Source organism: Somniosus microcephalus, chromosome 4 (assembly GCF_052327205.1).
Source record: "Somniosus microcephalus isolate GS21.2 chromosome 4, FLI_Smic_1.0, whole genome shotgun sequence".
Taxonomy (NCBI): domain Eukaryota; kingdom Metazoa; phylum Chordata; class Chondrichthyes; order Squaliformes; family Somniosidae; genus Somniosus; species Somniosus microcephalus.
The window spans coordinates 79,181,459-79,253,547 of NC_140990.1; the positions used below are offsets into that span (position 1 = coordinate 79,181,459).

Genomic DNA, 72,089 nt, shown 5'->3' on the forward strand with positions numbered 1-72,089 from the left:
AACACACTGGTTCCTTCCATTATAGTGCAGGAGGAGGGCCCTTTAATTTGCGCTCCCCAGGGTGTGTTGCGTTCCTTTGTACAAACGCTCTGGACGCCAGCCGCACAATCGGGCGGTCCGACTGGAGTTTGTATTCGGGGCGGCCAAAGGGCGTTGCACGAGGATGTGACGTCATTTTCTGCGCGCGCATCCGGGCGGCCGCTAAACTTTGCGCCGGCGCTAACGGGCAACTTAATTTGGGGCGGGGCGCAAACTGCGCTGCGCCCGGGCGCTACACGCATAGCGCCCGAAAATCACTTCTCTTAAGGCGCTAACTGCTGGCGCAAGCAACTGAAAATCTAGCCCAAGGACTTTGGTTTTTTGGGAATTTATTATCAGGGCCCAAGTCTGGCAGTACGACTCCAGCAGGTCCAGGTTCTGTTGTAGACCCTCCTTAGTTGGTGACAGCAGAACCAGGTCGTCTGCATAGAGGAGGAATTTAACCTTGGATTCATATAGGGTGAGGCCGGGTGCTGTAGATTGTTCAAGTAGTTTTGCCAATCCATTTATGTAAATATTAAAGAGTGTCGGTGAGATTGGCAAGCCCTGCGTCACCCCCCGCCCCTGTGGGAAGTATTTTGTTTGTTTGTCTCCAATTTTAACTGCACATTTGTTGTTTGTATACATTGATTTAATTACATCATATGTTTTCCCTCCTACCCCGCTTTCGATAAGTTTCAGGAATAAACCGTCATGCCAGATGGAGTCAAAAGCCTTCTGGAAATCTACAAAGCATGCGTAGATTTTGCTTTTGTTATGGTGAACGTGTTTGTCAATTAGGGTCTGTAGGGTGAAGATATGATCGGATGTTCTATAGTTTGGCAGGAATCCAATTTGGCTTTTACTCAAGACATTGTGCTCCTCAAGGAAGTTTATAAGTCTTTTGTTTATGATACTACAGAATACCTTCCCCAGGTTACTGTTTACACAGATGCCTCGATAGTTGTTTGGGTCGATTTTGTCCCCACTTTTGTATATGGGCGTTATGAGTCCTTTGTTCCAGATATCAGGGAAATAACCGACACTCAGAACCAAGTTGAAGAGTTTTAGGATAGCCAGTTTCATTTTGTCGTCTGTGTGTTTAATCATCTCGTTTAGTATGCCGTCTGTCCCGCAAGCTTTTCCTGGTCGCAGGTCCTTGAGTTTTTCAAGAAGTTCTTTTTCTGTTATTATGGCGTCTAGCGGGTTTTGGTTATCTTTTATGGCCATTTCTAGCTTTTCCAGTTTTTTGCATATTTGGTGTTGCTCTGGTCTTAGTGTGTTTTTCTGGTATAATTTTTCAAAGTGGTTTACCCATGTGTCCCCATTTTGAATGGCCAAATCGTCGTGTTGTTTTTTGTGTAGTGTATTCAAGTTGTCCCAGAAACAATTGGAATCAATGGATTCCTCCATGGAGCTGAGTGTATTCTTACTATATTGCTCTTTTTTGGTTCTGAGTGTGTTTCTGTATTGTGTTAGTGTCTGACCAGTCTCCATTTCTCCTCCATTTACAGACCCCCCTGACCAGTCATCATTTCTGCTCCATTTGCAGGCACTCCCTGACCAGTCTCCATTTCTCCTCCATTTACAGACGCTCCCTGACCTGTCACCATTTCTTCTCCATTTACAGACGCTCCCTGATGAGTCACTATTTCGCCTTCATTTACAGACACTCCCTGACCAGTCTCCATTTCTCCTCCTTTGACAAATGCTCCCTGACCAGTCTCCATTTCTCCTCCATTTACAGACGCTCCCTGACCAGTCTCCATTTCTCTTCACTTACAGACGCTTCCTGACCAGTCTCCATTTCTCCTCCATTTACAGACGCTCCTTGACCAGTCTCCATTTCTCCTCCATTTACAGACCCTCCCTGACCATTCATCATTTCTCCTCCATTTGCAGACACTCCCTGACCAGTCTCCATTTCTCCTCCATTTGCAGACACTCCCTGACCAGTCTCCATTTCTCCTCCATTTACAGACGCTCGCTGACCAGTCTCCATTTTTCCTCCATTTACAGACGATCCCTGACCAGTCTCCATTTCTCTTCACTCACAGACACTCCCTGACCAGTCTCCATTTCTCCTCCATTTACAGACGCTCCTTGACCAGTCTCCATTTCTCCTCCATTTCCAGACCCTCCCTGACCATTCATCATTTCTCCTCCATTTGCAGACACTCCCTGACCAGTCTCCATTTCTCCTCCATTTGCAGACACTCCCTGACCAGTCTCCATTTCTCCTCCATTTACAGGCGCTCGCTGACCAGTCTCCATTTTTCCTCCATTTACAGACCCTCCCTGACCAGTCATCATTTCCACTCCATTTGCAGACACTCCCTGACCAGTCTCCATTTCTCCTCCATTTACAGATGCTCCCTGACCAGTCACCATTTCTCCTCCATTTACAGACGCTCCCTGACCAGTCGCCATTTCTCCTCCATTTACAGATGCTCCCTGAGCAGTCACCATTTCTCCTCCATTTACAGACGCTCCCTGACCAGCCACCATTTCTCCTTCATTTACAGGCGCTCCCTGACCAGTCACCATTTCACCTCCATTTACAGACGCTCCCTGACCAGTCTCCATTTCTCTTCACTTACAGATGCTCCCTGAGCAGCCACCATTTCTCCACCATTTACAGACCCTCCCTGACCAGTCTCCATTTCAACTCCATTTACAGACGCTCCCTGACCAGTCTCCATTTCTCCTCCATTTACAGATGCTCCCTGACCAGTCTCCATTTCTCTTCACTTACAGACGCTCCCTGACCAGTCTCCAGTTCTCTTCACTTACAGGCGCTCCCTGAGCAGTCATCATTTCTGCTCCATTTGCAGGCACTCCCTGACCAGTCTCCATTTCTCCTCCATTTACAGACGCTCCCTGACCTGTCACCATTTCTTCTCCATTTACAGACGCTCCCTGATGAGTCACTATTTCGCCTTCATTTACAGACACTCCCTGACCAGCCTCCATTTCTCCTCCATTGACAAATGCTCCCTGACCAGTCTCCATTTCTCCTCCATTTACAGACGCTCCCTGACCAGTCTCCATTTCTCTTCACTTACAGACGCTTCCTGACCGGTCTCCATTTCTCCTCCATTTACAGACGCTCCTTGACCAGTCTCCATTTCTCCTCCATTTACAGACCCTCCCTGACCATTCATCATTTCTCCTCCATTTGCAGACACTCCCTGACCAGTCTCCATTTCTCCTCCATTTGCAGACACTCCCTGACCAGTCTCCATTTCTCCTCCATTTACAGACGCTCGCTGACCAGTCTCCATTTTTCCTCCATTTACAGACGATCCCTGACCAGTCTCCATTTCTCTTCACTCACAGACACTCCCTGACCAGTCTCCATTTCTCCTCCATTTACAGACGCTCCTTGACCAGTCTCCATTTCTCCTCCATTTCCAGACCCTCCCTGACCATTCATCATTTCTCCTCCATTTGCAGACACTCCCTGACCAGTCTCCATTTCTCCTCCATTTACAGACGCTCGCTGACCAGTCTCCATTTTTCCTCCATTTACAGACCCTCCCTGACCAGTCATCATTTCCCCTCCATTTGCAGACACTCCCTGACCAGTCTCCATTTCTCCTCCATTTACAGATGCTCCCTGACCAGTCACCATTTCTCCTCCATTTACAGACGCTCCCTGACCAGTCGCCATTTCTCCTCCATTTACAGATGCTCCCTAAGCAGTCACCATTTCTCCTCCATTTACAGACGCTCCCTGACCAGCCACCATTTCTCCTTCATTTACAGACGCTCCCTGACCAGTCACCATTTCTCCTCCATTTACAGACGCTCCCTGACCAGTCTCCATTTCTCTTCACTTACAGATGCTCCCTGAGCAGTCACCATTTCTCCTCCATTTACAGACCCTCCCTGACCAGTCTCCATTTCAACTCCATTTACAGACGCTCCCTGACCAGTCTCCATTTCTCCTCCATTTACAGACGCTCCCTGACCAGTCTCCATTTCTCTTTACTTACAGACGCTCCCTGACCAGTCTCCAGTTCTCTTCACTTACAGACGCTCCCTGAGCAGTCACCATTTCTCCTCCATTTACAGACGCTCCCTGACCAGTCACCATTTCTCCTCCATTTACAGACGCTCCCTGACCAGTCACCATTTCTCCTCCATTTACAGACGCTCCCTGATCAGTCACCATTTCTCCTCCATTTACAGATGCCCCCTGACCAGTCCCCATTTCTCCTCCATTTACAGACGCTCCCTGACTCACTTCCTGTCTGTCCCGGAGTTTGGCGCTTTGTTGAGATTCGGGCCGGAGCGAAACGGGAACCCGCGGGTGGGGGCGGATAATGTTCACCGCTCTTATAATCAGGCCTGGGGCCACACTCGGAGTGTATGAAGCCCGCGTCCCCCCGGAGTTTATTAACCCGCCTTCACCTGCTGCAGCCTCTCCAATCCATGGGTACTGTTCAAGATTCCATTGAGTGGGAATGGAGCGGTGAATTAAAATGACAGGCGACCGGAAGCTCGGGGTCACCCTTACGGACTGAACGGAGGTGTTCTGCAAAGCGGTCACCCAATCTGCGTTTGGTCTCCCCAATGTAGAGGAGACCGTTCCCACTCAGACCTCACCGTCCTTGGCCTCTTGTATTGTTCCACGGAAGCTCAACGTAAACTCGAGGAACAGCACCTCATCTCTGATTTGGCACTTTACAGCCTTCCGGACTCAATATCGAGTTCAACAATTTCAGATCATAACCTCGGCCCCTATTACATTTTTACTTATATTTTTTATCCACCCCTTTGTTTTGGTTTTTCCCTCCCCCCGCCTTTCCTTTTCTTCTCTCTCCCACATGGCAGCTGTCTCTCATTCTGCCAGAACATTTCACACCTAATCTGAGCCGTCTTTTCACAGAATCACAGAAACCCCACAGTGCAGATAGAGGCCATTTCGGCCCATTGAGCCTGCACCGACACATACCCCACCCGATCCCCGTAACCCCTACACCCCTACACCAACACATATCCCACCCTATCCCTGTAACCCCACATATTTAATCCCCCTAACACTAAGGGTCAATTTTTTTTTATCATAGCCAATCAACCTAACCCGCACATCTTTGGACTGTGGGAGGAAACCAGAGCATCCGGAGGAAACCCACGCAAACACGGGGAGAATGTGCAAACTCCACACAGACAGTCACCCGAGGCCGGATTCGAACCCGGGTCTCTGGCGCTGTGAGGCAACAGTGCTAACCACTATGCCACCGTGCTGCGCAGGACTTTTGTCTCCACTAGTCCTCTCACCATCTCGTCTCGTTTTGAATACCTCTTAATGTCTCTTCACTTCTTTTGTTCTGTCCCAGCCCTGCCTTACGATCTATTTCATTTCCTTTCCAGTTTTGAAAAAGGGTTAGACCCGAAACGTCGACTCTAATTTCTCTCCACGGATGTTGCCTGGCCTGCTGAGTTTTTCCAGCATTTTCTGGAGATATTAGGACTGTTGTCTAACACAATCCAAACACAGTGACGCACAGACAGATGGGCAGGTGTCGCTTCACATCGAATCCTTTCAAGCCTCACTAAAAAGTGGCAGACTGGCGATCCATTGTTCACTGATGGAGTTGTGATCTTTGTAAATTAAGAAAGGAAATGCATGGAAATGTGTCAAAGAGTTGATTAACAGAGTGGGGCATCATCTCCCTTTGATTTCAATTTCTGACACCAGGCAACAAAAGAAGGTCATTACAACTCAAGGGGGGCACGGTGGCATAGTGGTTAGCACTGTTGCCTCACAGCACCAGGGACCCGGGTTCAAATCTGGCCTCGGGCGACAGTCTGTGTGGAGTTTGCACATTCTCTCCCTGTGTCTGCGTGGGGTTCCTCCGGGTGCTCCGGTTTCCTCCCACAGTCCAAAGATGTGCAGGTTAGGTTGATTTGGCTATGATAAATTGACCCTTAGTGTTAGGGGATTAAATACGTGGGGTTACGGGGATAGGGTGGGATATGTGTCGGTGCAGGCTCAATGGGCCGAAATGGCCTCTATCTGCACTGTAGATTCTGTGATTCTGTGAACACGACATAAACAGACTCTTCAGGTGTGAGACTTCAGAACAACACGTCTGCCAGCTCTGGTCACAAACCTCAGTACAGTCAACCATTCAGCAGCTGCAGCCCTGATTAAATAACTAGTAGTTTAACATGTCTAGTAGAGCTTTCATATCAAAATAGAAGAAATGTATTTGTGACACACACACAATTAATAATTAAATCAAAATGTGATTGTGAGGATCGATTATCGCCTCTTGATACCTTCCATGCCCACCGGTCGAGGAAGGTATCAAGTGAACCGGTGGACACCGCCTGCTCCCTCTCCAGGGCCACCCGGGCAGGGACAAGACCATGGGAGGGAGGCAGGCAGCCAGAGTGACCCCCCCATGGGCCCCGCCCATCCTGGGCCTACAAATTGCTGTTTTCACCAGGCCCAAGAGCAGATTCAGGAGAAGATCCTCTGACTTACCCACCCCCCTCCGCACCGGGCGGCCAAAGATTAGGAGCGTGGGGCTAAAGTGTAACCAAGAGTTGAGGAGCAGCCCCTTCAGGTAACTATACAGGGGCTGCAACCTCTCACACTGAATATATACACGGCCCGTAGACTCCTCTAGGCTGCAAACATCACATCTGGCCTTGGAGTCCGGAAAGGAGCTTAAAAACTGTTGCACACGACAGCTCCTCGTAACAGTCTCCACCCCAGATCCCCAATGGTGCAGGGAAGGACCCCCGCATAGAGAGCCCTCCACTGGGGAACCTCGCCTCTGCCAGACAGCAAGATGACCCGCCAGTCTGATTGAGATTGGGCAATAGACTAAATTAATCAATAAATGATACAGAAACCCGAGTCCCCGGGTCCTCAGCCCTGGTGTGAAGTACGCTGGCCACCAATTTTCCGTTACTAACTCGCATCTCAGGCCCCGCCCAGTCTGGTTTAATTACTAAATGTTTTCTAACTCGGGTTCAGGCCCGTCATTCTGAGGGAAACAAGGCCTCATTTATTGGTGTGTCCCACCCGAGCGGCTGTTAATGGCTTTAATAAACTGGCAGCAAGGTTTTTTTAAAGGTGGAAAGTGGTGAAAAATGCCACTAGCGATGCCTCAAAACTCACGGACAGAGAAATCCACTTCATCAGCGCCCCTGCCACAGGACTCAATATCCACCCCCTCCACCACTGGTGCACTGTGTCTGCAGTATGTACGGTCTACAAGATGACCACGGTCAGGCCGTGTGGAGTCAAAGGTCAGGCAGCAGAATGGATGGAAAGATCGCAACAAACTTCCCTTAACTCCAACCCTCTGATTTCTGTTTTGTAGCCAGCTTTCCATCCATTCTGCTGCCTGGCCCTTCACTCCACACGGCCTGACCTTGGTCATCTTCTCGATCTTACAATCTGTTTATGGATAACAAGCTGGTTAGAAAACAGGAAACAGAGAGTAGGGGTTGGGAGTAGCTACTCAGACTGGCAAAAGGTGGGAAGTGGTGTTCCACAGGGATCGGTGCAGGGATCACTTTTCACCATTTACATAAACGATTTGGACTTGGGAATCGAATTAAAAAATTTGTCAATGACACCAAATTGGGAGGTAGAGTTAATTAATAGGATTACACAGGATATACGGCACAGAAAGAGGTCATTCGGCCCAACCAGTCCATGCCAGCGTTTATGCTCCACTCGAGCCTCCTCCCGTCTTTCCTCATCTAAATCTATCAGCATAACCCTCGATTCCCTTCTCCCTCATATGCTTGTCCAGCCTCCCCTTAAATGCATCGATACTATTCACTTCAACCACTGGAGTGGGCCTTTGGCGTAGCGGTAGCATCCCCGCCGCTGGGCCAGAAGGCGTAGGGTTTCGAACCCCGCTCCGGACAGTCCCGCCAAGTGGAGTCGGAGCTCCGGCTCTAAATTCTGGGTTGGCATCCAGCGGGATACTTGCGTCTGTGGGTGTGGGTGGCCCCCCCCCCCCTCGTATGGGCTGTGGCAGCCCGTAAAACCCTCCCGCCATAGGACTAACCACCCTAATGGCTGGTACGAAGATGGTTACGGTCACGGAAGGAGCATTAATCGCAGCCAGAAATCCTTCCACCACTTCATACAGTTCCCCAAAGGGAACAGTATGAAGACACGTATGACGACGACGACTTCAACCACTCCCTGTGGCAGCGAGTTCCACATTCTCACCACTCTCTGGGTAAAGAAGTTTCTCCTGAATTCCCTATTGGATTTCTTGGTGACTATCTTATATTGATGGCCTCTAGTTATGCTCTTCCCCACAAGTGGAAACATTCTCTCTGTATCCACTCTATCAAAACCTTTCATAATTTTAAAGACCTCTATTTGGTCACCCCTCAGCCTTCTTTTTTCAAGAGAAAAGAGACCCAGCCTGTTCATCCCTTCCTGATAAGTATTCCCTCGGAAGCAATGGAAGCAACATGCGACAGACAGAGCTAAGTGATCTCACAACCAACGGATCAAATCAAAGCTCTGCAGTCCTGCCACATCCAGTCGTGAGTGGTGGTGGACAATTAAACAGTTAACAGGAGGAGGAGGCTCCAAAAATATCCCCATCCTCAATGATGGTGGAGCCCAGCACGTGAGTGCAAAAGACAAGGCTGAAGCATTTGCAACTATCTTCAGCCAGAAGTGCCGAGTGGATGATCCATCTCGGCCTCCTCCTGAGGTCCCCAGCATCACAGATGCCAGTCTTCAGCCCATTCAATTCACTCCACATGATATCAAGAAGCGGCTGAAGACACTGGATACTGCAAAGGCTATGGGCCCTGACAACATTCCGGCAATAGTACTGAAGACTTGTGCTCCAGAACTAGCTGCGCCCCTAGCCAAGCTGTTTCAGTACAGCTACAACACTGGCATCTACCCGGCAATATGGAAAATTGCCCAAGTATGTCCTGTCTACAAAAAGCAGGACAAATCCGACCCGGCCAATTACCGTCCCATCAGTCTACTCTCAATCATCAGCAAAGTGATGGAAGGTGTCGTCGACAGTGCTATCAAACGGCACTTACTCAGCAATAACCTGCTAACTGATGCCCAGTTTGGGTTCCGCCAGGGCCACTCAGCTCCTGACCTCATTACAGCCTTGGTCCAAACATGGACAAAAGAGCTGAACTCAAGAGGTGAGGTGAGAGTGACTGCCCTTGACATCAAGGCAGCATTTGATCAAGTGTGGCATCAAGGAGCCCTAGCAAAACTGAAGTCAATGGGAATCAAGGGGAAAACTCTCCATTAGTTGGAATCATACCTAGCACAAAGGAAGTTGGCTGTGGTTGTTGGAGGTCATTCATCTCAATCACATGACATCACTGCAGGAGTTCCTCAGGGCAGTGTCCTAGGCCCAACCATCTTCAGCTGTTTCATCAATGACCTTCCCTCCAACATAAGGTCAGAAGTGGGGATGTTCGCTGATGATTGCACACTGTTCAGCACCATTCGAGACTCATCAGATACTGACGCAGTCCGTGTCCATATGCAGCAAGACCTGGACAACATTCAGACTTGGGCTGACAAGTGGCAAGTAACATTCGCACCACACAAGTGCCAGGCAATGACCATCTCCAACAAGCGAGACTCTAACCATCTCCCCTTGACATTCAATGGCATTACCATCGCTGAATCCCCCACTATCAACATCCTGGGGGTTACCATTGATCAGAAACTGAACTGGACCAGCCATATAAATACTGTGGCTACAAGAGCAGGCCAGAGGCTGGGAATTCTGCGGTGAGTGTCTCACCTCCTGACTCCCCAAAGCCTTTCCACCATCTACAAGGCACAAGTCAGGAGTATGATGGAATATTCTCCACTTGCCTGGATGAGTGCAGCTACAACAACACTCAAGAAGCTCGACACCATTCAGGATAAAGCAGCCCATTTGATTGGCACCACCTTCAACATTCACTCCCTCCACCACCGGCGCACTGTGGCTGCAGTGTGTACCATCTACAAGATGCACTGCAGCAACTCACCAAAGCTCCTTCAACAGCACCTTCCAAACCTGCGACCTCTACCACTTAGAAGGACAAGGGCAGCAGACGCATGGGAACATCACCACCTACAAGTTCCCCTCCAAGCCACACACCATCCTGACTTGGACCTGTATCGCCATTCCTTCACTGTCGCTGGACCAAAATCCTGGAACTCCCTTCCTAACAGCATTGTGGGTGTACCTGCACCATATGGACTGCAGCGGTTCAAGGCGGCGGCTCACCACCATCTTCTCAAGGGCAATTAGGGATGGGCACTAAATGCAGGCCTAGCCAGCCAGCGACGCCCACATCCCATCAATGAATTAAAAAAAACCCTCGCATTTCTGGTATCATCCTTGTAAATCTTCTCTGCACCCTCTCCAGTGCCTCTATATCCTTTCTATAATATGGCGACCAGAACTGTACGCAGTACTCCACATGTGGCCTAGCCAAGGCTCGATACAGGTTTAGCATAACTTCCCTACTTTTCTATTCTATTCCTCTAGAAATAAACCCAAGTGCTTGGTTTGCTTTTTTTTATGGCCTTGTTAACCTGTGTCGTAACTTTTAGTGATTTGTGTATTTGTACTCCTAGCTCCCTTTGCTCCTCTACCCCACCTAGACTCGCACCCTCCAAGTGATAAGTGACTTCCCTATTCTTCCTACCAAAATGTAATACCTCACACTTATCTGTGTTGAACTTAATTTGTCAATTATATGCTCATTCTGCAAGTTCATTAATGTCCTCTGTAATTTGTTGCAGTCCTTCTCAGTATTGACTAACCCCCCCAATTTGGTGTCATCCGCAAATTTAGAAATTGTGTTTTTGATTCCAAAGTCTTAATCGTTAATGCAAATTGTGAACAGCAGTGGTCCCAGCACTGATGCTTGTGGAACACCACTACCCACCTTCTGCCACTGTGAATAGCTACCCTTTACCCCGACTCTCTGCTTTCTGTCCTGAAGCCAGCCAACAATCCATTCTGCTACTTGTCCCCTGACTGCATTCTCTGACCTTGTTCATCATTAATACTGAGGAAGATTGTGACAAAATGCAAGAGGACATTATCAAGCTTGCAGAATGGGAGGGTAATTAGCAAATTAATTTTAAGATAGGTGGTGCATTTTGGTAGGAAGAATAAGGAGGCCACACACTACTTGGAAAATAAGAGTTTAAATGGGGTAGAGGAGCAAAGGGATCTCGGGGTCCAGATACACAAATCACTAAAAGTAGCGACGCAGGTTAATGAGGCCATAACAGGAGCAAACAATGAACTGGGGTTCATTTCTAGAGGGATAGAATTAAAAAGCAGAAAAGTTATGTTAAACTTGTATAGAACCTTTGTTAGACCACACTTGGAGTACAGTGAACAGTTCTGGTCACCATATTATTAAAACGATATAGAGGCACTGGAGAAGGTGGAAAAAGGCTTTGCAAGGATGATCCTAGAACTGAGAGGATATACTTATCAGGAAAGGCTGAACAGGCTGGGGCTCTTTTCTCTAGAATAAAGAGAAGGCCGATGGGTGACCTGATCGAGGTCTTTAAGATGATGAAAAGGTTATATCGGGTGGACCTGGAGAAAATGTTTCCACTTGTGGGGGAGTCCAAAACTACAGGTCATAAATATAACACAGTCTCTAATAAATCCAATGGGGAATTCAGGAGAAACTTCTTTACCCAGAGAGGTCAGAATGTGGAACGTGCTACCACAAGGAGTAGTTGAGGTGAATAGCACAGATACATTCATGGGGAAGGTAGATAAGCACATGAGGGAGAAAGGAATAGAAGGATATGCTAATAGGGTTAGATGAAGAGTGGTGGGAGGAGACTCGTGTGGAGCAGAAACACTGGCATTGACCAGTTGGGCCGAATGGCCTGTTCCTGTGCTGTAGACTCTGTAATTCTATGTAGCTCTGTGTAACTATGTCTTCTGACTCCTGACATAGCTGGAAAAGCTTTTACTATTATTACCACAATTGTGCACCATCTTACAAAGATCTCTTAGCCTCCCTAATGGCTGCTTTTGACTCCCTCAATTGTGGGTGATATTTGTCCCTATTCTCCTATAAACTGAACTCACCTTGATCTGAACTGGGTTCAATGTAAGACAGTTCGGGGAGTCAGGGATCATTCACCCCTAGACCTACACTGGCCGGTAAAACCCCAGACGGTTCCTCAGTAAGGATTCCTCTGGTTCCTCGCCATATATTTGTCAGGATACTGAAGCCCAGCTTCCTTACACTTCACTCCTGGAGGCCCCACTCCCTGAGCCTACAACCTTCAGCAGGGTCAGTGGTGGAGTTCCACAACGGGAGTGATCCCAGAGTAACTGTCAGGATCGCACTCCCATGGATGTTCCGGGTCGTGTATTTTTAGTTATCCTGATGTCTAACACACACACATCAATAAAACAGGGAGTTCCTGGAAACACGCTGCAGGTCCTTCTTTATCTGGAGATCAAATGTCTGTTGTATAATTGTACCAGCAGTTAACAGGCTCCTGTGAACTCCTCCCTCTGCTTTTGTAATGCGGACTTTAAACAATTTATTTTAAACAGGTTCATTTTAATCGAATTAACGCCTGCCTTAAAATGGTAGACTCAGGACTGTCACACAAACACGTTAAATCTTCATAGAATAATTACCACAGTCATTTTTAGACTGGAAACTTAAACCTGCTGTTTCACTTTCAGTCAGGAACAGATCACAGTTTGACACCAATCTCTGATTTGACAGCACATTTCCAGCATTCACCGTTGTTCTTCCTGACTCTAAACACGCCTTCTGTTCTGTGCCTAGGAGCTCTGAACCATGGAAGAGAGCGGCTGGGACATATTTCTTACACACCTCAAGATTAACCCGCACGGGGACTTTGCTGTCAGTGAAGAGAGACGAGAAAGACCAAAGTGCCGTTTTTCCCTCTCAGTGTGGCCCTGAAGGACTGTGTCCAGGCTGAAGTTCTGTTCCTGCCGTATGATCCTCCCCCAGACTGTCCTTTCTCATAGAGTCATAGAGTTATACAGCACAGAAAGAGGCCCTTCGGCCCATCGTGTCTGTGCCGGCCATCAAGCCCTGTCTAATCTAATCCCATTTTCCAGCACTTGGTCCGTAGCCTTGTATGCTATGGCGTTTCAAGTGCTCATCTAAATGCTTCTTGAATGTTGTGAGGGTTCCTGCCTCTACCACCCTTTCAGGCAGTGAGTTCCAGATTCCAACCACCCTCTGGGTGAAAAAGTTTTTCCTCAAATCCCCTCTAAACCTCCTGCCCCTTACCTTGAAACTATGTCCCCTGGTTATTGACCCCTCTACTAAGGGGAAAAGTTCCTTTCTATCTACCCTATCTACGCCCCCCATATATTTGTACACCTCAATCAGGTCCCCCCTCAGCCTTCTCTGCTCTAAGGAAAACAACCCCAGCCTGTCCAGTCTCTCTTCATAGCTGAAGCGCTGCAGCCCAGGTAACATCCTGGTGAATCTCCTCTGCAACCTCTCCAATGCAATCACATCCTTCCTATAGTGTGGTGACCATAACTGCACACAGTATTCCAGCTGTGGCCTAACTAGTGTTTTGTACAGCTCCATCATAACCTCCCTGCTCTTATATTCTGTGCCTCAGCTAATGAAGGGAAGTATCGCATATGCCTTCTTAACCACCTTATCTACCTGTCCAGCTGCCTTCAGGGATCTATGTACATGCACACCAAGGTCCATCTGATCCTCTGTCCTTCCTAGGGTCCTACCATTCATTGTGTATTCCCTTGCCTTGTTAGTCCTCCCAAAATGCATCACCTCACACTTTTCAGGGTTAAATTCCATTTGCCACTGTTCTGCCCATCTGACCAACCCGTCTATGTTGTCCTGTAGCCTGAGGCTTCCCTCTTCGCTATTTACCACTCCACCAATTTTCGTGTCATCTGCAAACTTACTGATCATACCTCCTACATTCATACCTAAGTCATTAATGTACACTACAAACAGCAAGGGACCCAGAACCGATCCCTGCGGTACACCACTGGACACAGGCTTCCAGTCACAAAAACAACCTTCGACCATCACCCTCTGCCTCCTGCCACTAAGCCAATTTCGGATCCAATGTGCCAAATTGCCCTGGATCCCATGGGCTCTTGCCTTCTTGACCAGTCTCCCATGTGGGACTTTATCCAAAGCCTTACTGAAGTCCATGTAGACTACATCAACTGCATTACCCTCATCCACACACCTAGTCACCCCCTCAAAAAATTCAATCAAATTGGTTAGACATGATCTCCCCCTGACAAAGCCATGCTGACTATTCTTGATAAATCCTTGCCTCTCCAAGTGGAGACTAATTCTGTCCCTCAGAATTGTTTCCAATAATTTCCCTACCACTGATGTTAGGCTCACTGGCCTGTAATTCCCTGGTTTATCCCTACTACCCTTCTTGAATAATGGTACTACGTTAGCTGTTCTCCAGTCCTCTGGCACCTCCCCTGTGGCCAGAGAGGTTCTGAAAATTTGTGTCAGAGCCCCTGCAATCTACTCCCTTGCCTCACAGAGCAAGCTGGGATACATCTCATCTGGGCCTGTGGATTTATCCACTTTTAAGCCCCCTAAAACCGCTAGTACCTCCTCCCTCTCAATACTAATTTGTTCAAGTAAATCACAATCCCCCTGCCTGATTTCTATGCCTACATCGTCCTTCTCCATAGTGAACACAGATGCAAAATGTTCATTTAAAACCTCACCTACATCTTCTGGCTCTACACACAGATTGCCACTTTGATCCCTAATGGGCCCTACTCTTTCCCTGGTTATCCTCTTGCCATTAATATACTTATAAAACACCTTGGGATTTTCCTTTATTTTGCCCACCAGTGTTTTTTCATGCCCCCTCTTCGCTCTCCTAATTTCTTTTTTAAGTACCCCCCTGCACTTTCTATACTCCTCTAGGGCTTCCACTGTTTTTAGTTCTTTGTATCTGCCAAAAGCCTCCCTTTTTTTCCTAATCCATTCTTGTATATCCCTTGACATCCAGGGTTCCCTGGACTTGCTGGTCCCACCCTTGACCTTTACAGGAACATGTTGGCATTGTACTCTCTCTATTTCCTTTTTGAAAGACTCCCATTGCTCTGATGTGGATTTTCCGACAAGTAGATGATCCCAGTCCACTTTGGCCAGATCCTGCCTTATCATATTAAAATCGGCCTTCCCCCAATTTAGAACCTTTATTTCAGGTCCATCTTTGTCCTTTTCCATGACTACCTTAAATCTCACCAAATTATGGTCACTGTCACCAAAATGCTCTTCTACTGACACTTCTGTGTCTGCGTGGGCCTGCGTGGGAACACTGAGCATCGGCGGCAGTTAAAACCGGCGGCAGTGAGTGAGGAGCGGCCCGACCAGAGTGGGCCTGCATGGGAACACTGAGCATCGGCAGCAGTTAAAACCGGTGGCAGTGAGTGAGGAGCGGCCCGACCAGAGTGGGCCTGCGTGGGAACACTGAGCATCGGCGGCAGTTAAAACCGACGGCAGTGAGTGAGGAGCGGCCCGACCAGAGCGGGCCTGCGTGGGAACACTGAGCATCGGCGGCAGTTAAAACCGGTGGCAGTGAGTGAGGAGCAGCCCGACCAGAGCGGGCCTGCGTGGGAACACTGAGCATCGGCGGCAGTTAAAACCGGTGGCAGTGAGTGAGGAGCGGCCCGACCAGAGCGGGCCTGCGTGGGAACACTGAGCATCAGCGGCAGAAAAACCGGCGGCGGTGAGTGAGGAGCAGCCCGACCAGAGCGGGCCTGCGTGGGAACACTGAGCATCGGCGACAGTTAAAACCGGCGGCAGTGAGTGAGGAGCAGCCTGACCAGAGCGGGCCTGCGTGGGAACACTGAGCATCGGCGGCAGTTAAAACCAACGGCAGTGAGCGAGGAGCAGCCCGACCAGAGCGGGCCTGCGTGGGAACACTGAGCATCGGCGGCAGTTAAAACCGGCGGCAGTGAGCGAGGCCCGACCAATTCAACAGCAGGGGAGAGAGGTAAAATGTAATCAAAGTGTGACGTCACCAGGAAGCAGGTAAGTGATTGGTTGGTGAGTATTTCTCTCTTTTTTTTAAACTTTAACTCTGGTTTATAGTTTCTAAGGTTTCTCTAGTGTAGCAGGGACTGTTGGTAAACCAATTAACTGTAGTGTAATTAGTGGGATTGATTGATTTAATTTAAATTCAATTAATTAAAGGGTAAGTCATGGCAGGACAGCCGGGCCCCGTGATCTGCTCCTCCTGCGATATGTGGGAACTCAGGGACACTTCCTGTGTCCCTGACAACTACATGTGCAGGAAGTGCATCCAGCTGCAGCTACTGACAGACCACATTGTGGCGCTGGAGCTGCGATTGGATACATACTGGAGCGTTCACGATGCTCAGGACATTGTGAATAGCATATTTACGGAGTTGGACACACCGCAGGTCGAGGTTGGACAGGAAGAAAGGGAACGGGTGACCAACAGGCAGAGTACTAGGCGCAGGCAGGTAGTGCAGGGGTCCCCTGTGGCCATCCCCCTCTCCAACAGATACACCACTTTGAGTACTGTTGGGGGGGGGTGGCTTATCAGAGGAAGGCAGCAGCAGCCAACTTCCTGGCACCAGGGGTGGCTCTGCTGCACAGAATGGGAGGAAAAAGAGGGGTAGAGCTATAGTAATAGGGGATTCAATTGTAAGGGGAATAGATAGGCATTTCTGCGGCCGCAAACGAGACTCCAGGATGGTGTGTTGCCTCCCTGGTGCAAGGGTCAAGGATGTCTCCGAGCGGCTGCAGAACATCTTGGAAGGGGAGGATGAACAGCCAGTTGTCGTGGTGCATATAGGCACCAACGATATAGGTAAAAAGCGGGATGAGGTCCTAAAAGCGGCATATAGGGAGTTAGGAGATAAATTAAAAAACAGGACCTCAAAGGTAGTAATCTCACGATTGCTACCAGTGCCACGTGCTAGTCAGAGTAGAAATAGAAGGATACTTCAGATGAATACGTGGCTAGAGGAATGGTGCCAGGGGGAGGGATTCAAGTTCCTGGGACATTGGAACCGGTTCTGGGGGAGGTGGGACCAGTTCAAACCGGAGGTTTGCACCTGGGCGGGGCTGGAACTGATGTCCTAGGGGGAGTGTTTGCTAGTGCTGTGGGGGAGGGTTTAAACTAAAATGGCAGGGGGTTGGGAACCTGAGCAGGGAGACAGAGGAAAGGGAAACAAGGATAAAAGCAAAAGATAGGAAGGAGAAAAACAAAAGTGGCAGTCAGAGAAATCAACGGTTTAAATCAAACATGGCCACAGTAAATAATAATTCTAATAGGTCTAAGAGCATTAATAAAACAAGCCTGAAGGCTTTGTGTCTTAATGCGAGGAGCATTTGTAATAAGGTGGATGAATTGGCTGCGCAAATAGAAGTAAACAAATACGATTTGGTTGGGATTATGGAAACGTGGCTCAAGGAAGGCCAGGACTGGGAACTCAACATCCAGGGGTATTCGATATTCAGGAAAGATAGGCAAAAAGGAAAGGGAGGTGGGGTAGCATTACTGGTTAAAGAAGGGATTAGCACAATTGTAATGAAGGATATTAGCTCTGATGAGGTGGAATCTGTATGGGTAGAATTGAGAAATACTAAGGGGAAAAAAACGTTAGTGGGTGTGGTTTATAGACCTCCAAACAGTAAGGCGGAGGTTGGGGATGGCATTAAAAGAGAAATTAAAGAAGCGTGCAATAAGGGCACAGCAGTCATCATGGGTGACTTTAATCTACATATAGATTGGGCCAACCAAATTAGTAACAATACTGTGGAGGAGGAATTCCTGGAGTGTTTATGGGATGGTTTCCTGGATCAATATGTCGAGGAACCAACCAGAGATCAGGCCATCTTAGACTGGGTATTATGTAACGAGAAAGGATTCATTAGCAATCTTGTTGCACGAGGCCCCTTGGGTCGGAGCGATCATAATATGATCGAATTCTTCATTAAGATGGAGAATGAACTAGTTGAATTGGAGACTAGGGTCTTCAATTTAAATAAAGGAAACTACGACGGTCTGAGGAGCGAGTTGGGTAGGATTGATTGGGGAATGGCACTCAAAGGGTTGATGGTGGATAGGCAATGACAAACATTCAAAGACCGAATGGATGAACTACAGAATTTGTTCATCCCAATTTGGCATAAAAATAAAACAAAAAAGGTGACCCAACCGTGGCTAACAAGGGAAATTAGGGATAGCATAAGATCCAAGGAGAGGGCATATAAATTGGCCAGAAAAAGCAATAATCCTGAGGAGTGGGTGCAGTTTAGTGTTCAACAAAGGAGGACAAAGGGATTAATTAAGAAAGGGAAAATAGAATATGAGAGTAAGCTTGCAGGGAACATAAAAACTGACTGTAAAAGCTTTTATAGATATGTGAAGAGAAAAAGATTGGTGAAGTCAAGCGTAGGTCCCTTGCAGTCAGAATCGGGGGAATTTATAATGGGGAACAAAGAAATGGCAGACCAACTAAATACATATTTTGGTTCTGTCTTCACAAAGGAGGACACAAATAATCTCCCAGAGATGCAGGGGAACATAGGGTCTGATGAAAGGGTGGAACTGAAAGAAATCAGTATTTGTAAGGAAATGGTGTTAGGAAAATTGATGGGACTGAAGGCCGATAAATCCCCAGGGCCTGATAATCTACATCCCAGGGTACTTAAGGAAATGGCCCTAGAAATAGTAGATGCATTGCTGGTCATCTTCCAGAACTCGATAGACTCTGGAACGGTACCCATGGATTGGCGGGTAGCTAATGTTACCCCACTATTCAAAAAAGGTGGTAGAGAAAAGGCGGGGAATTATAGACCGGTAAGCTTGACATCGGTAGTGGGGAAAATGCTAGAGTCAATTATAAAAGATGTAATAGCAGAGCACTTGGAAAGCAGTGACTGGATTGGACAAAGTCAACATGGATTTACAAAAGGTAAATCATGCTTGACTAATCTACTGGAATTTTTTGAGGATGTAACTGGTAAAATAGATAAGGGAGAACCAGTGGATGTGGTGTATTTGGACTTTCAGAAGGCTTTCGATAAGGTCCCGCATAAGAGATTAGCATGCAAAATTAAGGCACATGGGATTGGGGGCAAGGTATTGACTTGGATAGAGAACTGGTTGGCGGACAGAAAGCAAAGAGTTGGAATAAACGGGTCGTTTTCTGAGTGGCAGGCAGTGACTAGTGGGGTACCGCAAGGTTCGGTCCTAGGACCCCAGCTGTTCACAATATATATTAATGATCTGGACGAGGGAATTGGATGTAATATCTCCAAATTTGCAGATGACACAAAGCTGGGTGGGAGGGTATGCTGTGAGGAGGATGTCGTGAAACTCCAGCACGATTTGGACAGGTTGGGTGATTGGGCAGAAACATGGCAAATGCACTATAATGTGGATAAATGTGAGGTTATCCACTTTGGTGGCAAAAACAGGAAGGCAGATTATTATTTGAATGGCAATAGATTGGGAGAAGAGGAAGTGCAAAGAGACCTGGGTGTTCTTGTACACCATCGCTGAAGGTAAGCATGCAGGTGCAGCAGGCGGTTAAGAAGGCAAATGGTATGTTGGCCTTCGTAGCAAGAGGGTTCGAGTACAAGAACAAGGATGTCTTGCTGCAGTTGTACAGGGCCTTGGTGAGACCACACTTTGAGTATTGTGTGCAGTTTTGGTCGCCTTAACTGAGGAAGGACGTTCTTGCCATGGAAGGAGTGCAGCGAAGATTCACCAGGCTGATACCTGGGATGGCAGGAATGACGTATGAGGAGAGATTTTGTTGATTGGGCTTATACTCACTGGAGTTTAGAAGATTGAGAGGGGATCTCATCGAAACCTATAAAATTCTGTCAGGCCTGGACAGACTAGATGCAGGAACGATGTTTCTGATGGCCGAGGAGTCCAGAACCAGGGGTCATAATCTAAGGGTAAGGGGTAAGCCATTTAGGACTGAAATGAGGAGGAATTTCTTCACCCAGAGAGTGGTGAACCTGTGGAATTCTCTGCCACAGAGGGCGGTGGAGGCCAGTTCATTAAGTATATCAAGAAAGAGTTGGATATATTTCTTAAGGCTAAAGGGATCAAGGGATATGGGGAGAAGGCAGGGACAGGGTACTGAATTTGGATGATCAGCCATGATCTCATTGAATGGCGGAGCAGGCTCAAAGGGCCGAATGGCCTACTCCTGCTCCTATCTTCTATGTTTCTAAGTTAGTAGTGAGCTCCAGCCAGGTGATGCTAAACACTCAGGTGAGAAGACAAAAATCTACAAAAATGCATTGAAAACAAAGCTGATTTATTTGACACATATCCGGAATATTAAACTCCAGCCCAGTTATAGGGTTATTAACTTCAGCAGAAACAAAACCCAACTGTCAGAATGAACAAGGTTCAGTCCTGGATGTGATTAACAGCAGCAATAACAGCAGAATCCAACCCCTGCAGTCACTTGTGAACTGGCTGGTGTCTCAGCAGGTTGGATGACCGATGGAATCCCTCCCCGCCCACGGAGCAGGTGAACGGCCTCTGCCCAGTGTGAACTGGCTGGTGTATCAGCAGGGTGGATGAACGAGTGAATCCCTTCCCACACACAGAGCAGATGAACAGCCAATCCCCAGTGTGAGTACATTGGTGTTGCATCAGTTTCCTTTTGCTTTTAAAGCTCTTCTCAGTCAGAACATTTAAAAGGTCTTTCATTAGTGTGAACAAGTTGATGATCAGTGAGGTGGGATGAGCGAGTGAATCTCTTCCCACTCATGCAGCAGGTGAACGGTCTCTCCCCAGAGTGAGTGCGCTGGTGTACAGTGGGTTCAGATGACTGCCTGAATCCAGTCCCGCAGCGAGAGTGCCTGAACGGCCTCTCGTCAGTGTGAACACGTTGATGGCACATCAGTTCCCCGGAACTTTTATAGCACTTCCCGCAGTCCAGGCATTTAAAAGAACTCGCTGGTGTATCAGCAGGTTGGGTGAATTAGTGAATCCCTTCCCACACTTGGAGCAGGTGAACGGCCTCTCCCCGGTGTGAGTGCGTTGGTGTCTCAGCAGACCACTTGCACTTTTAAAGCTCAGCTCGCACTTAAAACATTTAAAAGGTCTCTTATCAGAGTGAACAAGCTGGTGTTTCCGCAGGGTGGATGACTGAGTGAATCTCTACCCACACACGGAGCAGGTGAACAGCCTCTCCCCAGTGTGAACTCGCTGGTGTTGCAGCAGGTGGGATGACTGAGTGAATCCATTTCCCCACACGGAGCAGGTGAATGGCTGCTCCCCAGTGTGACTGCATCGATGAGTTTCCAGGTGGGATGGGGAATTGAATCCCTTCCCACAGCCCCCACATTTGCATGGTTTCTCTATGGTGCGGGTGTCCTTGTGTCTCTGCAGGTTGGACAATCGGTTGAAGCCTCGTTCACACACTGAACACATGTACGGTTTCTCCCCGCTGTGAATGGTGCGATGATTTTTCAGGCTGTGTTAAAGCTCTTCCCACAATCAGTGCACTGGAACACTCTCACTCAGTGTGTGTGTCTCGGTGCTTTTCCAGCCACACTGATGTTTGAAATCTTTTCCCACAGACAGAACAGAGAAAAAGGCCAATGATATTCAGGTCCTGATGAATCAAGTGACTGTCAGATCGTGTTGTGATGGGGAAAGTTATTGACTTGGATAGAAAACTGGTTGGCAGGCAGAAAGCAAAGAGTTGGAATAAACGGGTCTTTTTCCGAGTGGCAGGCAGTGACTAGTGGGGTACCGCAGGGATTGGTCCTTGGACCCCAGCTATTCACAATATATATTAATGATCTGGACAAGGGAACTAGATGTAATATCTCCAAGTTTGCAGATGACACAAAACTGGGTGGGCATGCGTGCTGTGAGGAGGATGCCGAGAAACTCCAGTATGATTTGGACAGGTTGGGTGATTGGGCAGAAGCATGGCAGATGCAATATAACGTGGATAAATGTGAGGTTATCCACTTTGGTGTCAAAAACAGGAAGGCAAATTATTATCTGAATGGCAATAGATTGGGAGAAGGGGAAGTGCAAAGAGACCTGGGTGTCCTTGTGCACCAGTCGCTGAAGGTAAGCATGCAGGTGCAGCAGGCGGTGAAGAAGGCAAATGGTATGTTGGCCTTCATAGTGAGAGGGTTCGAGTACAGGAACAAGGATGTCTTGCTGCAGTTGTACAGAGCTTTGGTGGGACCACATCTTGAGTATTGTGTGCAGTTTTGGTCGCCTTATCTGAGGAAAGATGTCCTTGCCATGGAGGGAGTGCAGCGAAGATTCACCAGGCTGATACCTGGGATGGCAGGAATGACGTATGAGGAGAGATTGGGTCGATTGGGCTTATACTCGCTGGACTGTAGAAGAATGAGAGGGGATCTCATTGAAACTTATAAAATTCTGACAGGACTAGACAGACTAGATGCAGGAAGGATGTTCCCGATGGTCGGGGAGTCCAGAACCAGGGGTCACAGTTTAAGGGTAAGGGGTATGCCATTTAGGACAGAGATGAGGAGGAATTTCTTCACCCAGAGAGTGGTGAACCTGTGGAATTCTGTACCACAGAAGGCAGTAGAGGCCAATTCATTAAATATATTCAAGAAGGAGTTAGATATATTTCTTAAGGCTAAAGGGATCAAGGGATATGGGGAGAAGGCAGGAACGGGGTACTGAATTTGGATGATCAGCCATGATCTCATTGAATGGCGGAGCAGGCTCGAGGGGCCGAATGGCCTACTCCTGCTCCTATCTTCTATGTTTCTCTGTTTGGTTTGAGTTTCCTGTCTTTAAATCCTCCCCTTCTAACAGCCTGTAAAAGGAGTTTACAAAAGTCATCACTCTAAGTACAGGATAGAAATTCAGAACAGACAATTCTAGTTTCTATGGAACATTTCTTTCCCCAAAGCTGTAAATCCCGATCCCACACACTCTTCCTCTTCCCTGTGCTGAAATCCAAACCCATCGCGCCATCTCCAACATTTCTTTCCTCCCCTCCCAGTTTTCCCCCTCCCTCTGCTCTGGTTGGGTTCAGTTCTACACCCGCCGTGTGCAGAGTGAGAATAAAATCAATGAGTCAATGATTGTGTCTCCGGGTCACTGGGACCCTGAAGCCCCGCCCACTCTCTGTTCCTGTACAAAGATGGCCGTGCATGCGCCGTGCTGCAGGTAGAACCGGTCTGTCCTTCCTCCACCAAGATGGCGGTGCGTAACCCGGGCCTGCCACCGAGAAAAAGCCTCACCCCTGCCATCCGGCGGAACACAGACCGGGCCGCTGGATCTCATTCTGGCCTGAGGCCGTTCTCCAACTTTATAAACCCTGCGGCGCGGCCTACCGCAATTTATTAATCTCCCGACCCTGCCGCTCTGCCCGGCGACCGCACGAGCCTCTCTTTGTAAAGTCGGCGAGGGACACGTGACCCGGGCCCACGGCCTGATTGACGGGAGCTTCCAACCAATAGGGAGCGAGCGGGGCGGGGCTGGAGGAGCGAGCCGGCGGCGGGTCCTCCAACCAATCGGGGAGCCCGAGGGGCGGGACTAGCGCCGGCTGATTGTCTGATCCGCAGGGCAGCGAGTTTCTCCAGTCCCTTGTTCAGGGCCCGGGGCCAGGGGAGGCTGTGGGCCTTTATTCCCCTTATTGGACACAAGGCTCTTTGTCTCACAACACACTGGCTCAGGTTTTAATGGAGACTTTTTAAATTCATCAATAAAAGCAAATAAACCTGGATGCTTCTGAAGAATAAACTTTTTAATATTTAGGAGTAAAAGTACAAGTTTCTTTCCCTCTGGGGAATTTATCAGATTCAGGAAACAACAACAACCACTTGTATTTCTAAAGCACCTTTAATGTAGTAAAACGTCCCAAGGCTCTTCACAGGATCATTATAAAACAAAATTTGACACCGAGCCACAGAAGGAGATATTCGGGCCGACGGTCAAAGAGGTCGGTTTTAAGGAGCATCTTAAAGAAGGAGAGAGAGGTAGAGAGATGGAGAGGTTTAGGGAAGGAATTCCAGAGCTTAGGGCCCAGGCAGCTGAAGGCACGGCCACCAATGGTGGAGCGATTAAAATCGGGGATGCTCAAGAGGCCGGAATTCGAGGAGCGCAGATATCTCGGAGGGTTCACAGAAACACAGAAACCCCACAGTGCAGATAGAGGCCATTTCGGCCCATCGAGCCTGCACCGACACATATCCCACCCGATCCCCGTAACCCCTACACCGACACATATCCCACCCGATCCCTGTAACCCCTACACCGACACATATCCCACCCGATCCCCGTAACCCCTACACCAACACATATCCCACCCTATCCCCATAACCCCACGTATTTAATCCCCCTAACACTAAGGGTCAATTTATCATAGCCAATCAACCTAACCCGCACATCTTTGGACTGTGGGAGGAAACCGGAGCACCCGGAGGAAACCCACGCAAACACGGGGAGAATGTGCAAACTCCACACAGACAGTCACCCGAGGCCGGATTCGAACCCGGGTCTCTGGCGCTGTGAGGCAACAGTGCTAACCACTATGCCACCGTGCTGCCCTGTGTTGTGGGGACTAAATGAAATTACAGGGATAGGGAGGGGCAAGGCCACAGAGGGATTTGAAAACAAGGATGAGAATTTAAAGGATGAGACACTTGAGGAAAAGCAGGGAGTGGGGGAGGGTCAAGCCCCTATGGGACAGGGTCACTAATTCTGTTCTGCAACAGTTACTGGGACAGACTGTATCTCCCCCTCTCCTCCACACAGGGATTTGTGGTAGTTAAAGGGACAGTGATTCTCCTTGTTCTGTGAGATTGTAATTAAAGGGTCACTACTCTGAGATGGCTGTGAACTTTTAGTGTCGCCAGCCTTTCTAAAACATCTTCCTTTCTTTGAAGATCTGTGTGAACTCGCTGGTGACTCAGCAGGTTGGATGAACTCTGAAACCTCTTTGCACAGTCAGAACATTTAAAGGGTCTCTCATCGGTTCTGGGGCAGGAGGGATCTGGTTAACAGTGATCACAATATCAGTAGGTTTAAAGTAGTTATGGAAAGGGACAAATAAAATCAACGGTGAAAATACCCAGCTGGAAGAGAACCAATTTCAGTGATGTGAGAAGGGATCGAGCACAGGTGGACTGGAAACAAAGATTGTCCAGGAAAACAGTGAATGACCAATGGCAGGCCTTCAAGGCTGAGATAGTTCGGGTACAAACCAAGCATATTCCCAGAAGGAGGAAAGATGGGGCGTCCAAAGCTAGAGCTCCCGATGACAAAGGATATCGAGGTTAGAATAAAACAGAAAAAGGAGGTTTACAACAAATGTCAGGTACAGAATACAGTCAAAAACCAGGAGAATACAGAGAGTGCGGGGGGAAATTGAAACAGGATATAAGAAGGGCAAAGAGACAATATGAGAAAAGATTAGCAGGTAACATAAAAGAGAACCCAAAAATCTTCTATAAACAAATGCAAAGTAAAAGGATAGTTAAAGGAATGGTGGGGCCGATTAGGGACCAAATAGGAGCTCATCATACGGAGGCAGAGGGCGTGGCTGAGGTACTGAATGAGTACCTAGCATCTGTCTCCACAAAAGAAGAGGATGAAGTTAATGTCGCAGTAGAGGAGGGGGGAGTAGAGAAATTGGATAAAAATGGATAGAAAGGAGGTGCTCAATAGGTTGTCATCACTCAAAGTTAACAAGTCACCCGGTCCAGATGGGTTGTTCAGGGAAGCTAGGGTGGAGATAGCAGAAGCTCCGACCACAATCTTTCAATCTCCATCAGATACATGGGAGTGGTGCCAGAAGACTGGAGGATTACAAATGTTACACCCCTGTTTAAAAAAGGGGAGAGGGATAAACCTGGTAACTACAGGCCAATCAGTCTAATGTCAGTGGTGGGTGAACGACTAGAGACCATTGTCAAGGACAAAATTAATACTCACTTGGAGACGCATGGGTTAATAAGGGGCAGCCAGTATGGATTTCTTAAAGGTAAATCGTGTCTGACTAACCTGATTGAGTTCTTTGATGAAGTAACAGAGGGTTGATGAAGGTAGTGCAGTAGATGTTGTATATATGGACTTTCAAAAGGCATTTGATAAAGTACCACATAAGAGATTTACTCGGAAAATAGAAGCACAGGGAATTAAAGGGCTGATGGTAATTTGGGTATATAATTGGCTAAGGGAGAGGAGACAGTGAGCAGTGCTGAGGGATGTTTTTCTGACTGGAGGGAAGTATGCAGTGGGTTCCCCCAGGGGTCGGGATTAGGACCATTGCTTTTCTTGTTATATATAACTGACCTGGACTTGGGTATAGGTGTAAAATTTCAAAGTTTACGGATGATACAAAACTTGGCAACATCGTAAATAGTGAGCATAGTAGTAGCAGACTTCAGAAGGACAGAGACAGACTGTGAAATGAGCAGACACAAGGCAGATGAAATTAAATGAGGATAAGTGTGAAGTGATGCACTTTGGGAGAAACAACAGGGAGAGGCCATATAATCTAAATGGGACTATTTTGAGGGGGTGCAAGAGCAGAGGGACCTGGGGGGTCCATATTCACAAATCTTTGAAAGTGCCACACAAGTTGGTGAGGCAGTTCAGAAAGCGTATGGGATACTTGGCTTTGTAAATAGGGCCATTGAATAGAAAAATAAGGAAGTTACACTAAACCTTCACAAATCACTAGTTAGGAACATAGGACAGGAGGAGGCCATTCAGCCCCTCGAGCCTGTTCTGCCATTCAATGAGATCATGGCTGATCTGTGACCTAACTCCATACACCCGCCTTTGGCCCATATCCCTTAATACCTTTGGGTAACAAAAACCAATCAATCTCAGATTTAAAATTAACAATTGATCTCGCATCAGTTGCCGTTTGCGGAAGAGAGTTCCAAACTTCTACCACCCTTTGTGTGTAGAAGTGTTTCCTAATTTCACTCCTGAAAGGTCTGGCTCTAATTATTAGACTATGCCTCCAGTCCTAGAATCCCCAACCAGCGGAAATAGTTTCTCTCTATCTACCCTATCTGTTCCCCTTAATATCCTGAAAACTTCAATCAGATCACACTTTAACCTTCTAAATTCCAGGGAATACAACCCTAATTTGTGTAATCTCTCCCCGTAACTTAACCCTTGAAGTCCGGGTATCATTCTGGTAAACCTACGCTGCACTCCCTCCAAGGCCAATATATCCTTCCTAAGGTGTGGTGCCCAGAACTGCTCACAGTACTCCAGGTGTGGTCTAACCAGGGTTTTGTACAGCTGCAGGGTTTTGGCCTCAGCTGGAGTCTTGTGTACAGTTCTGGGCACCACACTTTAGGAAGCATGTCAAGGCCTTGGAGAGGGTACCGAGGAGGTTGACCAGGATGGTACCAGGGATGAGGGACTTCAGTTATGTGGAGAGATTGGAGAAGCTGGGATTGTTCCACTTAGAGCAGAGAAGATTAAGAGGAGACCTAATAGAGGTGTTCAAAATGATGAGGGGTTTTGATCGAGCAAGTAGGGAGAAACTGTTCACTCTGGCAAGTGGGTCGGTAACCAAAGGTCACAGATTTAAAATAGTTGCTAAAAGAACTAGAGGGAAATGAGGAGAATTGTTTTCACACAGAGGGTTGTTAAGATCTGGAACGCACCATCTGAAAGGATGCTGGAATCAGGTTCCACAGGAACTTTCAAACGGTAATTGGACATGTACTTGAGGAGGACTAGTTTGCAGAGTTCTGGGGATAAAGCTGGGGTTTGAATCATAGAATCATACAAAGTTACATTTCGGAAGGAGGCCATTTCGACCCATCGTGTCCGCGCCGGCCAACAAAGAGCTATCCAGCCTAATCCCACTTCCCAGCTCTTGGTCCGGAGCCCTGCAGGTTAGAGCATCCCACGTGCACATCCAAGTACTTTTTAAATGTGGTTAGGGATCCTGCCTCTACCACCCTTTCAGGCAGTGAGTTCCAGACCCCCACAACCCTCTGGGTGAAGACATTTCCCCTCAAATCTCCTCTAAACCTTCCCCCAATTACTTTAAATCTGTGTCCCCTGGTTTTTGATCCCTCTGCTAAGGGAAATAGGTCCTTTCTATCCACTTTATCTAGGCTCCTCATAATTTTATACACCTCAATAAAGTCTCCCCTCAGCCTCCTCTGTTCCAAGGAAAACAGACCCAGCCGATCCAGTCTTTCCTCATAGCGAAGATTCTCTACTCCTGGCAACATCCTTGTAAATCTCCTCTGTACCCTCTCTAGTGCAATCACATCTTTCCTGTAATGTGGTGACCAGAACTGCCTAATTAGTGTTTTATACAGTTGAAGCATAACCCCCCTGCTCTTGTATTCTATGCCACGGCTAATAAAGACAAGCATTCCATATGCCTTCTTAACCACCTTATCTACCTGGCCTGCTACCTTCAGGGATCTGTGGACATGCACTCCAAGGTCCCTTTGTTCCTCTACACTACTCAGTGTCCTACCATTTAATGTGTATTCCATTTCCTTGTTAGCCCTCCCCAAATGCATTACCTCACACTTCTCCGGATTGAATTCCATTTGCCACTGTTCTGCCCACCTGACCAATTTATTGATATCTTCCTGCAGTCTAGTTTCCTTCTTTAGTATCAACCACACAGCTGATTTTAGTATCATCTGCAACCTTCTTACTCATACCCCTATATTCAAGTCTAGATCATTGATATATACCACAAAAAGCAAGGAACCTAGTACTGAGCCCTGCGGAACCCCACTGGAAACAGCCTTCCAGTCACAAAAACATCCATCAACCATTACCCTCTGCTTCCTGTCTCCGAGCCAGTTTTGAATCCAACTTGACACTTTGACCTGGATCCCATTTGCTTTTAACTTCGTGACCAGTCTGCCATGTGGAACCTTATCAAAAGCCTTGCTAAAGTCCATATACACTACATCAAACACACTATCCTCATCTACCCTCGTTACCTCCTCAAAAAATTCAATCAAGTTTGTCACACACGACCTTCCCTTAACAAATCCGTGCTGACTATCCTTGATTAATCCGGGTCTTTCTAAATGAAGATTTATCCTGTCCTTCAGAATTTTTTCCAATCATTTTCCCACCGCCGAGGTTAGGCTGACTGGCCTGTAATTACTCGGTCTATCTTTTTTCTCCTTTTTAAACAAGGGTACCACATTAGCAGTCCTCCGGCACCACACCTGAAGCCAGAGAGGATTGAAAAATGATGGTCAGGACCTCTGCTATTTCCTCTTTTGCTTCGCTTAACAGCCTGGGATACATTTCATCCGGGCCTGGGGATTTATCCACTTTTAAAGCTGCTACTTAATACTTCCTCTCTCACTATGTTTATTTCATCTATTATTTCACACTCCTCCCCCTGAAAGCAATGTCTGCTTTGCCCCTCTCCTTTGTGAAAACAGACGCAAAGTATTCATTGAGAACCCTACTGACGTCTCCCACCTCCACACACAGATTACCCTCATGATCTCTAATAGGCCCTACCCTTTCTTTAGTTATCCTCTTACTCTTAATATATTTGACATGAATCTTGTCGTCCATATGGAAATTACTTATGAAGTAATACTGGGCGGCCTGCTGGTGGCGCTGTCCAGGGAGAGTATAAATACTCGGGCATGGGCCCAGCTTGCTCAGGACATTCTTTAACAGGAACCAGTGAAGGACATAACTAGATCTCCATGTTGAAAAACAGATGATTAAAGCCTTGTTTAATGCTCAGACCAAGTGCCTAGTAGTTTTCTTACGTCAATATTTATAAAACATCTTTGGGTTTTCCTTGATTTTACTTGCCAAGAATTTTTCATGCTCTGTCTTTACTTTCCTAATATCCTTTTTAATTGCACCCCTGCACTTTCTGTACTCCTCTAAAGATTTTGGAGTATTTAGCCCTCGGTATCTGTCATACCCCTCCCTTTTTTTCATTATCCTACCCTGTATGTCTCTAGACATCCAGCGGGCTCTAGATTTGTTAGTACACCTTTTTTCTTTAAGGGCACATATTTGGTCTGAACCCTCCGGATCTCCTCATTGAATGTCTCCCACTGCTCTGACACGGATTTACCTTCAAGTAGCTGTTTCCAGTCCACTATGGCTAAATCCCCTCTGAGCTTAGCAAAATTTGCTTTTCCCCAATTTAGAATTTTTATTCCTGGTCTATCCTTGTCCTTTTCCATAACTACCTTAAATCTAACAGAATTATGGTCACTAGCATCAAAATGCCCCCTTACTGATACACTTTCTACCTGCCCAGCTTCATTCCCTAAAACTAAGACCAGAGCTGCCCCCTCCCTTGTTGGGCTTGCTACATACTGGCCAAAACGTTCTCCTGGGTGCATTTTAGGAATCCCGCACCTTGTATACCCTTCACACTAATTTTGTCCCAGTTAATATTGGGGTAGTTGAAATCCCCTACTATTACTGCCCTATAGTTTTTGCACTTCTCAGAAATTTGTCTACATATTTGTTCTTCTATCTCCCTCTCACTGTTTGGGGGTCTGGAGTACATTCCAAGCAGTGTGATCGCCCCTTTTTTGTTTCTCAATTTGACACATATGGCTTCGTTTGATGATCCCTCCAACATATCATCCCTCCTCACAGTTTAGGAATAAATTGGACAGCTCTTTCAAAGAGCCGGCACAGACACAATGGGCCGAATCACCTCCTTCTGTGCTGTTAGATTCTATGATCACTGTGAACATGCTGGTGTCTCTTAAGGCTCTTAGAGTTTTTAAAGCTCTTCCCACAGTCAGAACATTGAAAGGGTCTCTTGTCAGTGTGAACAAGCTGGTGTGACAGGAGGGTGGATGACTCAGTGAATCCCTTCCCACACATGGAGCAGGTGAACGGCCTCTCCCCAGTGTGTAGGAGCCAGTGTCTCTTCAGCTCCCCGAAGCTTTTAAAGCTCTTCCCACAGTCAGAACATTTAAAGGGTCTCTCTCCCGTGTGAACTCGCAGGTGTGCCAGCAGGTTGGAGGACCACGCGAATCCCTTCCCACACACGGAGCAGGTGAACGGCCTCTCTCCAGTGTGTAGGTGTTGGTGTCGCTTCAGATCGCCGGAGCTTTTAAAACTTTTCCCACAGTCAGAACATTGAAACAGTCTCTCGTCAGTGTGAACAAGCTGATGTGTCTGCAGGGTGGATGATTCAGTGAATCCCTTCCCACACACGGAGCAGATGAATATCCTCTCCCCAGTGTGGAGGCGCTGGTGTCTCTGCAGGTTGGATGACTGAGTGAATCCCTTCCCACACACGGAGCAGATGAACGGCCTCTCTCCAGTGTGAACTCGCTGGTGTCGCTTGAGCTCCCGGGGGATTTTAAAGCTCTTCCCACAGTTAGAACATGTAAATGGCCTCTTATCAATGTGAACTCGCTGGTGTCCCTTCAGCTCCCGAGGGATTTTAAAGCTCTTCCCACAGTCAGAGCAGTTAAACGGTCTCTCATCAGTGTGAACAAGCTGGTGTGTCAGCAGGGTGGAAGACTGAGCGAATCCCTTCCCACACACGGAGCAGGTGAATGGCCTCTCCGTAATGTGAGCTCGCTGGTGTCCCATCAGATCCCCAGAGCTTTTAAAGCTCTTCCCACAGTCAGGACAGTTAAATTGCCTCTCATCAGTGTGAGCTCGCTGGTGTCCCTTCAGATCGCAGAAACTTTTAAAGCTCTTCCCACAGTCAGAACATATAAATGGTTGCTCATTAGTGTGAACTCGCTGGTGTGTTTGCAGGTGGGATGAACAAACAAATCCCTTTCCACACACAAAGCAGGTGAACGGACTGTCCCTGGTGTGACTGCGCCGTTGAACCTCTATTGCAGATGGGGAACTGAATCCCTTCACGCCGTCCCCACCTTTACCCGGTTTCTCCCTGGTGTGATGGTGCATGTGTCTCGCCAGGTCAGGCAATCGGCTGAATCCGCGACCACACACCGAACACGTGTACGGTTTGTCATCGCTGCGATTGCTGCTTTCTCCTTCCATGTGCGAAGGCCGATGATATTCAGGTCCTGATGAATCGAGCGTCTCTGTCAGATCTTGACGTGATGTTTGGTCCGAGCTTCCCGCCTGTAACTGCTCCACTTCTATAACCCTGTAAATTGAGATCAGAAAAGGATCAGAGGCAAACTGTTGTTTAATTTTCTCCTTTCCGACCCGAGGGGCAGTGAAGCTGATTTTCAGGCCCCAGCTGCTGCACAGGTTGGTTGAAAGGATCAGCAGTAATGGCGGCTGTAATACCCACAAGCCCGCGCGCTCCAGAAAGCGTTCTGTTGACTCTGAGTCCCACACATGTGCTCATGGCCCCTGCGCTCTTCCTCCTGCTCCACAATCGCCCGTCCTAATCAGTCCGCAACGCACATGCTCAGCACACAAAACCTCGCGGTTGGAACATCGGACGCGCATGTGGAGCCGCAACATCTGGTGTGCGTGCGCGGCTCAGGTGGGAGCGAGTCAGTGTTTTGCCTCAGCCGCCAGGGAGGTGCGCATGCGCAGGACGACCCAACATTCTTCCTGTCAGCAATCACTCCCTCGTTTCTTTAATAAAAACAGAAAATGCTGGAAATACTCAGCAGGTCAGGCAGCGGAGACAGAAACAGAGTTAACGTTTCAGGTTGATGACCCTTCGTCAGAACTGCTTGTTCTTTAGTGTCAGCTGTGACTCAGTTGGTAGCACTTTCGTCTCCGAGTCAGAAAGTTGTGGGTTCAAGTCCCACTCCAAAGACTTGAGCACAAAAATCTAGGCTGGCACTCCAGTGCAATGCTCATCTTTCAGATGAGACGCTAAACTGAGGCCCCGTCTGCTCTCTCAGATGGACGTCAATGATCCTATGGCACTATTTCGAAAAAGAGAGGGCATAAAAAAATATTGGCAAGGAGAACAAGTGGAGCCTATTAGGGACTATAAAAGTAACCTGTGTGTGGAAGCGGAAGACATGAATATGGTTCTTAATGAACACTTTGCGTCTGTTTTCACAAAAGAGAGGGACGATGCAGACATTGCAATCAGGGAGGAGGAGTGTTGCAGTGGGGAAAGAGTTAAACTGACATCACTGGCAGTTTCACTGAATGGTGTAATAAAGACCATACTTTGCAGTAGTAAGCTTTTTCTAAGTTGCTGAATTGGCAGTGGAGATAACATAGCCGGACATGGAACCATAAGAGGCCGAGAGGATGTAAGTTCTGTTCTGGCAGGAAAGTAAAACAATGAGTTGGAAGTAAAAGAGGCCGAGAGAGGCAGGAAAGGAGGACAATGAGTCCCCCATCTGGCATAAACACAGGTCAGAGGTTTTACACACTGCTTGACATATACTTTCCGATAATAAAGGCGGTACTTTAATGTAACGCGGCATAGGCAACCAATCAGTGAAGATGCATGTGGGCCAAGGTCCAATCGGGTGGCAGGAATGAATTGTGCATGAGATGGCCATGTGTACTGTAATGTATAAAAATGTAGTGTTTGCTGTACCAATTTGGAAAGGTCTGGCTAACACAGAGCAGACTGTTTCCCCACCGGTGCAATAAAGACAACTTGACTATCGATCTAAAACCTTGTGTCGACTGTTGGTTTAAAATACTCCACAACAATTGGCGTCACAAACAGGATTCGAACCTGTGCGGGGATAGGCAGTATACATGGACCAGGGTCCCGCAGGGGTTCCACAATAGTCCAAATATATTCCACTGTGTACTGAGTCAAGCCTTAGACGAGTTAGACCTATCAAAGTACCAGAGCGCCCTACTCCAATATATCAATGACATAATGATTGCATCAGAGGATGCCAAAGGACACATGGGAGCATTACTAGCCACCCTCCAGACACTTCAGAAAGCTGGCTGTAAATTGAAACCCAAAAAAAGGCACAGGTTGGACTGTCCAAAGTAAAGTATCTGGGGCACGAAATGAGCCGGGGGTATAAGGCACTCCCGCAGGAACGAAAGGCAGCCATAAAAGACATGCCAAGGCCAGTGACCGTCCGGGGAGTGAGGAAAGTGTTGGGACTGTTTAACTACTGCAGGAATTTTATATCAGACTTTGCAGGGAAAGCAGAGCCGATTCAACGGTTAGTTAAAGGGGGAGACCCGCCACTGATAAGATAGAATGGGAATCGGAGCAGGACGAGGCTTATGCAAAATTAAAAGCAGCCCTGACATCCGCACCCGCACTAGGATTGCCAAATATAGTCAAACCATTCCATATATACTATAGTATAGACGGGAACTTCTATAACGCTGTAGTCACTCAAGAGTACGGGGGAGATATGAAGCCAATTGCCTATTACTCCACCCAACAAACCCCAATGGCTAAAGGAATGGTGAGATGCATGGCGGCCCTCGACTGCGCCGCATGGGCAGTGCGGATATGCGAGCCCGTCACTATGTCAGGACAGCTGATATTACACACACAAAACACAGTGTGGACCTGCTAAACACAGGCAAAATGAAGGCTGTATCAGACAGAAGGAGGGCAGCTTGGGAAGCAGTATTGATACCCAAGGACAGATCAGTCCAGATTATAAGGGAACATAGAGTCAACCCCGCAGAGGGAATGCTATCAGAGGGTGAGGCACACGAGTGTCAGTTAGTAATCGAAGAAGAGGTCAGAGGAACCGTATCAGAATCGCCCCTTGAAAATCCCGAAAACACCTTTTATGCAGACGGATCTTGCTGAGATATAAATGGGGAGGCACACACTGGTTGGGCAGCAGTATCCGAGAACGGAGAAACAGTCGCAAAGGGAGGGGTTGAAGGAGGAGCCTCAGCGCAGGTAGCAGAACCAGTGGCTCTCACGGAAGCATTGAAATTGGCAAAAGGAAAACGAGTAAATATATACACAGATAGTGGGTATGCGTTTGGGGTAGTACATTATTATATGATAGTGTGGAATAGGAGAGGATATGTAACCTCCGGAGGGGGACAAATACAGCATGAGGAGGTAGTGAGAGACCTAGTAGAAGCGGTAAAAGGAGAACAGGTAGCAGTGATTAAAATAAAGGCACACCGCAAGATAGTGAGCGAGCAACAAAAAGGAAATGTGCTAGCTGATCAGGCAGCAAGAGCAGCAGGTAGAATAACAGCAGAGGAAGTGAACATTAAAAGAATCCAAGAGGAGACCGAAATGGAGGAGCAGGAGCAGTGGACAAAGAGAGGCGCAGCCAAAGGTAGAGATGGAATATGGAAAAAGGATCACAGGGTGACCGGACTGACACCATATGAACTCATGACTGGACGAGCAATGTGTCTGCCGGAAGGAGTAGCATCTGGTAGCGAGGGACTGGGACCCTTAAAAGATAAAATGAGGAAATACGTACAAACATTGGATAATCAATTGAAGGAGCTCAAAAAAGAAGTTAAAGAACAAGAGGCTTGAGGGGCCGAATGGCCTACTCCTGCTCCTACCTTCTATGTTTCTATGTAAGACATCAGAAATAAAAATACACAGAAGTAGGGAGCCCTCGCAGCCCCTACCCAAGGTGGGCGAGCAGGTATTTGTTAAAATATTGCCAGAGACGTACTGGACCATTTGAGGTTATCATGGCCAGCGATACGTGCACATGTATAGATATGAGGGGAAAGGGTAGATGGAAACATTGGACCCAATTAAAACAGTACAACAATAACCCATCTGATCTTAAATCCCACAGGAACAATGGAATAAACACCGGGGATAAACTAACCTCTGGTGACGACCAGGCTTCTGCTTAATTTACAGGGAAACTTCACCATGAAGGTGGGATTACTGCTGGGACATGAAATAAGCGAAGGGACATCCCACATTACACGACAAGTACATGATGAGGAAGCACCATGTTTTAATGGAACAATCACATTCGGAGTCTCATCCACGGCTCCCAATACACAGAAAGAGACAAGCGAACCGAGGATACTACAATGTCCAGATATGAAACCTGGACCCATGAATGGACTAGCATTATTTACCGAGGGAGAACAATTGTATGGTAACGTGAGACACAAAATTGTACCGGTGCTAATGAACTTAACCATGTTACAATGGCCAGGATATTGTGAAAGGTTTACTAAAACTAGAGAATTGTAAGCATATATGATGAAGAATGTAATTAACCAAGCTGCTGATGCGACAGGGGCTACTAGTTTTAGGGGACATGCTGCATTCCACCAAAGGATTAAGAGGAGCTTAGGAACCGATATACTCACGGGAATAAACATGGGGACATCATTCATTAATGCCCTAGATATACAAGGAGTCCAGAGTCATGTGGAACGACTACAAAGAGTAATACAGCAGATTTTAGAGAAGGAAACTGGTTTGGTTCGACAAGGATCAGAGTTAGGAGGACACATGATAAGGAAATTACTCGAGGGAATCAAGGTTATAGAGGACCATGCCAGCATTATCAACAAACTAAACCATAGAGATGAGGAACAGGCAAAAGACGGGGTAGGGAGAGGCTTGTGTCATGCCTTTGGCCAATGGATCACCGGACAGTTAAAACACAATCTGGCACAGACACAGCGAGGCGACGTACCAGACTGGATTAACAGCACACAGCTCTATGGCCTGAGCCAGAATCCAGGCCCTCTGAGTGCTTGTACCCTCAAAGGGATGACCAGAGTATATCCAGTGATACAAAAACGTAAAGCAGAAGTGACAGCAATGATAGGCATGGTACTCCTGATACCAGTGGTGGGACTAGACATGACTCCATACCCACAGTACCAGGTAACAAACATAGGCATAGTGAGGGGTGAGACATACCTCCAATACTATCCAATTGATACCTATGCCATCAGGAAGAATGGTACTATGAGAGGGGTCTCCCTAAACGGATGCCACGGGAAAGGCACGCTTACGATATGCCCACATCCGGTAGGAGAAGGCCCCAAGGATGAGTGCGGCTATAATAAGACAGAGGGGTGTGTGTTGGAATTATCACATGTTGATCACCATCACACCCGCTCGGGATATAGAGGCGAAGGGGAGTATTGTATAGCCACCACAGAGACTGAGTACCAATATAGTAACCTGGTATGTGCAATCACAATGCCTAACTTTTGCTTTATGCCAAAGGTCCCTGTGACAATTGGACACACCAGATTGGTGTATGTACATTCAAGGGACGAGATAAAACTGAATGTGCCAGATAGTCTAAAGGATGAGTTGGTTAATTATGAAGATCCGGTCGGGGCCCCAATACCCCGCCTGAAAGAGGATCTGCAAGAAATGAAAGAGGATTTAAGTAAGATGGTGAAACAATACATAGTGTTGCAAAGGAATCTTGGGGAATTAGAAAGGGACATAGAGGTAGAGCTACAGGAAGTCCCGTGGTATGAGAAGCTGTGGTATTGGGGAATGAATGTCAACATACACCCATGGATCCGCATCATTTCTCATATATTAGTGATAGTACAGTTAGTCATGGCTATAGGATGGGGAATAGCAGCATGCACCGCTTGTAAAAAGAAACGGACCAAACAAAGAGCTAAAGCGAGTCGGAAAACACAAGTTTGCTCTAAACATGATGGGTATGCAGGGCCTCCCGAACCAGCGCCTGATCACCACATGGGGCAGGAGGCACAGCGATGCTTATACATGTGGTTTAACTTGGGCAAGGGTCAAGTACCAAAAGGGGGGATTGCAGTGGGGAAAGAGTTAAACAGACATCGCTGGCAGTTTCACTGAATGGTGTATTAAAGACAATAATCTAATGGGCTTTTTGCAGTAGTAAGCTTTTTCTAAGTTGATAACATAGTCGGATGTGGAAACCATAAGAGACCTAAGAGGATGTAAGTTCTGTTCTGGCAGGAAAGTAAAACAATGAAAGAGGCCGAGAGAGGCAGGAAAGGAGGACAATGAGTCAGAAGTACAATGTTGATGAGACCCATTTGGCATAAACAAAGGTCAGAGGTGCAACAACAGCTTGTGGGATAACGACCGATAATAAAGGCGGTGCTTTAATGTAACGCAGCATAGGCAACCAATCAGTGAAGATGCATGCTGGCCAAGGTCCAATCAGGTGGCAGGAATGAATTTTGACATGTGTATTGTAATGTATAAAAATGTAGTGTTTGCTGCACCAATTTGGAAAGGTCTGGCTAAGACAGAGCAGACTGTTTCCCCACCGGTGTAATAAAGACAACTTGACTATCGATCTAAAACCTTGTGTCGAGTGTTGGTTTAAAATACTCCACAACAGTGTAGTCACGGACAAATTATTCTAAAGAGCTTTTAAAAGCTACAAGATACGGGACTGAAGACATTCCTCAAACGGAGGGGGGACAAATCCCAGGGACATCGGCAGCGGGTGGAGGCGGAGCTGAGTGGCAGGGCGACTACAAGAGGTCCCAGAGGCTCAGGTAGGCCCCAGTGCGGCATCGGCAGCGGGTGGAGGCGGAGCTGAGCGGCAGAGCGACTACAAGAGGCCCCAGAGGCTCAGGTAGGCCCCAGTGCGGCATCGGCAGCGGGTGGAGGCGGAGCTGAGCGGCAGAGCGACTACAAGAGGTCCCAGAGGCTCAGGTAGGCCCCAGTGCGGCATCGGCAGCGGGTGGAGGCGGAGCTGAGCGGCAGAGCGACTACAAGAGGCTCCAGAGGCTCAGGTAGGCCCCAGTGCGGCATCGGCAGCGGGTGGAGGCGGAGCTGAGCGGCAGAGCGACTACAAGAGGTCCCAGAGGCTCAGGTAGGCCCCAGTGCGGCATCGGCAGCGGGTGGAGGCGGAGCTGAGCGGCAGAGCGACTACAAGAGGCTCCAGAGGCTCAGGTAGGCCCCAGTGCGGCATCGGCAGCGGGTGGAGGCGGAGCTGAGCAGCAGAGCGACTACAAGAGGCCCCAGAGGCTCAGGTAGGCCCCAGTGCGGCATCGGCAGCGGGTGGAGGCGGAGCTGAGCGGCAGAGCGACTACAAGAGGCCCCAGAGGCTCAGGTAGGCCTCAGTGCGGCATCGGCAGCGGGTGGAGGCGGAGCTGAGCGGCAGAGCGACTACAAGAGGCTCCAGAGGCTCAGGTAGGCCTCAGTGCGGCATCGGCAGCGGGTGGAGGCGGAGCTGAGCGGCAGAGCGACTACAAGAGGCTCCAGAGGCTCAGGTAGGCCTCAGTGCGGCATCGGCAGCGGGTGGAGGCGGAGCTGAGCGGCAGAGCGACTACAAGAGGCCCCAGAGGCTCAGGTAGGCCCCAGTGCGGCATCGGCAGCGGGTGGAGGCGGAGCAGCGCGGCAGAGCGACTACAAGAGGCCCCAGAGGCTCAGGTAGGCCCCAGTGCGGCATCGGCAGCGGGTGGAGGCGGAGCTGAGCGGCAGAGCGACTACAAGAGGCCCCAGAGGCTCAGGTAGGCCTCAGTGCGGCATCGGCAGCGGGTGGAGGCGGAGCTGAGCGGCAGAGCGACTACAAGAGGCCCCAGAGGCTCAGGTAGGCCTCACCAATCTCCAATCTCAGGGAAGGAGAGAGGTAAAAAGTATTCAAGGTGTGACGTCACCACAAAGCGGGTAAGTGATTGGTTGGTAAGTATTTCTCCCTTTTTAAGCTTAAATCCCCTTGGTTTATAGTTTCTAAGGTGCGATATTCATCATCTAAAATCGAGGCAGAGGGTATTTAAGAATAATATTAATAAATTTAATTAATTACATAGAATGGGAGATCAGGCGATGTGTTGCTGCTGCAATATGTGGGAGCTGGTGGACACCATTGATGCTCACGGTGATCACATTTGCAGTAAGTGTTGGCTGCTCGAGGAATTCCGGCTCCGTGTTGAAGAGCTGGAGTCCAAGCTTCAAATACTGAGACACATCAGGGAGGGGGAGAGTTACCTGGACTCTGTGTATCAGGAGGTAGTCACACCAATTAGAGTAATTAATTCAGATGTAGCCCATGGTCAGGGACAGGATGGTGTGACTATGAGTGAGGCAGGTACGGGGATCCAGGAGGTAGTGTTGGAGGAGCCGCAGCCCTTGCACTTGTCCAACAGGTTCGAGGCTCTTACTCCCTGTGAGGATGGGAACAGGGACTGCGGGGAGGATGAGCAACCTGGCCACAGCACTGTGGAGCGGGGGGCCATTCAAGTGGGGGGAGTTAAAAGAAATGTTGTAGTGGTAGGGGATAGTATCGTTAGGGGGATAGATAGAGTTCTCTGCAGCCGAGAGCGAGAGTCCCGAAGGCTGTGTTGCCTGCCCGGTGCCAGGGTTAAGGACATCTCCTCTGGACTGGAGAGAAACTTGGAGTGGGAGGGGGAGGATCCAGTTGTCGTGGTCCATGTTGGTACCAACGACATAGATAGGACAAGGAAGGAGGTTCTGCTGAGGGAGTTTGAGCAGCTAGGGGCCAAATTAAAAAGCAGAACCACAAGGGTAATAATCTCTGGATTATTACCTGAGCCACGAGCGAATTTGGCTAGGACAAATAAAATTAGAGATTTAAATGCGTGGCTCAAAGACTGGTGTGGGAGAAATGGGTTTTGCTTCCTGGGACACTGGCACCAGTACTGGGGCAGGAAGGTGCTGTTCCGTTGGGACGGGCTTCACTTGGCCAGTGCTGGGACTAGAGTCCTGGCGGATCATATAACTAGGGCTGTAGAGAGGGCTTTAAACTAACTAGTGGGGGGGGAGGTTCCTAGAGAGCAAATAATACAAATGACAACAGAGAAGGTCATAGACTTAGGTAGCAGTGGGGAAATTAAAAACCAGAGCATGTCAGGAAGCGGCAGAAGGTATGGAGTAAAAGGTAAAGTAATATCAAGGGCAAAAGCAGGAACTAAGTGTCACAAAACATCTTTGAAAGTTCTCTATCTGAATGCACGTAGCATTCGTAACAAAATAGATGAGTTAATGGCAAAAATAACTACATATGGGTATGATCTTGTGGCCATTACAGAAACATGGCTGCAGGGTGACAATGCCTGGGAATTAAACATACCAGGTTATTTAACGATCAGGAAGGAAGGGGAGGTGGGGTGGCTATGTTAATAAAGGAAGGAATCACTGTAATACAGAGAAATGATATTGGGTCAAAAGATCAGGACAATGAAACAGTTTGGGTGGAGGTAAGGAATAATAAGGGGAAAAAAACACTAGTGGGCGTAGTCTATAGACCTCCGAAATGTGGCAACTCTGTTGGACGGAGTATCAATCAGGAAATAGTTGAGGCTTGTAATAAGGGAACATCTATAATTATGGGGGATTTTAACTATCATATTAATTGGACAAATCAAATTGGGCAGGGCTGCCTTGAGGATGAGTTCATTGAGTGTATTAGGGATGGGTTTCTTGAGCAGTATGTAACTGAACCGACCAGGGGGCAGGCAACCTTAGATCTGGTCCTGCGTAACGAGACTGGGTTAATTAAAAATGTCCTAGTAAAGGATCCCCTTGGAATGAGTGACCATAACATGGTTGAATTCCGTATTCAATTAGAGGGTAAGAAGGTTGGATCTCAAACAAGCGTGCTAAGCTTGAACAAAGGAGACTATGAAGGTATGAGAGTGGAATTGAGTAGAGTGGACTGGGAAAATAGATTAAAGGGTAAGACGATACATGATCAGTGGTGTACATTTAAGGAGTTATTTTACAACTTCCAAAAAGTATATATTCCACTGAGAAGAAAAGGGTGTAAAAGAAAAGACAGCCATCCGTGGCTAAGTAAAGAAATTAAGGATAGTATTCGACTAAAAACAAGGGCATATAAGGTAGCCAAATCTAGTGGGAGGATAGAGGATTGGGAAAACTTTAAAAGACATCAAAAAATAACAAAAAGATTGATTAAGAAAGGGAAGATAGATTATGAAAGTAAATTAGCAAAAAATATAAAAACAGATAGTAAGAGTTTTTATAGTTATATAAAAAGAAAAAGGGTGGCTAAAGTAAATGTTGGTCCCTTAGAGGATGAGACCGGGAAATTAATGGTGGGAAATATGGAGATGGCAAAAACACTGAATGAATATTTTACATCAGTCTTTACAGTAGAAGACACTAAGAATATCCCAACACTGGACAAACAGGGGGCTAAAGGGGGGGAGGAGCTAAACACGATCAAAATCACTAAGGAAGTGGTACTCGGTAAAATAATGGGACTCAAGGCGGATAAATCACCAGGACCTGATGGCTTACATCCTAGGGTCTTGAGGGAAGTGGCGGTAGGGATTGTGGATGCATTGGTAATAATTTTCCAAAACTCCCTGGACTCGGCAATGGTCCCGGCAGACTGGAAAACTGCTAATGTAACGCCCTTATTTAAAAAGGGCAGTAGACAGAAGGCTGGAAACTATAGACCGGTTAGCCTAACATCTGTGGTAGGTAAAATTTTGGAGTCCATTATTAAGGAGACAGTAACAGGACATTTGGATAATCATAATTTAATAGGACAAAGTCAGCATGGTTTTATGAAGGGGAAGTCATGTTTGACAAATTTGCTGGAGTTCTTTGAGGAAGTAACATATAGGGTGGATAAAGGGGAACCAGTGGACGTAGTGTATTTAGACTTCCAAAAGGCATTTGACAAGGTGCCACACAAAAGATTATTGCTTAAGATAAAAAATCACGGGATTGGGGGTAATATTCTGGCATGGATAGAGGATTGGCTATCTAACAGAAGGCAGAGAGTTGGGATAAATGGTTCATTCTCAGACTGGCAATTAGTAACTAGTGGTGTTCCGCAGGGGTCAGTGCTGGGTCCCCAACTCTTTACAATCTATATTAACGATTTGGAGGAGGGGACCGAGTGTAACATATCAAAGTTTGCAGATGATACTAAGATGGGGGGGAAAGTAGTGAGTGAGGAGAACATAAAAAACCTTCAAGGGGACATAGACAGGCTAAGTAAGTGGGCAGAGATTTGGCAGATGGAATACAATACTGGAAAGTGTGAGGTTATGCACTTTGGCAGGAAAAATCGTAGAGCAAGTTATTATCTTAATGGCAAGAAACTGGAAAGTACTGAAGTACAAAGGGATCTGGGGGTCCTGGTGCACGAAACTCAAAAAGTTAGTATGCAGGTGCAGCAAGTGATTAAGAAGGCCAATGGAATGTTGGCTTTCATTGCTAGGGGGATAGAATATAAAAATAGGGAGGTATTGCTTCAGTTGTACAAGGTATTGGTGAGACCGCACCTGGAATACTGCGTACAGTTTTGGTGTCCATACTTAAGAAAGGACATACTTGCTCTCGAGTCAGTACAAAGAAGGTTCACTCGGTTAATCCCGGGTATGAGGGGATGGACATATGAGGAGAGGTTGAGTAGATTGGGACTCTACTCATTGGAGTTCAGAAGAATGAGAGGCGATCTTATTGAAACATATAAGATTGTGAAGGGGTTGGATCGGGTGGATGCAGGGAAGATGTTCCCGATGATGGGTGAAACTAGAACTAGGGGGCATAGTCTTAGAATAAGGGGCTGCTCTTTCAAAACTGAGATGAGGAGGAACTACTTCACTCAGGGTGGTAGGTCCATGGAATATGCTGCCCCAAAAAACTGTAGAAGCTACATCATTACATAAATTTAAAACAGAAATAGACAGTTTCCTAGAAGTAAAGGGAATTAAGGGTTACGGGGAGTGGGCAGGAATTTGGACATGAGTCTAGGTTCGGATCGGTCATGGCCCTGAGGGTAGCGGAGCGGGCCCAGGGGCCGTGTAGCCTGATCCTGCTCCTATTTCGTGTGTCTAATTCTGTTAGATTCAGGAGATGGCTCTGTGATAGTAGATTGGCGGTTAGGATCAGATCAGCCATGATCTTATTGAATGGCGGAGCAGGCTCGAGGGGCCGATTGGCCTACTCCTGCTCCTATTTCTTATGTTCTTATGTTCTTATGATGGTTTCCATCCAAGGATTCTGAGGGAAGCCAGAGGAAGGAATAACGGAGGGTCCCCGAGTATAAATTGGCTGGCGCCTTTCCCTACATTACAACAGCGACAGCAATTCAAAATCAATGAATTGGCCGTGAAGCCCTTTGGGCATCCTGGGGTCGTGAAGGGCGGCGAATAAATGCACCCTCGCCTCTGAGTCAGAGGTTGTGGGTTCAAGTCCCACTCCAGAGACTTGAGAGCAAAAATCCAGGATGACGCTCCAGTGCAGTGCTGAGGGACTGCTGCGCTGTCAGAGGTGCCGTCTTTCAGATCAGACATTAAACCGAGGCCTCCTCTGCTCTCTCGGGTGGGCGTAAATGATCCCAGGGCACTATTTCGAAGATGATTAGGGGAATTATCCCCGGTGTCCTGGCCAATATCAACATCACTAAAAAAAAACAGATTATCTAGTCATTACGTTGCATAGAAACATAGAAAAATAGGAGCAGGAGTAGGCCATTCGGCCCTTCGAGCCTGCTCCACCATTCAATGCGATCATGGCTGATCCTCTATCTCAATACCATATTCCCGCAATCTCCCCATACCCCCTGATGCCTTTTGTGTCTAGAAATCTATCTATCTACCTTCTTAAATATATTCAGTGACTTGGCCTCCACAGCCTGCTGTGGTAGAGAATTCCACAGGTTCACTACCCTCTGAGTGAAGAAATTTCTCCTCATCTCAGTCCTAAATAGCCGACCCCGTATCCTGAGACTGTGACCCCTCGTTCTCGAACCCCCAGCCAGGGGAAACATCCTCCCTGCATCCAGGCTGTCTAGCCCTGTCAGAATTTTGTACGTTTCAATGAGATCCTCTCTCATTCTTCTGAACTCTAGTGAATACAGGCCTAGTTGACCCAATCTCTCCTCATACGACAGTCCTGCCATCCCAGGAATCAGTCTGGTGAACCTTCGTTGCACTCCCTCTATGGCAAGTACATCCTTTCTTAGGTAAGGAGACCAAAACTGCACACACTACTCCAGGTGTGGTCTCACCAAGGCCCTGTACAGCTGTAGTAAGACATCCTTGCTCCTGTACTCAAATCCTCTTGCAATGAAGGCCAACATACCATTTGCCTTCCTAACTGTTTGCTGCACCTGCATGTTTGCTTTCAGTGACTGGTGTACAAGGACACCCAGGTCCCTTTGTACATCAACATTTCCCAATCTATCACCATTTAAATAATACTCTGCCTTTCTGTTTTTTCTACCGAAGTGGATAACTTCACATTTATCCATGTTATACTGCATCTGCCATGTATTCGCCCACTCACTCAACTTGTCTAAATCGCCTTGAACCCTTTTTGCATCCTCCTCACAACTCACAATCCCACCTAGTTTCGTGTCGTCAGCAAACTTGGAAATATTACATTTGGTTCCCTCATCCAAATCATTGATATATATTGTGAATAGCTGGGGCCCAAGCACTGATCCCTGCGGTACCCACTAGTCACCGCCTGCCACCCTGAAAAAGACCCATTTATTCCTATTCTCTGTTTCCTGTCTGTTAACCAATTTTTAATCCATGCCAGTATATTACGCCCAATCCCATGAGCTTTAATTTTGCACACTAACCTCTTATGTGGGACTTTAATCAAAGGCCTTCTGAAAATCCAAATACACCACATCCACTGGTTCTCCCTTATCTATTCTACCAGTTACATCCTCAAACAACTCCAGTAGGTTTGTCAAACTTGATTTCCCTTTCATAAATCCATGTTGACTCTAATCCCGTTGATATTTTCTAAGTGTCATGTTATCACATCCTTTATAATCGAGTCTAGCATTTTCCCTACCACTGATGTTAGGCTAATAGTGGGGTTACATTTGCCACCCTCCAATCTGCAGGAACTGTTCCATAACCTATATAATTTTGGAATTGCTGTTTGTGGGAGCTTGCCAAGCGCAAATTGGCTGCCGCTTTTCCTACATTACAACAGTGACTCCACTTCATTGGCTGTAAAGCTCTTTGGGACGTCCGATGTACGTGAAAGGCGCTATATAAATGCAAGTCTTTCTTTAAGTTCTTTGTTTCTCCTTTTCACTCCATTTTGACCCAGACTGTCTAGTAATGGAGGGGTTATCATAGAATCACAGAAATTTAGGGCACAGAAGGAGGCCATTCGGCCCATCGTGCCTGAGCCAGCCGAAAAACAGCTTTCCAGCCTAATCTCACTTTCCAGCTCTTGGTCCGTAGCCCTGCAGGTTACAGCACTTCATGTGCATATCCAAGTACTTTTCAACTGAGATGAGGGTTTTTGCCTCTACCACCCTTTCAGGCAGAAAGTTCCAGACCCCCACCGCCCTCTGAGTGAAAAAAGTCCTCCTCAACTCCCCTGTAATCCTTCTACCAATTACTTTAAATCTATGGCCCCTGGTTATTGACCTCGCTGATAAGGAAAATAGGTCCCTCCTACCCACTCTATCCAGGCCCCTCATAATTTTATACACCTCAATCAAGTCTCCCTCAGTCTCCTCTGTTCCAAAGAGCAGTTAGTAACAGAGATTGGAGAAGTTTGGGGCTTTTTTTTGCACTGAAGCAGTGAAGGATGAGGGCCAGCCTGATGGAGGTCCTCAAGACCATGAGGGTTATTGATCAAAGGCAAATGACAGATTCCTCTCTGGGCACCTCAAAGTCTGCATGCGCCGCTCTTGTTGGGGTTTAGAACGCACATGCTCAGGGGCAGCGGAGTCCCAGGACCAGCTGCTAGTGGGCATGCTCAGGGGCACAGTCCTAGGACCAGCTGCTAGTGCGCATGCTCAGGGGCAGAGTCCTAGGACCAGCTGCTAGTGGGCATGCTCAGGGGCAGCAGAGTCCCAGAACCAGCTGCTAGTGGGCATGCTCAGGGGAAGCAGAGTGCCAGGACCAGCTGCTAGTGGGCATGCTCAGGGGAAGCAGAGTCCCAGCACTAGCTGCTAGTGGGCATCAGAGTCCCAGGACCAGCTGCTAGTGGGCATGCTCAGGGGGCATCAGAGTCCCAGGACCAGCTGCTAGTGGGCATGCTCAGAGGCAGAGTCCCAGGACCAGCTGCTAGTGGGCATGCTCAGGGGGCATAAGAGTCCCAGGACCAGCTGCTAGTGGGCATGCTCAGAGGCAGAGTCCCAGGACCAGCTGCTAGTGGGCATGCTCAGGGGCAGAGTCCCAGGACCAGCTGCTAGTGGGCATGCTCAGGGGCAGAGTCCCAGGACCAGCTGCTAGTGGGCATGCTCAGCGGCAGAGTGCCAGGACCAGCTGCTAGTGGGCATGCTCAGGGAAAGCAGGGTCCCAGGACGAGCTGCTAGTGCGCATGCTCAGGGGCAGCAGAGTCCCAGGACCAGCTGCTAGTGCGCATGCTCGGGGGAGTCCCAGGACAAGCTGCTAGTCACACAGAATCACACAGAAACCCCACAGTGCAGATAGAGGCCATTTCGGCCCATCGAGCCTGCACCGACACATATCCCACCTGATCCCCGTAACCCCTACACCAACACATATCCCACCCTATCCCCGTAACCCCACGTATTTAATCCCCCTAACACTAAGGGTCAATTTATCATAGCCAATCAACCTAACCCGCACATCTTTGGACTGTGGGAGGAAACCGGAGCACCCGGAGAAAACCCACGCAAACACGGGGAGAATGTGCAAACTCCACACAGACAGTCGCCCGAGGCCGGATTCGAACCCGGGTCCCTGGCGCTGTGAGGCAACAGTGCTAACCACTATGCCACCGTGCGCATGCTCAGGGGTAGAGTCCCAGGACCAGCTGCTAGTGGGCATGCTCAGGGCTAGCAGAGTCCCAGGACCAGCTCCTAGTGCACATGCTCAGGGGTAGCAGAGTCCCAGGACCAGCTGCTAGTGCGCATGCTCAGGGGCAGCAGAGTCCCAGGACCAGCTGCTAGTGCGCATGCTCAGGGGCAGAGTCCCAGGAACAGCTGCTATTGCGCATGCTCAGGGGCACAGTCCCAGGACCAGCTGCTAGTGCGCATGCTCAGGGGCAGAGTCCCAGGATCAACTGCTAGTGCGCATGCTTGGGGGCGACGCTCTGGGTAACGGTGGTTAACGGTTGAAGAGTCGAAATTACCGGCGGAAAGCGAGTTTTCTCAGCTACAGAGACGAGCGGAGAGGGACGGGGAAATAAATAACGGGAAACACAAACTTGGGAGTCCGAGGGTCCCGGAGCGGATTCAGCCTCGCGGAGCGGGTCAGACTTCCTCAGCGACACGTGACCGGGGCCCGCGGCCTCAGTGACGTCATCGCCTCATGGACACGTGACCCGGGCCCACTGCCTGATTGACCGGAGCTTTGGACCAATAGGGAGCGAGCGGGGCGGGGCTGGAGGAGCGAGCGGGGCGGCGGGTCCTCCAACCAATCGGGGAGCCCGAGGGGCGGGACTAGCACCGGCTGATTTTCTGATCCGCAGGGCAGCGAGTTTCTCCAGTGCCTTGTTCAGGGCCCGGGGCCAGGGGAGGCTGTGGGCCTTTATTCCCCTTATTGGACACAAGGCTCTTTGTCTCACAACACACTGGCTCAGGTTTTAATAGAGACTTTTTAAATTCATCAATAAGAGCAGATAAACCCCGTGCTTCTGTGGAACAAACTTTCTAATATTTGGGAGTAAAAGTACAAGTTTTTTTCCCTCTGGGGAATTTATTATTAGTTTCAGGAAACAACAACAACCACTTGTATTTATAAAGCGCCTTTAACGTAGTAAAACGTCCCAAGGCTCTTCACAGGATCGTTATAAAACAAAATTTGACACCGAGCCACATAAGGAGATATTCGGGCAGATGACCAAAAGCTTGGTCAAAGAAGTAGGTTTTAAGGAGCATCTTAAAGAGGGAGAGAGAGGTAGAGAGACGGAGAGGTTTAGGGAAGGAATTCCAGAGCTTAGGGCCCAGGCAGCTGAAGGCACGGCCACCAATGCTGGAGCGATTAAAATCGGGGATGCTCAAGAGGCCAGAATTAGAGGAGCGCAGATATCTCGGAAGGTTGTAGGGGCTGGAAGAAATTACAGGGATAGGGAGGGGCGAGGCCATGGAGGGATTTGAAAACAAGGATGAGAATTTTAAGGATGAGATACTTGAGGAAAAGCAGGGAGTGGAGGAGGGTCAAGCCCTTATGGTACAGGGTCGTTAATTCTGTTCTGCAACAGTCACTGGGACAGACTGTATCTCCCCCTCTCCTCCACACAGGGATTTGTGGTAGTTAAAGGGACAGTGATTCTCCTTGTTCTGTGAGATTGTAATTAAAGGGACACTACTCTGAGATGGCTGCGAACTTTTAGTGTCGCCAGCCTTTCTAAAACCTCTTCCTGTCTTTGAAGATCTGTGTGAACTCGCTGGTGACTCAGCAGGTGGGATGAACTCTGAAACCTCTTTACACAGTCAGAACATTTAAAGGGTTTCTCATCGGTTCTGGGGCAGGAGGGATCTGGTTAACAGTGATCACAGTATCAGTAGGTTTAAAGTAGTTATTGGAAAGGGACAAAGAAAAATCAACGGTGAAAATACCCAGCTGGGAGAGAGCCAATTTCAGTGATGTGAGAAGGGATCGAGCACAGGTGGACTGGAAACAAAGATTGTCCAGGAAAACAGTGAATGACCAATGGCAGGCCTTCAAGGCTGAGATAGTTCGGGTACAAACCAAACATATTCCCATAAGGAGGAAAGATGGAGCATCCAAAGCTCGAGCTCCCGATGACAAAGGATATCGAGGTTAGAATAAAACAGAAAAAGGAGGTTTACAACAAATGTCAGGTACAGAATACAGTCAAAAACCAGGCAGAATACAGAGAGTGCGGGGGAAATTGAAACAGGATATAAGAAGGGCAAAGAGACAATATGAGAAAAGATTAGAGGGTAACATAAAAGAGAACCCCAAAATCTTCTATAAACATGAAAAGTAAAAGGATAGTTAAAGGAATGGTGGGGCTGATTAGGGACCAAATAGGAGCTCATCATACGGAGGCAGAGGGCGTGGCTGAGGTACTGAATGAGTACTTAGCATCTGTCTTCACAAAAGAAGAGGATGAAGTTAATGTCGCAGTAGAGGAGGGGGGAGTAGAGAAATTGGATAAAAATGGATAGAAAGGAGGTGCTCAATAGGTTGTCATCACTCAAAGTTAACAAGTCACCCGGTCCAGATGGGATGCATCCTAGGTTGCTGAGGGAATCTAGGTTGAGATAGCAGAAGCTCTGACCACAATCTTTCAATCTCCCTCAGATATATGGGAGGGGTGCCAGAGGACTGGAGGATTGCAAATGTTACACCCTGTTTAAAAAAAGGGGAGAGGGATAAACCTGGTAACTACAGGCCAATCAGCCTAATGTCAGTGATGGGTGAACGACTAGAGACCATTGTCAAGGACAAAATTAATTCTCACTTGGAGAAGCATGGGTTAATAAGGGATAGCCAGTATGGATTTGTTAAAGGTAAATCGTGTCTGACTAACCTGATTGAGTTCTTTGATGAAGTAACAGAGGGTTGATGAAGGTAGTGCAGCAGATGTTGTATATATGGACTTTCAAAAGGCATTTGATAAAGTACCACATAAGAGACTTACTCGGAAAATAGAAGCACAGGGAATTAAAGGGCTGATGGTAATTTGGGTTTATAATTGGCTGAGGGAGAGGAGACAGTGCGCAGTGCTGAGGGATGTTTTTCTGACTGGAGGGAAGTATGCAGTGGGCTCCCCCAGGGGTCGGGATTAGGACCATTGTTTTTCTTGTTATATATAACTGACCTGGACTTGGGTATAGGTGTACAATTTCAAAGTTTACGGATGATACAAAACTTGGCAACGTAGTAAATAGTGAGCATAGTAGTAGCAGACTTCAGGAGGACAGAGACAGACTGTGAAATGAGCAGACACAAGGCAGATGAAATTAAATGAGGATAAGTGTGAAGTGATGCAGTTTGGGAGAAACAACAGAGAGAGGCCGTATAATCTAAATGGGACTATTTTGAGGGGGTGCAAGAGCAGAGGGACCTGGGGGTCCATATTCACAAATCTTTGAAAGTGCCACGGCAAGTTGGTGAGGTGGTTCAGAAAGCGTATGGGATACTTGGCTTTGTAAACAGGGCCATTGAATACAAAAACAAGGAAGTTACACTAAACCTTTACAAATCACTGGTTAGGCCTCGGCTGGAGTCTTGTGTACAGTTCTGGGCACCACACTTTAGGAAGGATCTCAAGGCCTTGGAGAGGGTACAGAGGAGGTTGACCAGGATGGTACCAGGGATGAGGGACTTCAGTTATGTGGAGAGATTGGAGAAGCTGGGATTGTTCCCCTTAGAGCAGAGGAGGTTAAGAGGAGACCTAATAGAGGTGTTCAAAATGATGAGGGGGTTTTGATCGAACAAGTAGGGAGGAACTGTTTACTCTGGCAAGTGGGTCGGTAACCACAGATTTAAAATAGTTGCTAAAAGAACTAGAGGTGAAATGAGGAGAATTGTTTTCACACAGAGGGTTGTTAAGATTTGGAACGCACCATCTGAAAGGATGCTGGAATCAGGTTCCACAGGAACTTTCAAACGGCCATTGGACATGTACTTGAAGAGGACTAGTTTGCAGAGTTCTGGGGATAAAGCTGGGGTTTGGGACTAAATTGGACAGCTCTTTCAAAGAGCCGGCACAGACACGATGGGCCGAATCACCTCCTTCTGTGCTGTTAGATTCAATGATCAGTGTGAACACGCTATGTCTCTTAAGGCTCTTAGAGCTTTTAAAGCTGTTCCAACAGTCAGAACACTTCACGGATTCTCGTCAGTGTGAACAAGCTGGTGTGACCGGAGGGCGGATGGCTTGGTGAATCCCTTCCCACACACGGAGCAGGTGAATGGCACTCTCCAGTGTGAACTTGCTGGTGTCCCTTCCGCTCCCGGGAGCTTTTAAAGCTCTTCCCACAGTCAGAACATTTAATGGGTTTCTCTCCAGTGTGAACTCGCTGATGTGTCAGCAGGTTGGATTAATGAGTGAATCCCTTCTCACACACGGAGCAGGTGAACGGCCTCTCCCAAGTGTGAACTCGCTTGTGTGCCAACAGATTGCAGGACCGAGCGAATCCCTTCCCGCACACGGAGCAGGTGAACAGCCTCTCCCCAGTGTGTAGGTGTCGGTGTCGCTTCAGCTCCCGGGTGCATTTAAAGCTCTTCCCACAGTCAGAACATTTAAAGCATCTTCCGTCAGTGTGAACAAGCTGGTGTGACAGGAGGGTGGATGACTCAATGAATACCTTCCCACATTTGGTGCAGGTGAACGGCATCTCCCCAGTGTGGAGGTGCTGGTGTCTCAGCAGGTTGGTTGACCGAGCAAATCCTTTTCCACACACGGAGCAGGTGAACGGACTCTCTCCAGTGTGAGCTCGCTGGTGTCCCTTCAGCTCCTCAGAGCTTTTAAAACTCTTCCCACTTTGAGAACATTTAAATGGTCTCTCATCAGTGTGAGCAAGCTGGTGTGTCAGCAGGGTGGATGAATCAGTGAATCCCTTCCCACACACGGTGCAGGTGAATGGCCTCTCCCCAGTGTGAGCACGCTGGTGCATTGTCAGATGCCGATAGCTTTTAAAGCTCTTCTCACAGTCAGAACACATAACGGTCTCTCATCAGTGTGAACAAGCTGGTGTGCCTTCAGCTCCCCAGGGCTTTTAAAACTCTTACCATAGTCAGAGCATGTAAATGGTCTCTCCCCAATGTGAGCTCGCTGGTGTTCCTTCAGAGCCCCGGAGCTTTTAAAACTCTTCCCGCACTCAGGACAGTTAAACGGCCTCTCCCCAGTGTGAACAAGCTGGTGTCTCAGCAGGTGGGATGGATAAACAAATCCCTTCCCACACATGGAGCAGGTGAACAGACTGTCCCCGGTGTGACTGTGCCAATGAACTTCCGACGCAGATGGGGAACTGAATCCATTCCCGCCGTCCCCACCTTGACCCAGTGTCACCAGGTCAGGCGATCGGCTGAATCCACGTCCACACACGGAATTCATGTGTGGGTTGTCCGCGCTGCGATCACTGCTTTCTCCTTCCATGTGCAAAGATCGATGATATTCAGGTGCTGATGAATCGAGCGACTTTGTTTGATCTTGACGTAATGTTTGGTCTGAGCTTCCTGTCTGTAAATGCTCCACTTCTATAACCCTGTAAAACGAGTTTAGAAAGGGGTAAGAGGGAGAATGTTGTTGCATGTTCCCCTTTCCCAGCCCAGGGGCAGTGAAGCTGATTTTCAGACCCCAGCTGCTGCACCAGTTGGTTGATGCTGAGGACATCGTGGATAGCACGTTTAATGAGTTGGTCACACTGCAGGTAAAGGCTGCACAGGCAGGAAGGGAATGGGTGACCGCCAGGCAACGTAGTAGGCACAAGCAGGTAGTGCAGGGGTCCCCTGTGGCCATCCCCCTCTCAAACAGATATACCGCTTTGGATGTTGTTGGGGACGATGGCTTATCGGGGGAAGACAGCAGCAGCCAAATTCCTGGCACCGTGGGTGGTTCTGCTGCACAGGACGGGAGGAAAAAGAGTGGGAGAGCTATAGTAATAGGGGATTCTATTGTAAGGGGAATAGATAGGCGTTTCTGTGGCTGCAAATGAGACTCCAGGATGGTATGTTGCCTCCCTGGTGCAAGGGTCAAGGATGTCTCGGAGAGGCTGCAGAGCATTTTGGAAGGGGAGGGTGAACAACCAGTTGTGGTGGTGCATATAGGTACCAACGATATAGGTAAAAACCGGGATGAGGTCCCAAAAGCTGAATATAGGGAGTTAGGAGGTAAATTAAAAAATAGGACCTCAAAGGTAGTAATCTCAGGATTGCTACCAGTGCCACGTGCTAGTCAGAGTAGAAATAGAAGGATATTTCAGATGAATACGTGGCTAGAGGAATGGTGCAAGGGGAAGGGATTCAAATTCCTGGGACATTGGAACCAGTTCTGGGGGAGGTGGGTCCAGTACAAATTGGATGGTTTGCACCTGGGCAGGATGGGGACCAATGTCCTAGGGGGAGTGTTTGCTAGTGCTCTGGGGGAGGGTTTAAACTAAAATGGCAGGGGGTTGGGAAAACTGAGCAGGGAGACAGAGGAAAGGGAAACAAGGATAGAAGCAAAAGACAGGAAGGAGAAAAGCAAAGGTGGCAGTCAGAGAAATCAAGGGTTTAAATCAAACATGGCCACAGTAAATAATAATTCTAAAAGGTCTAAGAGTGTTAAAAAAACAAGCCTGAAGACTTTGTGTCTTAATGTGAGGAGCATTCATAATAAGGTGGATGAATTAGCTGCGTAAATCGAGGTAAACGGATATGATATGATTGGGATTACGGAAACATGGCTCCAGGGTGACCAAGGCTGGGAACTCAACATCCAGGGGTATTCAATATTCAGGAAAGACAGGCAAAAAGGAAAAGGAGGTGGGGTAGCATTGCTGGTTAAAGAAGGGATTAACACAATTGTAAGGAAGGATATTAGCTCTGATGATGTGGAATCTACATGGGTAGAACTGGGAAATACCATGGGACAGAAAACGTTAGTGGGAGTTGTATACAGACCCCCAAGCAGTAAGGCAGAGGTTGGGGATGGCATTAAACGGGAAATTAGAGACGTGCGCAATAAGGGCACAGCAGTTATCATGGGTGACTTTAATCTACATATAGATTGGGCTAACCAAATTAGTAACAATAGTGTGGAGGAGGAATTCCTGGAGTGTATACGGGATGATTTCCTGGACCAATATGTCGAGGAACCAACGAGGGATCAGGCCATCTTAGACTGGGTATTATGTAATGAGAAAGGGATAATTAGCAATCTTGTTGCGCGAGGCCCCTTGGGGCGGAGCGATCATAATATGATAGAATTCTTCATTAAGATGGAGAGTCAAGTAGTTGACTCGGAGACGAGGGTCCTGAATTTAAATAAAGGAAACTACGATGGTATGAGGCGCGAGTTGGGTAGGATTGATTGGGGAATGTTACTCAAAGGTTTGACGGTGGATAGGCAATGGCAAACATTTAAAGATCGCATGGATGAACTGCAGAATTTGTTCATCTCTGTTTGGCATAAAAATAAAACAAAAAAGGTGACTCAACCGTGGCTAACAAGGGAAATTAGGGATAGCATAAGATCCAAGGAGAGGGCATATAAATTGGCCAGAAAAAGCAGTAAACCTACGGATTGGGAGCAGTTTAGGATGCAGCAAAGGAGGACAAAGGGATTAATTAAGAGGGGGAAAATAGAGTATGAGAGTAAGCTTTCAGGGAACATAAAAACTGACTGTAAAAGCTTCTATAGATATGTGAAGAGAAAAAGATTGGTGAAGTCAAGCGTAGGTCCCTTGCAGTCAGAATCAGGGGAATTTATAATGAGGAACAAAGAAAAAGCAGACCAATTAAATACATACTTCGGTTCTGCCTTCACAAAGGAGGACACAAATAACCTCCCAGAGATGTTGGGAACATAGAGCCCAATGAGAGGGAGGAACTGAAAGAAATCAGTACTTGTAGGGAAATGGTGTTAGGAAAATTGATGGGATTGAAGGCCAATAAATTCCCAGGGCCTGATAATCTACATCCTAGGGTACTTAAGGAAGTGGCCCTAGAAATAGTAGATGCATTGCTGATCATCTTCCAACATTCGATAGAATCTGGAACAGTACCCATGGATTGGAGCGTAGCTAATGTTACCCCACTATTCAAAAAAGGTGGTAGAGAGAAAATGGGGAATTATAGACCAGGAAGCCTGACATTGGTAGTGGGGAAAATGCTAGAGTCCATTAAAAAAGATGTAATAGCAGAGCACTTGGAAAACAGTGACAAGATCGGACAAAGTCAACATGGATTTACAAAAGGTAAATCGTGCTTGACTAATCTACTGGAATTTTTTGAGGATGTAACTGGTAGAATAGATAAGGGGGAACCAGTGGATGTGGTGTATTTGGACTTTCAGAAGGCTTTTGATAAGGTCCTGCATAAGAGATTAGCATGTAAAGTTAAGGCACATGGGATTGGGGGCAAGGTACTGACTTGGATAGAGAACTGGTTGGCAGACAGGAAGCAAAGAGTTGGAATAAACGGGTCTTTTTCCGAGTGGCAGGCAGTGACTAATGGGGTACCGCAGGGATAGGTCCTAGGACCCCAGCTATTCACAATATATATTAATGACCTAGACGAGGGAACTAGATGTAATATCTCCAAGTTTGCAGACGACACAAAGCTGGGTGGGCGTGTGTGCTGTGAGGAGGATGCCGAGAAACTCCAGTTTGATTTGGACAGGTCGGGTGATTGGGCAGATCCATGGCAGATGCAATATAATGTGGATAAATGCGAGGTTATCCACTTTGGTGGCAAAAACAGGAAGGCAGATTATTATCTGAACAGCAATAGATTGGGAGAAGGGGAAGTGCAACAAGACCTCGGTGTCCTTGTGCACCAGTCGTTGAAGGTAAGCATGCAGGTGCAGCAGGCGCTTAAGAAGGCAAATGGTATGTTGGCCTTCGTAGCGAGAGGGTTCGAGTACAGGAACAAGGATGTCATGCTGCAGTTGTACAGGGCCTTGGTGAGACCGCACCTTGAGTATTGTGTGCAGTTTTGGTCGCATTATCTGAGGAAGGTTCTTTCCATGGAGAGAATGCAGCGAAGATTTACCAGACTGATACCTGGGATGGCAGGAATGATGTATGAGGAGAGATTGGGACGATTGGGCTTATACTCACTGGAGTTTAGAAGATTGAGAGGGGATCTCATTGAAACTTATAAAATTCTAACAGGACTGGACAGACTAGATGCAGGAAGGATGTTCCCGATGGTCGGGGAGTCCAGAACCAGGGGTCACAGCCTAAGGATAAGGGGTGAGCCATTTAGGACAGAGATGAGGAGGAATTTCTTCACCCAGAGAGTGGTGAACCTGTGGAATTCTCTACCACAGAAGGCAGTAGAGGCCAATTCATTAAATATATTCAAGAAGGAGTTGGATATATTTCTTAAGGCTAAAGGGATCAAGGGGTATGGGGAGAAGGCAGGGACAGGGTACTGAATTTGGATGATCAGCCATGATCTCATTGAATGGCGGAGCAGGCTCGAGCGGCCAAATGGCCTACTCCTGCTCCTATCTTCTATGTTTCTATGATTGAGCGGCCGCAGCCCGGCGTCTGCTGCAGGAAGCCGGACTGGGCACGTCCTCCACTCCAGGGCGAGGACTGACGTGAGCTCCGACCAATAGGGAGAGTCGGCGGATCTTGGAGGACTGAGGTGGCAGTGGGTCCTCCAAACAATCGGTGTGTCTGAGGGGCAGGACCTTCGCTGCCTGGTTCAGCCGCTGCTGAGACCAGTGTCAGGCAGCAGAGGGCGCTTGTCTGAGTTTAGGGCTCAGGCATGTTGGTAGAGCAGTGCAGAGGGAACTTTGCTCTGCGCCGGGCTTCAGTCCCTTCGCACTGCACTGGAGTGTTTGATGCGACAGTGTAGGGGGAGTTTTACTCTGTATCTAACCCGTGCTGTACCTGCCCTGGGAGTGTTTGATGGGTCAGTGTAGAGGGAGCTTTTCTCTGTATCTAACCCGTGCTGTACCTGCCCTGGGAGTGTTTGATGGGACAGTGTAGAGGGAGCTTTACTCTGTATGTAACCCGTGTTATATCTGCCCTGGGAGTGTTTGATGGGACAGTGTAGAGGGAGCTTTACTCTGTATCTAACCCATGCTGTACCTGCCCTGGGAGTGTTTGATGGGACAGTGTAGAGGGAGCTTTACTCTGTATCTAACCCGAGCTGTACCTGCCCTGGGAGTGTTTGATGGGACAGTGTAGAGGGAGCTTTACTCTGTATGTAACCCGTGCTGTACCTGCCCTGGGAGTGTTTGATGGGACAGTGTAGAGGAAGCTTTACTCTGTATGTAACCCGTGTTATATCTGCCCTGGGAGTGTTTGATGGGACAGTGCAGAGGGAACTTTACTCTGTATGTAACCCGTGTTATATCTGCCCTGGGAGTGTTTGATGGGGCAGTGTAGAGGGAGCTTTACTCTGTATCTAACCTGTGCTGTACCTGCTCTGGGAGTGTTTGATGGGACAGTGTAGAAGGAGCTTTACTCTGTATCTAACCCGTGCTGTACCTACCCTGGGAGTGTTTGATGGGACAGTGTAGCGGGAGCTTTTCTCTGTATCTAACCTGTGCTGTACCTGCCCTGGGAGTGTTTACTCTGTCTCTAACCCGTGTTGTATCTGCCCTGGGAGTCTTTGATGGGGACAGTGTAGAGGGAGCTTTACTCTGTATCTAACCCGTGCTGTACCTGTCCTGGGAGTGTTTGATGGGACAGAGGGAGCTTTACTCTGTATCTAACCCGTGCTGTACCTGCCTGGGAGTGTTTGATGGGACAGTGCAGAGGGAGCTTTACTCTGTATCTAACCCGTGCTGTACCTGCCTGGGAGTGTTTGATGGGACAGTGCAGAGGGAGCTTTACTCTGTATCTAACCCGCGCTGTACCTGCCCTGGGAGTGTTTGGTGGGACAGTGTAGAGGAAGCTTTACTCTGTCTCTAACCCGTGCTGTACCTGCCCTGGGAGTGTTTGATGGGACAGTGTAGAGGGAGCTTTACTCTGTATCTAACCCGTGCTGTACCTGCCTGGGAGTGTTTGATGGGACAGTGTAGAGGGAGCTTTACTCTGTCTCTAACCCGTGCTGTACCTACCCTGGGAGTGTTTGATGGGACAGTGCAGAGGGAGCTTTACTCTGTATCTAACCCGTGCTGTACCTGCCCTGGGAGTGTTTGATGGGACAGTGTAGAGGGAGCTTTACTCTGTATCTAACCCATGCTGTACCTACCCTGGGAGTGTTTGGTGGGACAGTGTAGAGGAAGCTTTACTCTGTCTCTAACCCGTGCTGTACCTGCCCTGGGAGTGTTTGATGGGACAGTGTAGAGGGAGCTTTACTCTGTATCTAACCCGTGCTGTACCTGCATGGGAGTGTTTGATGGGACAGTGTAGAGGGAGCTTTACTCTGTCTCTAACCCGTGCTGTACCTACCCTGGGAGTGTTTGATGGGACAGTGTAGAGGGAGCTTTACTCTGTCTCTAACCCGTGCTGTACCTGCCCTGGGAATGTTTGATGGTGTCGAAGTCTCGACTCCCGAGTAAGACTCTTTAAACACAAAGTATCGTCAAAGACAGGCTTTATTTGCTTGCAAGGGAAGGGTTGTGTAGTCAAAGGCTACATCAGACCTCTTTGAAGTAAAACAGAATTTGTAACATATTTATACAGTACAGAAACAAAACAGGCTTTCTATGCCACATTACATTGTATTAAATCATACCTGATTACAAAGGCACAGACCTTGCAAATTACTGAAACAACGTATTCCAGGCTTCGTTAAAAATAACAAACGGAACTACCTTGGGATAAGATTAACTAATCCTTTATTATGGGATCCCTTTGTTCTCCCACTGTACCAACTGAGCCTGTGGGCCGATGTTTACTTTATCATGTCTGTTAAGTCCGTGAATGATTTAGACACGGACTAGCAGGAGTGAAAACAAACAGATGTTTACTGGTGGAAGTCCATAACGAATCTAAACAACAGAGGCTCTCTAGCGCCTTTTATACAGGGGTGGTCACTGCCGGTACTGCATTCTGAGACCAGTTATTCTCTTAAAGGTACATACACAACAATTCCTCCCCTTTTAGATAAACAGTACATAACATTCATTTAACAACTAAATGATAACGAATTACAATCACAATTACGGTTACTAGATACAGTGGTTAAGTTTAAGCAATTATAAGTTCAGTCTTTGAGGAGGCTTCCTGATTCTGCCTGGATAACGCCTCTGGGGTAACAGGTTCTTCTGGCAATGTTGAGTCGGAATCAATGTCGTTGTTTGGTTCATCTGCTTCCAATATTACCGGTTCTGCGGTAGCTGCAATTGGAACGTCGATTTCATTACCAGGTGTATCAGATCGTGGTGTGGAGTTGATGTTTTCCAGTGACTCTAGAATCTGGTCAGCATGGCGTCTTACAATGCTCTCCCCAATGTCCACGGTATACATGAGAGGTCCTTGCCGTGTACAGATCGTTCCTGGCTGCCATTTCTCAGTGCGGTAGTCCCGGGCCAAAACTAGTTGACCTATCTTAAAACTCCTGGTCGGCCTTTCATTCATATTCTGAAACTGCCTGTTCTCCACATCTCTTCGGACGTCTGGCTTAACCAAATCCAAGCGGCATCGTAGTCTTCGACTGAAGAACATCATGGCTGGAGTTTGGTTGGTAACCGCATGTGTCGCATTCCGGTAGGCAACCAAGAAGTTGTCCACCTTGTGTTGTAGGGGTATATCTTCATTACACATTGCCTTGATAGCCTTCTTGAATGTTTGGACAAACCTCTCGGCCAATCCATTAGTGGCTGGATGATATGGGGCAGATGTGTAATGCTTAACACCATTGTTCCTTAAGAACCTCTGGAACTCTTCAGACACAAACTGTGGTCCATTGTCAGAGCAAATCTGTTCAGGCAGCCCATTCCTGGCGAATATTGTTCGTAAAACTGTGATAGTTTGTTCCGTGGTGGTTGAGGACATTTTTATTACCTCTGGCCACTTTGAATGTGCATCCACCGCAATTAAAAACATCGAGTCCATGAAGGGACCAGCAAAATCAATGTGCACCCTTTGCCATGGAGATGAGGGCCACTCCCATGGATGCAGAGGAGCTTGTGGTGGGGCGTTTTGGACCTTCTGGCATCCTGCACAGCTCTTGGTCATCTCTTCGATTTCTCTATCGATTCCCGGCCACCACACAAACGCTCTGGCTAAGCTCTTCATTTTTACCCCACCCAGATGACCCTCATGAAGCTCATTGAGCAGTCTATCCGTCAACTTAGGTGGAATTACTACTCTGGATCCACACATCAAGGTTCCTCTGCACACTGACAGCTGTTCTCTTCTCGGCGAGAATGCTGGCAGCAGTGGTTCACCATGTGCTGGCCATCCCTTCACCGTTAAATCATAGACCCGTGATAGTGTCGGGTCATTCCGTGTTTCCTTTTCTATGTTTGCATTCATCACAGGGAGACATTCGACTATGGTCGAGTGGAATAACTCCATTGGATCCACTGCAAGGTCTTCTTCTTCCACTGTCGGCAACGGTAGACGTGACAATCCATCAGCATTTCCATGCTGTTTAGTTCCTTTGTACTCGATGTCATATTGGTGTGCCCCTAGGAAAAGGGACCATCTCTGCAGCCGTTGTGCTGTCATTATCGGTACGCCCTTCTGAGGGTTGAAAATGGAGACAAGAGGTTGATGATTGGTTAGTAGAGTAAATTTTTGACCGTGCAGATAGTGATTGAACTTCTTCACCCCCCACACTAGGCTGAGGGCCTCTCTGTCAATCTGGGCGTAGTTACGCTCGGCAGAAGTTAACGAGCGTGACGCAAAAGCTATCGGCCTCTCCAAACCATCAAGGAATTTATGTGACAGTACCGCCCCAATGCCGTAGGGAGACGCATCACACGCCAGCCTGATTGGCAGTGCTGGGTTGTAGTGAGCCAATACTTCCTTCGAAGTGATTAAGTCCTTACTCTTCTGAAAAGCACGTTTAAAATCATCGCTCCATTTCCATGCTACCCCCGTTCGTAGCAGGGCGTTCAGTGGGTGCAGAATTGTCGACAAATTCGGCAAAAACTTATGATAGTAATTCACCAACCCGAGGAATGACCTCAGTTGCGACACATTTTCAGGCGCTGGGGCCTTAACAACTGCTTCAATTTTGTCAGGGGACTTATGTAACCCCTCTTCATCAATCACGTGGCCACAATACGATATCTGTTTCTTAAAAAATTCGCACTTGGGGCGGTTGGCTCGCAACCCATGTTCCCGTAGTCTAGTGAGCACCTGTTCTAGGTTGTTAAGGTGTTCACTGTCATCTTCACCTGTTACAAGGATGTCGTCCAAGTAACACTGAGCCCCCGGAATCCCTTGCAGGACTTGTTCCATCGCTCTTTGCCATATCGCCGGAGCCGATGCTACTCCGAATACCAATCGATGATACTGGTAAAGACCTTTGTGAGTGTTTATCGTGAGATACTTCCTAGAGGACTCTTCAACCTCCATCTACAAATATGCTTGTGCTAGGTCAATTTTTGTAAAACGCTTCCCTCCAGACAGTGAGGCGAAGACGTCTTCTATCCTTGGAAGAGGATATTGTACTGTGTGAAGGACAGGGTTCACCGTCACCTTGAAATCCCCACAGATGCGAATCTTCCTTGGCTCTCTGGACTTATTGCTTAACGTTTTCTTCATGACAGGAACGATGGGTGTCGCCCACTCGCTCCAGTCGACCTTAGACAACACACCTGCCTTCTCCAGCTCTACCTCGACGGCTGGGCGAATTGCATATGGTACCGGTCTCGCTTTGAAAAATTTGGGAACTGCATTCTCTTCTATTTTTAACGAGGCGGTTACGCCTTTAAGCGTGCCCAGTTCTTGTTGAAATACCTCTTTGGCGTTAGCTAAGATTGTTGACAATCGTCCAGGAGTGACGTCGTCATCTTTTTTACCGTCCACCGTCATTGCATGAATGGAATGCCAATCCAAGTTTATCTTCCTGATCCATTCCCGTCCCAATAACGGTGGTCCACCATTTGGCAGTATGTAGAGATACAATTTCTGTATTTTCTTGCCATTGTATTCGACAGGCACCCTTATTTTTCCTCTGGGGTATACTTTTTGCCCCGTATACGTCGTCAAGACGATGGATGTCTCTCTCAAGGGTATGTGTGAAAATAGCCACTCGTAGTCTCGTTGATTCATGACGGTTAGCGCTGATCCTGTATCCAATTCCATTTTAACTTGGGACCCTGCTATCGTGAGAGTGACCCAAATGGTTCGGTGATCCTCTTTTGCGATTACATTGTGAAGTTTGAGACAGCTTAGTCTCCTGTTTCCGGATTCATTATCACTCATCTGGTCTTTGGAACTACTGTCTGTCATCTTTTGTACTTTCTTGTACGATTCCTTAGTAGCCTTTTTGTTGTTGCTGGTCTTCTTCCCAGACCTACAAACTCGTGCAATGTGTCCAATCTTCCCGCATTGTCTGCATATTTTGTCTTTGGACCAGCAGTCCTTCTGGTCATGGTTAGTTCTGCCGCAGCGATAACATTTTGCAAATCCCCGTGTCATTTCGTGGGTGCCGTATTCCTGTGGTTTTTGTTGAATTTCTGCAGCTTCCCTGGCTGCTGCTTCATACGATACTGCCACGCTGAAAGCCTGATCTAGCGTCAGCTCTTTTTCTGCGAGTAACTTCTTCTGTGTTCCTTCACTCAGGAGTCCACAGACAAATTTGTCCCGTAGGGTATCTGCCAGTCCTGCTCCGAACTGGCAGTGCTTTGATAGCTTGCGCAGTTCCGTAAGATACTCAGCATTGCTCTCATCTTTGTGCTGAGTTCTCCTGTGGAATTTAAATCTTTCTGCTATCAACAGCGGTGCAGGGTTTAAGTGCTCCTGTAGAACAGCAACAATTTCGTTAAAACTCTTCGCCTTCGGTTTGGCTGGAGTAATCAGATCCCGCAATAGGCCGTACGTTCTAGTGCCCATTAAGTTTAACAATATCGATGCCTTTTTCCCCTCCGCTATATCGTCTGCCTCGAAATATACCTCTACTCTTTCCACATACGTGGTCCAGTCCTCTAATGTATTATCAAAAGCAGTGATACAGCCAGTCTTCGGCATCTTGCAAATCTAAAATGGCGCCTCCCGTGCTTTGCCTTCTTCTCCGATTTAACAAAATGGCGCCTCCCACGCTTTGTCTTCTTCCCCGCTGTTGTTAGCGCTGCTTTCCACGGTTTCTTGCGCGTATTCTTTTTCTTTTATTATTTTCCTGTCATGGAGCGGACCCTCTGGGACACTTCCCTCCCCCTTCTGAGGTCCGAACGCTGCCCGGCTTTGAAACACCGGCCGCGCCCTGTGTGCTCTACCCTCTCTCTCTCTCTTTGCTTCCCGGCTCGCTGCCCGGCCCCGTTGAAAGGCCACCCGATCGAGCTTCAGCCCGCCGCAGCCCAGGAAGGATCAGAGCACTACCTGCCACCAGCCCGATTAGCTGGGAAACCACGGACCGAGGAACCCAGCCTGGCTCTGGAATGTCGCTCCTGCAAAGCCTTGAACCCGATGATTGACGGTCAACGCCCATTTCTCGAGTTTCAATGGCCTCTATTTTTTTTTTCTTTCTTCTGGCTCCGACCTTCAACAACGTCATCGGAGCTGCTGCTGAGTCGCAGGTAAGTTCGTTTCTTTCCTCGTCGCCAGTGTTAAGTCCGTGAATGATTTAGGCACGGACTAGCAGGAGTGAAAACAAACAGATGTTTACTGGTGGAAGTCCATAACGAATCTAAACAACAGAGGCTCTCTAGTGCCTTTTATACAGGGGTGGTCACTGCCGGTACTGCAGTCTGAGACCAGTTATTCTCTTAAAGGTACATACACAACAATGTCCTTGGCTATAAATTTGGTAAATGAGGCTCCTTGCTAAGCTTATCATAGATAAGGAGTACATATGTTGCATCCCTAAATTGTCTCATCCTTTTGAAACTAATTAGTGAATCCTGCTGTCGGCCATTTTAGTTCTGTATTCTATGCCCAGGAAGCCATTTTGTGTCTAAGAGAGAAACTGTACTTCCACAATGGGACAGTGTAGAGAGAGCCTTACTCTGTATCTAACCCGTGCTGTACCTGCCCTGGGAGTGTTTGATGGGACAGTGTAGAGGAAGCTTTACTCTGTATGTAACCCGTGTTGTATCTGCCCTGGGAGTGTTTGATGGGACAGTGTAGCAGGAGCTTTACTCTGTATCCAACCTGTGCTGTACCTGCTCTGGGAGTGTTTGATGGGACAGTGCAGAGGGAGCTTTACCCTGTATCTAACCCATGCTGTTCCTGCCCTGGGAGTGTTTGATGGGACAGTGTAGAGGGAGCTTTACTCTGTATCTAACCCGTGCTGTACCTGCCCTGGGAGTGTTTGATGGGACAGTGTAGAGGGAGCTTAACTCTATCTAACCCGTGCTGTACCTGCCCTGGGAATGTTTGATGAGGCAGTGTAGAGGGAGCTTTACTCTGTATCTAACCCATGCTGTTCCTGCCCTGGGAGTGTTTGATGGGACAGTGTAGAGGGAGCTTTACTCTGTATCTAACCCGTGCTGTACCTGCCCTGGGAGTGTTTGATGGGACAGTGTAGAGGGAGCTTAACTCTGTATCTAACCCGTGCTGTACCTGCCCTGGGAATGTTTGATGGGGCAGTGTAGAGGGAGCTTTACTCTGTATCTAACATGTGCTGTTCCTGCCCTGGGAGTGTTTGATGGGACAGTGTAGAGGGAGCTTTACTCTGTATCTACCTGTGCTGTACCTGCCCTGGGAGTGTTTGATTGGACAGTGTAGAGGGAGCTTCACTCTGTATCTAACCCGTGCTGTACCTGCCCTGGGAGTGTTTGATGGGACAGTGTAGAGGGAGCTTTACTCTGTATCTACCCATGCTGTACCTGCCCTGGGAGTGTTTGATGGGACAGTGTAGAGGGAGCTTTACTCTGTATCTAACCCGTGCTGTACCTGCCCAGGGAGTGTTTGATGGGACAGTGTAGAGGGAGCTTTACTCTGTATCTGACCCATGCTGTACCTGCCCTGGGAGTGTTTGATGGGACAGTGTAGAGGGAGCTTTACTCTGTATCTAATCCATACTGTACCTGCCCTGGGAGTGTTTGAAGCTGCTGGGTTTAACCCCCAGTACTTCTGAGCCCAGGAGGACCCAACAATTTCCAATGTGAAAAGAAATACTGCAGATGCTGGATTTCCAATGTGAGACTGTCAGGGGAGATGGATTCTGGGGGAGATTAGGTTGTTAAACAGACATTGTCCGTACAATGTAAAATAATATTGTTTTAGGAACAAGTATTTCTGTAGAGACTTTTGATCCATTTTGCATCTACAGGTTTAGTTTAATTCATTTTTGGGATGTGGGCGTCACTAGCAAGGCCAAGATATATTACGTACATACGTAGGATATACGGCACAGAAACAGGCCATTCGGCCCAGCCAGTCCATGCCAGCGTTTATGCTTCACTCGAGCCTCCTCCCGCCTTTCCTCATCTAAATCTATCAGCATAACCCTCTATTCCCTTCTCCCTCATCTGCTTGTCCAGCCTCCCCTTAAATGCATCGATACTATTCGCTTCAACCACTCCCTGTGGCAGCGAGTTCCACATTCTCACCACTCTCTGGGTAAAGAAGTTTCTCCTGAATTCCCTATTGGATTTCTTGGTGACTATCTTATATTGATGGCCTCTAGTTATGCTCTTCCCCACAAGTGGAAACATTCTCTCTGTATCCACTCTATCAAGACCTTTCATGATTTTAAAGACCTCTATTAGGTCACCCCTCAGCCTTTTTTCAAGAGAAAAGAGACCCAGCCTGTTCATCCTTTCCAGATATTTATACCCTCGCATTTCTGGTATCATCCTTGTAAATCTTCTCTGCACCCTCTCCAGTGCCTCCATATCCTATTTATAATATGGTGACCAGAACTGTACGCAGTACTCCAAGTGTGGTCTAGCCAAGGTTCGATACAGGTTTAGCATAACTTACCTACTTTTCAATTCTATACCTCTAGAAATAAACCTTGGTGATTGGTTTACTTTTTTTATGGCCTTGCAAACCTGTGTCGCAACTTTTAGTGATTTGTGTATTTGTACTCCGAGATCCCTTTGTTCCTCTACCCCACCTAGACTCGCACCCTCCAAGTGATAAGTGACCTCCCCATTCTTCCGACCAAAATGTAATACCTCACATTTATCTGTGTTGAACTTCATTTGCCAATTATATGCTCATTCTGCAAGTTTATTAATGTCCTCTGTAATTTGTTGCAGTCCTCCTCAGTATTGACTAGTCCCCCAATTTGGTATCATGCGCACATTTAGAAATTGAGTTTTTGATTCCAAAGTCTAAATTGTTAATGTAAATTGTGAACAGCAGTGGTCCCAGCACTGATCCTTGTGGAACGCCACTACCCATCATATATTGCCAATCCCCAGTTTCCCGTTGAGAAGGTGATGATGGGCCGCCTTCTTCAACCGCTGCAGTCCGTGTGGTGAAAGTACTCCCACAATGCTGTTAGGTAAGGAGTTACATGATTCCCAACCAGGATTGGTGAAGGAACGGCGATATATGTCCAAGTCAGGATGGTGTGTGACTTGCTGGTAAACTTGGAGGTGATGATGCTCCCATGCACCAGTTTCCCTTGTCCTTCTAGGTGGTGGAGGTCGTGGGCTTGGGAGGTTCTGTCAAAGTTGCAGATGTATAAAGCCCCTCTCCTTCTCCCCCACCTCTCTCTCTCTTTCCTCCCATAGAGGCCAGAGTCTTGTGTAGGCAGGTTCCCTTCCCTGAAGGACATTTGGATTTCCAGAAGGCATTCGATAAGGTGCCACATAAAAGGTTACTGCACAAGAGCTCACATGGTTGGGGGTAATATATTAGCATGGATAGAGGATTGGCTAACTAACAGAAAAGAGAGAGACGGGATAAATGGGTCATTTTCCGGTTGGCAAACGGTAACTAGTGGGGCACCACAGGGATCAGTGCTGGGGCCTCAACTATTTACAATCTATATTAATGACTTGGATGAAGGGACTGAGTGTAATGTAGCCAAATTTGCTGATGATACAAAGATAGGTGGGAAAGCAAGTTGTGAAGTGGGCACAAAGAATCCACAAAGGGATACAGACAGGCTAAGTGAGTGGGCAAACATTTGGCAGATGGAGTATAATGTGAGAAAGTGTGAGGTTATCCACTTTGGTAGGAAAAATAAAAAAGCAAATTATTATTTAAATGGAGAGAGATTACAAAATGCTGCATTACAGGGGGACCTGGGGGTCCTTGTGCATGAAACACAAAAAGTTAGCATGCAGGTACAGCAAGTACAGGAAGGCAAATGGAGTGTTGGCCTTTATTTCAAGGGGGTTGGAGTGTAAAAGCAGGGAAGTTCAGCTACAACTGTACAAGGTATTGGTGAGACCACACCTGGAGTACTGCGTACAGTTTTGGTCTCATAAGAACATAAGAAATCGGAGCAGGAGTAAGCCAATCGGCCCCTCGAGCCTGCTCCGCCATTCAATAAGATCATGGCTGATCTGATCCTAACCGCCAATCTGCTATCACAGAACCATCTCCTGAATCTAACAGAATTAGACACACAAACTAGGAGCAGGAAAAGGCTACACGGCCCCTGGGCCCGCTCCGCTACCCACAGGGCCATGACCGATCCGAACCTAGACTCATGTCCAAATTCCTGCCCGCTCCCCGTAACCTTTAATTCCCTTTACTTCTAGGAAACTGTCTATTTCTGTTTTAAATTTATGTAATGATGTAGCTTCTACAGCTTTTTGGGGCAGCATATTCCATGGACCTACCACCCTCTGAGTGATGTAGTTCCTCCTCATCTCAGTTTTGAAAGAGCAGCCCCTTAATCTAAGACTATGCCCCCTAGTTCTAGTTTCACCCATCATCGGGAACATCCTCCCCGCATCCACCCAATCCAACCCCTTCACAATCTTATATGTTTCAATAAGATCGCCTCTCATTCTTCTGAACTCCAATGAGTAGAGTCCCAATCTACTCAACCTCTCCTCATATGTCCATCCCCTCATCCCCGGGATTAACCGAGTGAACCTTCTTTGTACTGACTCGAGAGCAAGTATGTCTTTTCTTAAGTATGGACACCAAAACTGTATGCAGTATTCCAGGTGCGGTCTCACCAATACCTTGTACAACTGAAGCAATACCTCCCTATTTTTATATTCTATCCCCCTAACAATGAAAGCCAACATTCCATTGGCCTTCTTAATCACTTGCTGCACCTGCATACTAACCTTTTGAGTTTTGTGCACCAGGACCCCCAGATCCCTTTGTACTTCAGTACTTTCCAGTTTCTTGCCATTAAGATAATAACTTGCTCTATGATTTTTCCTGCCAAAGTGCATAACCTCACACTTTCCAGTATTGTATTCCATCTGCCAAATCTCTGCCCACTTACTTAGCCTGTCTATGTCCCCTTGCAGGTTTTTTATGTCCTCCTCACTCACTACTTTCCCCCCCATCTTAGTATCATCTGCAAACTTTGATATGTTACACTCGGTCCCCTCCTCCAAATCGTTAATATAGATTGTAAAGAGTTGGGGACCCAGCACTGACCCCTGCAGAACACCACTAGTTACTGATTGCCAGTCTGAGAATGAACCATTTATCCCAACTCTCTGCCTTCTGTTAGATAGCCAATCCTCTATCCATGCCAGAATATTACCCCCAATCCCGTGATTTTTTATCTTAAGCAATAATCTTTTGTGTGGCACCTTGTCAAATGCCTTTTGGAAGTCTAAATACACTATGTCCATTGGTTCACCTTTATCCACCCTATATGTTACTTCCTCAAAGAACTCCAGCAAATTTGTCAAACATGACTTCCCCTTCATAAAACCATGCTGACTTTGTCCTATTAAATTATGATTATCCAAATGTCCTGTTACTGTCTCCTTAATAATGGACTCCAAAATTTTACCTACCACTGATGTTAGGCTAACCAGTCTATAGTTTCCAGCCTTCTGTCTACTGCCCTTTTTAAATAAGGGTGTTACATTAGCAGTTTTCCAGTCTGCCGGGACCTTTGCTGAGTCCAGGGAGTTTTGGAAAATTATTACCAATGCATCCACAATCCCTACCGCCACTTCCCTCAAGACCCTAGGATGTAAGCCATCAGGTCCAGGTGATTTATCCGCCTTGAGTCCCATTATTTTGCCGAGTACCACTTCCTTAGTGATTTTGATCGTGTTTAGCTCCTCCCCCCCTATAGCCCCCTGTTTGTCCAGTGTTGGGATATTCTTAGTGTCCTCTACTGTAAAGACTGATACAAAATATTCATTCAGTGTTTTTGCCATCTCCATATTTCCCACCATTAATTTCCCGGTCTCATCCTCTAAGGGACCAACATTTACTTTAGCCACCCTTTTTCTTTTTATATAACTATAAAAACTCTTACTATCTGTTTTTATATTTTTTGCTAATTTACTTTCATAATCTATCTTCCCTTTCTTAATCAATCTTTTTGTTATTTTTTGCTTATTTAAGGAAGGATATACTTGCATTGGAGGCAGTTCAGAGAAGGTTCACGAGGTTGATTCCAGAGATGAGGGGTTGACTTATGAAGAAAGGTTGAGCAGATTGGGCCTATACTCATTGGAGTTTGTAGTGTCCGCACCTTAATAATACACGGACTGCAGGAGAACAATAAAACAGGTGTTTACTGAACAGAGGGTACTCTTTTTGTTCGTACCAAAAAAAACCCAAATTGACTGTAAACAAAAGTTCAACTAAAACTTAACAAATCATATTAAAATTTGGTTATCCGGGTTGATGATGCACTCCAATCCCCGCGGTGCCCACCGGTCGCAGAAATACTCAAGTGCTCCGGCGGACACCGTGTGCTCCATCTCCAGGGCCACCCGGGCGCGAACATGGCCGCGGAAGAGAGGCAGGCAATCCGGCTGGACGACCCCCTCGACCGCCCGCTGCCTGGACCAATTGATGGCTCTTTTAGCCAGGCCCAGGAGCAGGCCCACAAGGAGGTCCTCCAACCTGTCCGCGCCCCTCCGCACCGGGTGACCATAGATCAAGAGCGTGGGACTGAAGTGCAACCAAAAATCGAGGAGCAGCCCCTTCAAGTAGTGAAAGAGGGGCTGCAACCTCTCACACTCCATATAAACGTGAAACACGGACTCCTCCAGGCCGCAAAAAATGCAGGCGGCCTGGGAGTCCGTGAACCTACTTAAAACCTTATTGCATGGGACCGCTCCGTGCAACACCCTCCAGGCCAAGTCCCCGATGGAACAAGGGAGGACTCCCGCGTAGAGAGCCCTCCAGTGGGGACCTCCGCCACTGCCAGTCGGCAAGACGCCATGCCAAGGCGTGTCTGGATGGTAAACGAAGATGGCAAAGTGGAGAGTGTGCAGGAGCAGCCCGTACAGGAAACCCCTCCGCGCGGAATGAAAAGGCACGGAGGGTATTTCCTCGAGACGGCTCAAGTTGTGAGGCACCGGTTCCCGAGGGGAGTTTCGGGGCCGGGCGCTGATGAGGAATTCTGTCCGAACGGGGGTAAGCTCAGTCGGGATTGCCCCACATGCTTGAGCCGCCTCGGTACACCTAGTGGAGTCGGGGCCCAGTGCCGCTTTCACCGATTCGATGGCTTCGACCACGAGCCGGACGTTGGCCCAGGACAGGCGCCGTGCCAGCTCCTCCGGCGCCATCCAGCCCGCTCCTCCACCATCGAGCAGGTCCCTGACTCTGGTCACCTTGCCAGGCACAGCCCTGCCCTCCGTCAGCCGCCCGAAACCGCGTTCGTGGTGGTGCGGATTCCTGAGCAGCGGCTCCCGAAGGAGAGCCGCCGCTCCTGACGGGGGAGAGCTCCGCCTGGAAGCGACGTAGTTCCAAACCCATAGTAGTTCCTGGTAGAAGACAGGCAGCTCCTGCAGGCCAGCACGCCTGCCGCCCACTTTCGCGAACAGGAGCTGCGTGTCGTAATTGAGGCCGTGCAGCTGGCGGAAGAAAAACGTCGCCAGCGCACACCATCTCGGAGGATTCTCGACGTACAGGTATCTCTGCAGCGTCTGAAGATGGAAAGTCGCAGCCTGGGTGCGAAGGCACACCAGCGCCTGACCGCCCTCCCTAAGCGGGAGACACAGAACCGCGGCAGAGACCCAGTGCTTCCTTTTGTCCCAGAAGAAGTCGATGAGCTTCTTCTGCATCTTGGCGACAAACGCAGGGGGAGGGATCAAAGTGACCATCCGGTACCACAACATGGCGGCCAGCAGCTGGTTTATGACCAGCGCTCGACCCCTGTAGGACAACACTCGGAGCAGTCCTGTCCAGCGTCCTAGGCGAGCGGTGACTTTGGCCTCCAGCTCTTGCCAGTTCGCCGGCCAGGCATCCTCGGCAGGGCTAAGGTAGACTCCCAAATAGAGGAGGTGCATGGTGCTCCAGGCGAAAGGCCTGAACTCCTCCGGCAGGGAGTCCACCCGCCACTGACCCACCAGGAGTCCGGAACATTTCTCCCAGTTGACCTTGGCGGAGGATGCGTCCGAGTAAATCTGCTGGCATTCCCGCATCCTCCGCAAGTCAGCGGGATCCGTGACCGTGAGGAGCACGTCATCGGCGTAAGCCGAGAGGACCACCTCCACGCCCGGCCCTTGCAGAGCCAGTCCCGTCAACCTCTTCCGCAAGAG

The 72,089-nt window shown here is 47.9% G+C and overlaps 1 pseudogene; it reads right to left on the reverse strand.

Annotated features, from left to right (window-relative positions):
- Positions 1-20,942: 20,942 nt before the first annotated feature.
- Positions 20,943-52,856, reverse strand: LOC147119317 (uncharacterized; annotated as a pseudogene).
- Between the last annotated feature and the right edge of the window lie 19,233 nt (positions 52,857-72,089).